The sequence below is a fragment of the Eucalyptus grandis genome, chromosome 11 (assembly GCF_016545825.1).
Source record: "Eucalyptus grandis isolate ANBG69807.140 chromosome 11, ASM1654582v1, whole genome shotgun sequence".
NCBI classification, from domain to species: Eukaryota; Viridiplantae; Streptophyta; class Magnoliopsida; order Myrtales; family Myrtaceae; genus Eucalyptus; species Eucalyptus grandis.
In genome coordinates, this window is record NC_052622.1 from 44,994,605 (window position 1) to 45,062,602 (window position 67,998).

General features: G+C 41.3%; 12 protein-coding genes across 13 annotated transcripts in view; 6 read left to right on the forward strand and 6 right to left on the reverse strand.

The window, feature by feature from the left end:
* LOC104426659 (fatty-acid-binding protein 1) overlaps positions 1-1,064 on the reverse strand; it is a 3,337-nt gene extending 2,273 nt beyond the window's left edge. The window contains exon 1 of the mRNA XM_010039789.3: positions 589-1,064. Coding sequence (XP_010038091.2) covers positions 589-976 — 388 coding nt within the window. The 5' untranslated portion in view covers positions 977-1,064. The remainder of the gene's footprint in view (positions 1-588) is intronic.
* Positions 1,065-1,436: 372 nt separating this feature from the next.
* Positions 1,437-5,594, reverse strand: LOC104426660 (N-terminal acetyltransferase B complex catalytic subunit NAA20). Its single transcript, XM_010039790.3, has 6 exons — positions 5,429-5,594; positions 5,214-5,304; positions 4,176-4,308; positions 2,477-2,546; positions 1,794-1,854; positions 1,437-1,707 (listed from the first exon to the last, which is right to left on the reverse strand). The coding sequence occupies exons 1-6, from the start codon at positions 5,504-5,506 to the stop codon at positions 1,616-1,618; spliced, it is 525 nt and encodes a 174-aa protein (XP_010038092.2). The 5' UTR covers positions 5,507-5,594; the 3' UTR covers positions 1,437-1,615.
* Positions 5,595-6,545: 951 nt separating this feature from the next.
* On the forward strand, positions 6,546-9,443 carry LOC104426662 (pre-mRNA-splicing factor 18). Its single transcript, XM_010039791.3, has 2 exons — positions 6,546-7,439; positions 8,783-9,443. Exons 1-2 carry the CDS (start codon positions 6,609-6,611, stop codon positions 9,194-9,196), a joined length of 1,245 nt encoding a protein of 414 aa, XP_010038093.2. The 5' UTR covers positions 6,546-6,608; the 3' UTR covers positions 9,197-9,443.
* Positions 9,444-14,421: 4,978 nt separating this feature from the next.
* Positions 14,422-17,077, forward strand: LOC104426663 (COMPASS-like H3K4 histone methylase component WDR5B). The gene is made up of 3 exons (XM_010039792.3): positions 14,422-15,148; positions 15,541-15,853; positions 16,558-17,077. The coding sequence occupies exons 1-2, from the start codon at positions 14,483-14,485 to the stop codon at positions 15,829-15,831; spliced, it is 957 nt and encodes a 318-aa protein (XP_010038094.2). The 5' UTR covers positions 14,422-14,482; the 3' UTR covers positions 15,832-15,853; positions 16,558-17,077.
* Positions 17,078-17,400: 323 nt separating this feature from the next.
* LOC104427944 (cation/H(+) antiporter 15) lies at positions 17,401-20,471 on the reverse strand. The gene is made up of 3 exons (XM_010040951.3): positions 20,241-20,471; positions 18,744-19,739; positions 17,401-18,660 (listed from the first exon to the last, which is right to left on the reverse strand). Exons 1-3 carry the CDS (start codon positions 20,469-20,471, stop codon positions 17,401-17,403), a joined length of 2,487 nt encoding a protein of 828 aa, XP_010039253.1.
* Positions 20,472-21,436: 965 nt separating this feature from the next.
* LOC104426664 lies at positions 21,437-24,289 on the reverse strand. Its single transcript, XM_010039793.3, has 3 exons — positions 23,946-24,289; positions 21,894-22,035; positions 21,437-21,811 (listed from the first exon to the last, which is right to left on the reverse strand). The coding sequence occupies exons 1-3, from the start codon at positions 24,236-24,238 to the stop codon at positions 21,707-21,709; spliced, it is 540 nt and encodes a 179-aa protein (XP_010038095.1). The 5' UTR covers positions 24,239-24,289; the 3' UTR covers positions 21,437-21,706.
* A 1,880-nt stretch (positions 24,290-26,169) lies between these two features.
* Positions 26,170-29,082, reverse strand: LOC104427945 (transcription repressor OFP16-like). Its single transcript, XM_039305372.1, has 2 exons — positions 29,010-29,082; positions 26,170-27,215 (listed from the first exon to the last, which is right to left on the reverse strand). The coding sequence occupies exons 1-2, from the start codon at positions 29,080-29,082 to the stop codon at positions 26,425-26,427; spliced, it is 864 nt and encodes a 287-aa protein (XP_039161306.1). The 3' UTR covers positions 26,170-26,424.
* Positions 29,083-35,110: 6,028 nt separating this feature from the next.
* On the reverse strand, positions 35,111-37,370 carry LOC104426665 (protein MARD1). Its single transcript, XM_010039795.3, has 3 exons — positions 36,725-37,370; positions 35,843-36,646; positions 35,111-35,629 (listed from the first exon to the last, which is right to left on the reverse strand). Exons 2-3 carry the CDS (start codon positions 36,628-36,630, stop codon positions 35,533-35,535), a joined length of 885 nt encoding a protein of 294 aa, XP_010038097.2. The 5' UTR covers positions 36,631-36,646; positions 36,725-37,370; the 3' UTR covers positions 35,111-35,532.
* A 4,860-nt stretch (positions 37,371-42,230) lies between these two features.
* Positions 42,231-46,000, forward strand: LOC104427946 (pentatricopeptide repeat-containing protein At4g02820, mitochondrial). Its single transcript, XM_039305373.1, is given in 5 exon segments — positions 42,231-42,273; positions 42,366-42,477; positions 43,232-43,619; positions 44,071-44,401; positions 44,404-46,000. Coding segments are annotated over 5 exon segments (1,791 nt in total). The 3' UTR covers positions 45,321-46,000.
* Positions 46,001-49,032: 3,032 nt separating this feature from the next.
* LOC104426667 lies at positions 49,033-52,676 on the forward strand. Its single transcript, XM_010039796.3, has 5 exons — positions 49,033-49,316; positions 49,442-49,525; positions 50,923-51,100; positions 51,961-52,050; positions 52,338-52,676. The coding sequence occupies exons 1-5, from the start codon at positions 49,182-49,184 to the stop codon at positions 52,493-52,495; spliced, it is 645 nt and encodes a 214-aa protein (XP_010038098.1). The 5' UTR covers positions 49,033-49,181; the 3' UTR covers positions 52,496-52,676.
* A 4,127-nt stretch (positions 52,677-56,803) lies between these two features.
* Positions 56,804-66,621, forward strand: LOC104426668 (preprotein translocase subunit SCY2, chloroplastic). Of its 2 annotated transcripts, none has more exons than XM_010039798.3 (14): positions 56,804-56,944; positions 57,763-58,281; positions 58,564-58,652; positions 59,519-59,598; positions 59,698-59,787; positions 59,947-60,038; positions 61,919-62,002; positions 62,639-62,780; positions 63,116-63,232; positions 64,020-64,149; positions 64,905-65,028; positions 65,165-65,271; positions 65,730-65,855; positions 65,945-66,621. In XM_010039798.3, exons 1-13 carry the CDS (start codon positions 56,872-56,874, stop codon positions 65,817-65,819), a joined length of 1,737 nt encoding a protein of 578 aa, XP_010038100.2. In that variant the 5' UTR covers positions 56,804-56,871; the 3' UTR covers positions 65,820-65,855; positions 65,945-66,621. The 2 variants fall into 2 exon arrangements, with proteins under 2 accessions (XP_010038100.2, XP_010038099.2); XM_010039797.3 differs by having other exon boundaries at positions 65,730-65,851.
* Positions 66,622-67,834: 1,213 nt separating this feature from the next.
* The window catches only part of LOC104426669 (general transcription and DNA repair factor IIH helicase subunit XPD), a 6,163-nt gene continuing 5,999 nt past the window's right edge, over positions 67,835-67,998 (forward strand). The window contains exon 1 of the mRNA XM_010039799.3: positions 67,835-67,998. This exon is cut by the window's right edge and continues 560 nt beyond it. The gene's annotated coding sequence lies outside the window, so the exon portion shown is untranslated.

Below are 67,998 nucleotides of genomic sequence, written 5' to 3' on the forward strand. Positions count from 1 at the left end.
ATGTTCACTCTTCTGTAGAATTCTCCCGCAAATACTGGTAGACCCCCATATCAATGAAGTACAAACAAATTTTGTTCATCAATGAGTCATATCAGCCACTCATCCAGAGTTGCCCATGAATGTGCCCGTCTAAACGAACAATATCCAGCAGTTGCTTCCTTTCTGCCCTTTCAGGAACAGTTTCACATGCCGATCCTTCAACAGAATACTCGCAATTGGCCATTAAAAAGGACAAGGTAAAATCTTTAATGTAATGACTGTTCACAGAAAGCTTCCTTTAACAGCGCCACTTTCTGTGAGTAATCTCATCTCACTCAGACATGAAGGGCCTTATATTCCCAGAAATCTAGCTCTGTAGTGAACTGAAGACTCCAATTCACTGGAAAAAAATTTAGCGACGCGCACGCGCATGACCAAGTCAGTAATCACAAACACCGGATACAGAAACATCAAGCTGACACCAATTCTTAAGCAGACAATATCTTCACCCAAATCAACAAGAATGCAGGATCTTCAGGCACACTCGAAACGTCAGAAGAAACAACAAAAAATGCACGAATCCCAGAAAGAGGAGCGGCAATGCCGTACCGAACGCATAGACATCGATGTTCTTCAACCCCAGCACGCTCTTCCTCCTCAACCCAACTCCCAAGAGCTGCCGCGACCCGCCGACGACCGAAGGGAACGACACTCCGGTCTTCGACTCGACGACGGGAGGAGAATTCTCGGCCAGAGAGAGCGATCCCCACAGGGGCAAGGAAGAGCTCCTGGAGACGAGGAAATCGCGCGCGCTTTCGAGCAACGGGCGTTGCGGGTCCCGAGACGCGGCAATGCCGGCGGCGACGGCGGCCGCTGCTCCGGCGGCCACGGAGGCCGCGGCGACGGCGAAGGAGAGAGCGGAGGGGGAGGAGGAGCGGGGGAGACGGGGGCGCCCGGGGGGCTGAGAAAACGAGAAAGGGAAGCGAAGCGAGACCATGGCTCGGCTGCTCGGTTTCTCCGCCCTCGCCTCGAGAATTCAGGAAAATGAAATCGCGTTCGAGCTCCAAAGTTTCGGACTTTGGGAGTGGCACGTGCTGCGCCGTCTTGTCGGCTTTATTGCCGACAGGTGACGGTTGAAATTCATTTCGTTTCGTACGAGGAATACGAGGATGGGGCGCATTGGCCTTTCCGCGAGTGCTGTATCAAGCTTTGAAAGTAGACTTCAGATTGTAGAACAGATTAAGAAGCGAAGCCTCGCGTTGTTTGCGTTTACAACGAGTTCACTCGCAGTTCCATCTCAATGACACCTCCCCAAGTCCCTCGTCGGTGCCGACGCGCCGGTCATGCGCTTCTCCTACTCAGTCGTACTCGCTATCGAAGATACGTGGCGCAAGCGGTTTGGTCACCGCGAGATGTTGAACTCGAACCGTTTGGTTTAACTTTTTGCAAACGGTAAATGAAAGTTCGGATGAAAATGACTCATCTTCGAGACATTTGAAAATCCATGTTCAAACGAATAGGAGAAGGGATACAGTTCGTTCGTTCGTTCGTGTGTCCATGTGAACAAGGAGGCCCGGCAATACAGTGGGGAGCAATACTAAAGTCATCATCCTCGTCCGCGAGTAGATGGAAATCTCTAGTCGTACTCCAGTTCATCAGGAGTTATTGGCCGTTTGAGGGGAATGATGGACTTCTTCTCGACGTCCCGAGACAAAGCTTTTCTCATATCTGAAGATGAAGATGGTGATTGTTGAGAGAAGGGGCAATCCATCGGGAAAATGATGAAACACATTAGGGTGAGAATGGAGACTCACCTAAAGCATCTTCTTCGCCAGAATAATAGCGTAGCACCCTTCTATAAATTACGTATCCAAGCTGAAAAAGAAGAAATAAAGAGATGAGTACTATAAACAAGTAAATAAGCGCACCCTGATTATCACGAATTAGTATTGCCAACACATTTCTACACAAGTGCATTTGTGCACGCATCATGCACCTACACTGATTAACTCTATTGGATTCAAGATACTGCTTGGTATATTCGAAGTTTGAGATTGATCTACTAAATGGGTTTGCAATGCCATGCACTAGATTTTCATTGGATGTCGAACATGACTGACTTATTATTAAAAAGGCATGGTTGTAGAGCTAAGCACCTTTGTGCCTCACATGTCAATTCCATCACAGCTGACAGTTAAGAGAGCCGGAACTTATGGATGGGGAAGGAGGAGAAAAGGACAGTGTGTTTGTGTTTTTGTTTTTGAAGGGGGGAGTGGTTTGGTTTGGAGTATCTCTTTTCATTAAAAGAGTTTCGGCTGCCAATCCCTTCACCATTATAAGGAATGCAGTTCTCTCATGTCTGAGCACATTGGAAGAATGCATCTCTTTTCTATGGCATTATTGACGGAAAACAAAAAAGGAAGGTTTAAGGAGAACGAGGAAGAAGGAAAATGCTTCAAAGGTGAGCAAAGAATTCAGCTGTTTGGAAAAGATTTACCTTTTCATACATCTTTATGGCTGGCGTGTTTGACGCCCGCACAAACAGATCAACAAAGTAAGCCTTATCACTGCCAAAGGAAAGTTCTAGTAGTGTTAAAAATGGGAATGAAAGCACATGACCTCCTAATAAATACAGCTTATATTAAACCCTGAACTGAAAAAAAAAGAACATGGCCAATGTTTAGGCGGTAAAAAAATAAAAATCTAAATAGACAGGTCCAGCTAGCATTTTATCCAAGGAAAAAAAATGAATACATATGAACAAGCACAGCATCTTCTCAGGCTATTTTCCCACAAAGGAAGAGAAACTGATGAGACGCATGCTACAAACTCATATTGACCACTGACACAAATAAACAACCAAGTCTTCATTTGATTCAATCATCAAGTCAGTTTCCAGATGATTTAATGCACTAGGGCTAAAACTCCTGGCTCACGAGACAACATATCAAACATACGACTGGATTTGCCATCAACTTGACATAAGTAACCGATAGGAAGATTGCAGGTTATGCTGAAAGGAATCCAGACAGGGACTTGAAATAATGCGACTTTAGCACTTACCAAACATTACTGCTTTTAGCCAAAATGTGACAATTAAGAGGGAGAGAAACCAATGTCGATGGAATCACTCCAAGAGAGAGTATTCATTCTTTAATTACAAAAGTCATATGAATCATTGAGACCCAAAGAACCTGAACCAACAGCTTTAACCTGCTAGGTGGCAAAGCTTCTATTAGTGGCAGAAGAAGCCTAAACAGAAAGCGTCTTGTCTGTTTTATGTGTTGTCCCATATTCGTGACTCAACTTGTACACTGTATCCCCACGACTGAAAGAGCAATTCAATGACTAATTAACTACTCCATGACCCTTTCCCAAATGACTCACCCCATCCATCATTTGGCACTGAAAGGAGAACTTTTAATGTCTCTTCATGGTTCACCAATCTAGGACCACTAAAGTTTCAGTGCCTCTTCATTCAATTGTCCTTGAATTCCCATAACAGCTTTTTCACTATGGTTCAAATGACTTATGCAATAGCATAATGGTAGCGATACTACCTTCAAACGGCTGCCTGCTTTGTAAAGACAAGATGCTTTCTGTTTAGGCTTCTCCTGCCACTAATAGAAGCCTTGTCACCTAGCAGGAGCTGACCAGACGATAATTACTAAATAGGAAATGCACAAATCTCACAAAATCAGGCCAAAGGTTTTTGCGTACATCAAAACATGAAATACCATAGTCCGTCCTCCTTTTAAACTGAACCATATACACTTTATGCAATAATTAAAGAGGGAAGAAATAAGAAGTTTCATATCTCCTTATATCGTACTTCTACATTATAATCTTTTGCTGTCTCTTCTTTATTTTACCATCTGAGAGAGAGACAGAGGCAGAGACAGAGAACAAAAATAACAGCCTCCACATTATGCTCTAAATCCTCCAAAGAAATTTAGGGAATTATTCACCTGACCAGTGCTGAGGCGACATTAGAGACCCAGTGCTGGTACACTGAAACACATATGCTCACAATTCATTGTCTATAAGGCTAAAGCATTTCTCTGGTCATTAATGAAAAGGTAGTTCAAACAAATTCAGCAAAAAGAGATTTGACCATTGCTTAAATCAGGTATTTCTGAACAAAAGGAACAGAACATGGACAGTTAGTATATGATAAAACTATGCATTTCTCTTACATCTTGTCACTATTCTCTTCCAGCAGATTCATCAGTTTCTTAGCCACCTGTTGCCTCCGATACTCTGGAGCAACAGTTACAGCAGTTACATGTCCATGCCAAGATTCACCCTGCCCTTCAACTTTTCCCATAACTGCATCCATACACAAAGGGGGAAAAATGAAAGTTTTATCAAGTTATGCCTGGATAGTATAAGGGAAGAATTTACAGCAAGGACCGACAAAGAATCTACAATAGACGCGACAATGCTGGTGCAGAGGGAGGAAACATTGCAATCGCACATCAAAAGATTACACTTGCCAGACTTGCTCATCGTACTCTTACCCATCCATTGAAAATAAAAGCACATCAGTTAGACTCACATCTCTCATTGGGAATTTGTATACCTTCTCTCCAATTAAAAAGCTTCAATCAAACTTTCGATGAATTTAAATGAAAAATCACCACTTAAGTACTAATAACAGCACATGTTCTATCGACAAGAAATCCCAAGCGTAAGGATAAAGTGAGCTTAGTCATAGCTTCCAAACCTCCTATCCTTCTACCCTACAGCATCAAGTGGACATATGCTACTCCTTGCACCCATTAGTACTTTATCATCCATACTCTAATTCTCTACTGATGTCAGGTCGCATTGCTCTGGGAAAACATCATATGTTTGCGTGTGTTTCAGATAGAGAGAGACATGGAGATGGAAATAAAAAGAAAGAACAAAAATCCGTCCCAGAGTTTGAACTATCAAGTAAACGGTAACAAAATGCAAAAGTCGTCGCTTGGAAATCCAAATTTTGTAAGCCAACATACTTCCGCGAGTGAGAGGTCCAAGCTCTTAAGAGAAATATAAGCCCACGATAAAAAAATGGGTTCTTTCTTTACGGGCACGAAATCACGCAGCGCAATATCCGCAGGCAACAAAGTACGGAATCAAGAAACGAAATTCAGAACAAGAACATCATATGAACCGACAAGGTCATTCCTCAAAACCCCCTCCTCCAAAAAAAAAAAAAAAAAACGAAACGAAACTCCAGCTCTACTCACTGTAACCCATGATCCGCTTCCCGGGGCCTTCGGCGACGTGGAAGTAATCGGGCCATCTCGCCAAGTAGGTCATGTAGAACGACATGTTGAACTGCGCGGGATGCAAGAAAAAGAAGAGAGCGAAAAATTCAATCTTCGAAGCCGGTCCTGCCGGCTGAAATTAAGGAATATTGAATCGGAGAAGAATTCGGGGGGAAGAAGAAGAAGTAGCTCACGGTTTCGGTAAGGTGGTCGAGGTTGACGGAGGCGAAGCGGAGGAGGTCGTCGCAGCAGAACCTGCGTATCGTCGTCATCTTCTGCTCCTCTTCGGCGTCGGGACTGACTCCTATCGGCAAGCGCTAGATGATGACCACCGGATCTCGGAGAGTCTTTCCCGAATCGAGTGAGCTTTTAGCCTGGTGCTCAGGAATCCGGTTTAAGTAAAGCTACAACATGAACCCGGTTTAACCTGATCCCTCGTTTCATTTTTACCCCTCGAAAAAAATTCCATTTTAGTTTCTGGAAAAAAAGAATTCGATTTTTTTGGGATTCCAGTTTTCTATGCCCAAAAAATGGTCCAATTCTCTTCTTCTTCTTCTTCTTCTTTTTGTCAAAATTCCTTTAAAAGGCACCGACTTCACCTTAAGTTCCAATTCTAGTCCAATATTTTGTTTGTCTAATAAAAAAGCACCAAGTTCATCTTGGTCCTAATTTTGGCCCAATTTTTTTTTTATCTCGTAAAGCACCAACTTTAACATGTATCTCAATAACTTTATTTTGTCTCGTGAAAATGCACTAATTTCAATCAATATCTAAATCTAGAATTTATCGTGCTTTCATCAAGTTTTCATCAAGTATATATAGAACGACACATCAAATCTTTAATGACATCTTTAAATGTAAACTTGGGAGGCGATTTTAGATATCAACTAAAAATTGGTTGTTTTTCATAAAGACAGAAGAATATTTTGACCTGAGTTTTTTTATCAAATTAGCTTTAAAGTTAGTACTTTTTAATGAGATAAGAAAAGTTCGAGTCAAAATTGAAACGTAATTTAAAGTTTATTTTCTTTTGTAAAACAAAAATATATATATAAGAATTGGAATCCAGCCTAAAATCAATGCTTTTTAAGGAAAAATATATATGTAAGAATTGGAATTTTAAGGGAAATAGGTCGAAAACAAAATCATTCAATTTTTTTTCTTTTCTTTTTTAATTTGCATATATGAACCGGACCGGACATAATTAGATACGAGTCGGTCTTGCGATTGATAACCCGAGCTAAGCTCTGACCTGGACCGGTGCTACTCGACCGGGATTCCCAATCCCCGTTTAGTACATCCCTTCTTCTTCTTCTTTTTCTTCTTCTTTCTCCTCCTCCCGTTCAATCGCGAAGCCAAAACCGAAACCCTAGAATGGACATCCTCAAGCAAGAGCTCCTCAAGAAGCGCCAGACCCTCGCCGAGGAGACCGGCGGCCGGCGCGTCTTCAAGCGCTCCGAGATCGAGCAGAAGCAGATCCAGAAGCTCCGCGAGCAGGAGAAGCGCGAGCTCGAGGCCAAGTCCCACCGCCAGTCCTCCTCCTCCTCCGACGCCGCCTCCAACCCCAACCCCTCCTCCTCCTCCGCCTCCGCCCCCTCCTCCGCCACCTCCACCTCCGCCGCCGCGTCCTCCAAGTCCCTCACCCACGAGCAGAACATCGACAGCCTCGTCCTGCCGCGGCAGGAGGTGATCCGCCGCCTCCGGTTCCTGAAGCAGCCGATCACGCTCTTCGGCGAGGACGACGACGCCCGGCTCGACCGGCTCAAGTACGTCCTCAAGGCCGGGCTGTTCGAGGTCGACAGCGACATGACCGAAGGCCAGACGAACGACTTCCTCCGCGACATCGCCGAGCTGAGGAAGCGGCAGAAGAGCGGGATGATGGGCGATAGGAAGAGGAAGGAGAGAGATGACGGCGCCGGGGAGGATGGAGAGGGCAGGAGGGGTGAGGATGAGCTGAGCGGTGACGGAGGGTCGAGCGGAGTCGATGCCGATAAGGATTTGAAGCGGATGAAGGCGAATTTCGACGAGTTGTGCGACGAGGATAAGATCTTGGTGTTCTTCAAGAGGTTGTTGAATGAGTGGAAGCAGGAGTTGGATGAGATGCCGGACGCAGAGAAGAGGACGGCCAAGGGGAAGTCGATGGTGGCGACTTTCAAGCAGTGTGCGAGGTACTTGAAACCGCTGTTCAAGTTTTGCAGGAAGAAGGTGAGGTTTCTGTTCCTAAAAATTTTGTCTTGACTAGATTTTTAATATCTTTAACGTATTGCTTAGGCAAAAGGAGAAGTTGATGTTTGTTTTTTAACTTATTGTGATCTACTTATCGAGAAAATTTTATTATGATCCTGCTGCTGAATGGTATGATTGACTTGCTCGAAGTTTAAATGATGCGCGGATGTTTGTGCTTATCTCTTGCTACCTTGCTTGCTCTTTGTTGGAAGATCCATGTGGCAAAACCTAAACAATAAGAAGAAAGTTGTCAATCTGGGAGTAGCGGTGCTCTTTGCTGTATTATGAGAGTGAAAGTGATAATTCTCTGTCACTGCCAGATTAGTGTCTGTGAGGAGATTATCCATTATGCGTACTGTTGGTGCATGCATCTGCCTACATGGTATTCCAAACCTTGTCATGCCTTTTTGCTTCTTTCTTCTCATCTGGATTTTTTAGATTTCAAGTGTCTTAACAGGAGTTTCAGCCATTCTTTTATCGAGGGGGAGGATGAGAATTGAACCCAATCCTCTTTTCTTGAGGATTTGGACCTCCTCCAAGTGGAGCCCTTGTGCTTGAGTATAGCCTTTGTTACTCTAAGTGAATAAGGAGGTGATGGTAGAAGGGCGAGCACAATTTCCTAATATTGAAATTATTGTACTGAGACTACTGTAACAATTGGATAGGATTGCTAGGAATTTTCGTTTTTGTTCACCCATTCTATTACACCTCTTCTCACCCCAAAAATATATCTTAGATTGGTGCTTATTTCATGTAAAACTTTGACATGGTATCACACACCTCTCCTCTTCCTTGAGGTTACGAGTGTTGGCCCTCATGCTAGGGGTAGTGAAAATAATCTCCTTAACGCAAAGATTCAATTTGCTTGCATTAACTGGCAAGTAGTTTCATAGTTCTGTGTGTCAGCTAGCTTCACTTAAGGTTAAGCGTAGAAGGCAGATCTCGGAAAAGTTAACTTTCTTTGCTTTCTTTTCTTTCTTTCATTATCGTGGGTACATTTGTATTCTGGAATTTGTCATGGTATTTTATATCACTCGGCATCATTTTAATCTTTTGGAGTTGAAGGATTGGAGCTGTTCATATTGATCAGGTGTGGAGATGGTACATGTAATGAGCAGATATTGATAAGTTAGATGGTCATACCATAACAAACTAATCCTTTTTTCTCCTTCTCTTATCTGGGTTGACGATACATAGATAATCTCTGTCTTGTGTCTATGAGTGGACTTCTTTTTGTTTTTGGGTCTCTCTTGTTTGCCATTTATGAGTGGACAAATTGATGAACCGATACCGATTGCATCTCTGGTTATCTAAATTTTCAGGTTCTCCCTGATGATATCCGGCAAGCATTGATGATAGTTGTCAACTGTTGCATGAAGCGAGACTACCTAGCAGCAATGGATCATTACATAAAAATGGCCATTGGAAATGCACCCTGGCCTATTGGTGTCACTATGGTTGGTATCCACGAACGTTCAGCTCGTGAGAAGATCTACACGAACAGTGTGGCCCATATCATGAATGACGAGACAACCCGTAAGTACCTGCAATCTGTCAAGAGATTGATGACATTCTGCCAGCGGCGATACCCGACCATGCCTTCGAAAGCTGTCGAGTTCAACAGCTTGGCCAATGGTAGCGATTTGCAGTCATTGCTGGCTGAAGAGAGGATTCCTGCCGGCAATCAAGCTGCTGAGGAAAAGCTCCGGTTGATGCCTGCACCGTGGGAAAGCTAGTTCAGTCTCGTGGACGATGCTTAATCCGAAGGTTATTCTCCAGTTTGTCTGATTCCTTGCAACCTTACAACCTTGGCAAGGCTGTAGTTATTGATCTTCATAGCTGTATTTAATCCTGGATATAGTAAAGATACTTTGGAATTCGCTGCCAAGTGCAAGACCTTCATTATGAAAGCAATGAGTTTGTATTTCTCTTTTCATGCTATTGGAAAAGAAGATCGATGGTCCATAGACCATGTTGATTAAATTTGCCTGAACTGTTGTCTGTGGTTCTCGCAGTGGGAAGCACACAACAAATGATCGAGGATGTCGGTTAATCATGCGATAGCTTCTCATGCTATCGGTTCGAGTCTTCCTTTCCGATCCATTTTCTTAAGCCGTTCTTTAACGTAATGCATCTGAGTTTTGTTCAAACTTGAAATCTCAATTCTTATAGAGGTGCCAATTTTAATCTTTCAACAGTTTGGCTAATAAATGGAGTAAAGTAGCACGTTTAGGCTACATGATGCGGTAGTCGTGTGGCCATTACGACTTGACAAACAGGCGAGTCAGGTTGAGATTGAGTCGGGCTGGGATTGATCCAATCCAAATTAACCCTTTAATTCGTTTAGCAATATAAATTTATTGATCAATATCCGACCCAATCCACACCTATCACATGCCAGATCTAATCAATAGTGCTAATACACTTTCATATTTAACTAAATATAAAAAAAAAAAAAACTTATTTCTTATGATTTTTAAAAAATATTGTATTGTTAAAAGGGTCAATAGTGCATAAAAATTCTATATTTATGCACTTATAATAAATTTATTTAAAATTAATTTTTTGATCATGAAAAATCCCAAGTATATGATAGATTTATCTCAAATAACCACAAAAATCTAAAACTGGTACATTTGTGATCAATTTACCCTTAAATTAATTTTTTAACCAACAAAAATCCCAAACCGATATATCTTTCATAAATATACCTTACATTAAATTAGATTAATACCACAAAAATATGACAAATGAAGAGTAAAATTATAAATTGGTACACCAATCAACTGTCACATATCATTCAATTTGACAAAAGTAAATTTATCACAAGTATACCAATTTGGAGTAAATTTGTCAAAGATACACTAGTTTGAAATTTTTTGCGGTTAAAAATCTAATTTGGAATAAATTTATAATAAGTATATCGATTTAAGGTTTTTTTTTTTTTTGGTATTAAACCTTGCATACAATTACAAAATTTAAATTTTATTATTTTTTAAAGATTTTGGGACTTCATTTATTTCACAAAAATGTGGTATTTCTAAAATAATAATATTTTCTTGTGTTTTCTTGAAACTTGAAAATAAATTAAAAAATATTTTCCACTTGGTATGTGCATTCCTTTTAAGTATTTTTTAATAGATTTTTAGATTTTTATTTTTTTCCTTTTCTTTTTCTTCCTTGTTCATCGGTCACTGGCCACGGCGACTATAGTCAGCAATAGGCAAGCTCCAAGCTCGCCATGGCTCAAGCTTGCCCAATTCTAGTGACTTGAGCCAAGCTAATCTCAAGCGAGGCTCCAACTTACCAAGTCTCACTTAATTAGGGAGGCTCGAGTTGCCAACACCGAGGTCGACAACCTCAACTCACCAAATTGGCTAGCTTGAGCTAGCCAAATATAGGGAGCTGAGGTCGTTGGCCTCAGTGTTGGTGACTTGAGCCTCCTCGATTAGCAAGCTCAAGACTCGCTAGTATGATTGGGTGAGGGTCATGAACCTTGTCCTGTCAATGGGGCTTTGCGGCCCTTGCCCAATGATTGGCAAACGATGACAATCGAACTTCACAGTGGGATGCTAAAAAAAAAAATCAAAAATTAAAAATTAAAAAAAAATAAAACTAATAAAAACCGTTCAAGAAAATGGTATCTCATTAATGGGTTGACTCAATTAATAACCTTTATAAGTTAAATGGGTTATAAATTGATTTAAAAATAAACTTATTTATCACTATTTATATACAATCCAAACCATTAACAATCCATTTATCAAACCTAACTAACCCATGTATGACCCCATCTCTTGGAGATCATTCCTCTAATAAATAGGAATTTTGAAAATAAATAAGTGAGACAAATTTGCTTGTATCCTAAGCACCTCCAATGGCGACCCTAATAGCGAAGCCATCATCAGTCACCATTGCGCGTGGTGGTCTAATGACCTTGTCGCGGTGGTCCACCTAGCTGACGGTTGAAGGGTGGACCACCACGACTAGAGCGGGCTCGTGATAGATGACCGCTTAATCATATTTCGAAAAAAAAAAATCTTATTTTAAAAAAAAAAGACATAATTATGTTGAAGATATAATTATCTTATTTGTAATTGCATTTAGGCGGGTTAAATATATGAGGGGTTACCTTATAATGTAATTATTATTTAAGAGAAATATATGGCTCTTCGAGAATGTATCATTTTGAAAAGTTCCAATTATTTATTTAATCGAATATTACCAGATCAAATAGACAACTAATTTCCTCAACTGAATATGTTTTCCCTCTCTTTCAAATATAATGTTTTTCTAAGTAATACCTTTGACTAATACTATTGCTAAGGACATCATGGTATTCTCTTCTAAAATGCCCCATTTAACATTGTTATATTTAGGAATTTGTTAGGCAATTAGCTCACTAGCTGCTTCAAATATGCAACTTATATAAGTCCTATTTCTCAAATGGTTCCACATAATCTGATATACTGTGTGTTCTATTTTTATTATGTACGAGAGATGGTTTGAGCATTGTCCTTTAATTTGTAAAATTCTAATTTTCTTCTCTCTCTAGGCTATTGAATGATAACCTATTGGGAGAGAAGGTCCTAGGGGAACTCTATTCAATTGGTGTCTGTGGAGGATCTATAGAGTAGGTTATCCTCGTTCACTTTTGGTTTTGTTGAATTTCACTTTTATTGAACTTAATAGAAACAATGTACTGTGGTGCTTCAAAATTTAGTTGAGCTGATATGTTAAAATTAGTCGAGAGACCCAATGGGAAATTCATTGGGCAATAAAGAAGAGGTGAAGAGAGAGGAAAAAGAAAAAGAAAATAACGTTAAAATTAGTCGAGAAACCCAATGGGAAATTCATTGGGAAATAAAGAAGAGGTGAAGAGAGAGGAAAAAGAAAAGGAAAATAACGTATATCCGAAACCTGACTCAACCCTAATTTTGCTTGCTTTTCGAATCAATTCGAGACGAAACATAGGTCCTGCATGTTTGTGTTCTTTTTTGTTGTTCATGAACAGATTTTCTGTTTTTTTGTTCTCGGGAACAAAAAAAGAACAGAAACGCGTTTATTTGCGTTTTTGTTCAAAATATGTTTTTTTGTTCCTGGAACAAAATTAGAACAGAAATAAAAAGAAACAAAATTATTTTTGTTCCAAAAATACTTTGAAGAATAAATTTTCTCTCTCCTCTCTTTTTCTCTTTTTTTTTTTTTTTTTTCTTTTTTCTTCTTCTTTTTCTTTGGCGGTTCTTTGGCGACCGGTCGTTGAGGGCCGGCGACCTCGCTAGAGCGTTGCCCACCCCCGGCGAGGCCGAGCGTCGCCGGCCTCGGCGAGGCTCGGCCTCACCTTGGTTGGGCGAGCTCGAGCTTGCCCAATCCAGCGAGGCCGAGCCTCACTGTGCCGCAACGCTCGGCCTCGCCTTGGTTGGGCAAGCTCGGGCTCGCCAGATCCGGCGAGGCCGAGCTCGCCCTCGGCCTCCCCGTGACTAGGGCAAGGGCAAGGCTGTCGGCCCTCGTCGACCGGTCGCCGACCTCGGCATGGCCGGCGACAAGCCAAAAAAAAAAAAAAAAATGAAATAAAAATATTAAAAAATTAAAAGAAACAAAAAAAGAATATAAATTTACTAAATATATTTCCATTTTTTATTTATTTTCGGAATAAGTTTTATCAACGCGTCTTTCGATAAAAATTATTTTCGAACGAAATAGATTTTTCTATTTATGTTCTTGCAACAATTTTTAAACGTAAACGTTACCAAACGCGCTCATATTATCTAACGATTTGGGTTGGGTCTGGGGTAACGTCAAAACCCAAACCGATCCGACGCGTTGACAGTGCCAACCAGATGCCTGGTGTTCTTTGTTTTCTTTTTTAGGCCCTGTTTGGCAACACTCCAAACAGTGACTAATTTCGATTTTGTTCAGAATCGGTTTGGGAAGAGAATCGCGTTTGGTAAAAATTTTGTTCCCTAGGAACAAATTTGTTCCCGAATCGGTTTTGGAGTAAATTTGAGAATAAAAAAAAAAAATTGATTCTACGTCCGAGAATCAAAAAAAGAATCAACACGATAAAACTCTTCTTCTTTCCTTCCGCCATCACGCGACCGTCGCCCACCGCCGCCCGCCACCGTCCGCCGCCGCTCACCACCGCCCGCCGCCGCCGCCCACCGGCCGCGGTCACCGCCGCCCGGTCCGGCGAGCTCGCCCTGGCCGGGCGAGGTCCGGCGATCTCGCCGGAGGCTCACCGGCCGCCGGGGCGAGCTCGCCGGCCGGGCGAAGTCCGGCGAGCCTCGCCGAGCCTCGCCGGGCCGGGCGAGGCCCGCCTAGCCATCGGCCGAGCTCGCCTAGCTCCGTCCACCGGCGAGGCGAGGCCGAGGCTCGCGGGGGCTAGGCGAGGCCCGCCTAGCCACCGGTAGGGCTCGCCTAGCCGTCCACCGACGACGCTCGGCGAGGCCGGGTGGTGGCTGCGGCGACGCTCCGGTGAGGTCGCCGGCCACAAGAAGAAAAGAAAAATAGGAGAAAAAGGAAAAAATGAAAAGAAAAAATGAAAAAAGAAAAGGAAAAAAGGTAAAAAGGTAAAAAAAAAAAGAAAAAGAAAAAAAGTAGAAAAAATTATTTAAAAATAAAAAAAATAATTAAACGTAATCGGTGACACGTTATCAAACGCAATTGATTATTCCGTAATCAAAATTTTATACGATTCCAAACACGTTTTTCTGAATCGGTTAAAGTGTCAAAAATAATCATTTTGTCGAGAATCGGTTAGGAGAACAGAATCGTTAGAGTTTCTAGAGTTTTATTTATTGGCACGTCAAACTGGTACTTCTTGGTTTTAGACGCTGTGCAATAGATTTCACTAAATAAAAAATGTAGAATATAATTTTTTATTATATGTAATCATACTTTATCTTAATCAATGCCTTGCCGACCGAACGCCCCCTAATTGATATCTCGATCCCCGCTATAAATTGGGCATTCCAAACCGGTCCGTAATCCGCAACCGCAAGAACCTCATTTTCAGACGGACGATGGCCAGCGGTGGCGCCGTCGCCGTCGCCCCGCCGCCGGGCTACAAGCCCTACCGCCACCTGAAGACCCTGACCGGCCACGTCGCCGCCGTCTCCTGCGTCAAGTTCTCCAACGACGGCACCCTCCTGGCCTCCGCCTCCCTCGACAAAACCCTAATCATCTGGTCCTCCGCCGCCCTCTCCCTCCTCCACCGCCTCGTCGGCCACTCCGAGGGCGTCTCCGACCTCGCCTGGTCCTCCGACTCCCACTACATCTGCTCCGCCTCCGACGACCGGACCCTCCGCATCTGGTCCTCCCGCTCCCCCTTCGACTGCCTCAAGACCCTGCGCGGCCACACCGACTTCGTCTTCTGCGTCAACTTCAACCCGCAGTCCAGCCTCATCGTCTCCGGGTCGTTCGACGAGACGATCCGCATCTGGGAGGTCAAGACCGGCCGGTGCCTCAACGTGATCCGGGCCCACTCCATGCCCGTCACCTCCGTCCACTTCAACCGCGACGGCTCCCTCATCGTCTCCGGGAGCCACGACGGGTCGTGCAAGATCTGGGACACCAAGAACGGGGCCTGCCTGAAGACGCTGATCGACGACACGGTGCCCGCCGTCTCTTTCGCCAAGTTCTCGCCCAACGGCAAGTTCATCCTCGTCGCCACTCTCAATGACACCCTCGTAAGTTCTCTCTCTTTTATTGGAATTCGTCGAATTATGTAACCGGAACTTGCGCATATGTCGTCGATTGTTGGAAGTTTCTAGCTTGTTGATTGGTGATTGCTTTTTTACTTTTTTTGGAGATTATGTGCTCATTTCAGTTTTGAATTTCGCTTACATTCGTGTGCTTTGCTGATGAGTTGAGAATCCTGTTGTTGGACCAGCTAGATAGTTTGACTGTATCCGTCGAAAGTTAATTGAAGAAGGAGAAGTTGATGTGTCTTTGTGAGAAGTTATGTTCTTATGATGCTTTCTAATGAATGCGATAAGGGAAGAAATCTCGGTGGATGAGTAAAAGTTGGCATCTTTGATTTGTCTCTCAGTTGTTTTACAATTTGTGCATTGGGTTGCAGAAGCTGTGGAACTATGCAACTGGGAAGTTCTTGAAGATTTACACGGGTCATAAGAACAGCGTCTACTGTTTAACTTCTACATTCTCTGTTACGAATGGGAAGTACATTGTTAGCGGCTCAGAGGATCGGTGCATCTGCATATGGGATCTCCAAGGGAAAAACCTAATTCAGAAACTCGAAGGCCACTCTGATACGGTCATTTCCGTCACGTGCCATCCATCGGAGAACAAGATTGCATCTGCTGGCCTTGATTCCGATAGAACTGTGAGAATTTGGCTTCAAGATGCTTAACTGCTTAGGCTGTGATGGATAGGTGAGTTCTTTTATTCCCTATCAAATGTCCAGCATCTTTGGAAAATGAAAGAATGTGGATGAGCATTCTCTGCTTAGTGTACATTTTGTTCACTGGAATTAAAATCTGCCAAAAAGTGCTTGTGCTGAGAACTGTAGTTATCTTTTGCTTTGCTGCCTTCTTGCTGCTATTGGTGATACTAGGTTGCTTCAGCTTACAGTTGGCATTCTTGTCTGTCTCTCCACCCCTGACAAACTCATGAGAATATTGAATAGCGGATTACTTTTATCAATAAGGATTCAGTGAACAGGAAAGTTTCTTTTATATCTGTCATATATGCTCTAATACACCCGTTATCTGAGTGTGATGGAAGTGCATGGACAGATATGAGAGTGGCCTATAGAAGTTGATGGGTTTTATGGCATGCAAAGATGATTCTGGTAGTTTTCCATGAAATGAAAGCACTGGGTTTTACTGATCTTGCTTTAGGAAGCAATTTATCTTTGAGGAGCAAAGATACCGGGTTGTCTTGCTTTGAATTAGTTTCCTGATTCAAAGCTTCAAGTCTTCAGAAGATTCTGAATTCATTCATTTCGTTCCGCATGTCAATTAATGATCATGGCTATGTACCTTAACATATTTTTGGTTTTTTTATCAAGTTTTTGAGACGTTGGATTCATGGGCAGTTGTTGAACTTATTCTGTGCTCTCTTGTGGTTTTTGTAGATGGATTTCAAGCTGTTTCCCTGGATTTTGGGGAGGGTAATTTGCAGGTGAAGTGGGCTCGAGCAAGCCAAGTGCTCTTCCTTGTTCTGATGTGGGTTCAAGCTTTGCCATCCTCGCATGTGATGGATACAATAATCTACCAAAGGCTACTTAGACCGACAAGCAGGATGAATGGGTGAAGTCCAAAATAATTGGAACACTTTTGGGGATAAGTTGTTACTAGATTATGATCCAGCATAGATACTCGATGTGGTATAGAATTTATCCAATGTACTCCTAAATGTAGATACATCGTGTATTGATTTCTCCCCATGTTTGAGGATACTCAGCCTGAATTACGTATCTAATGGGTTGTCCTGAAAGTGTAAGTCCTACGTCATTCCTGATAAGGCTCTTTTTCTGTTTCTCATAGGTGCCCCATTGGTTCTGAAGAAACACTTCCATCAAAATAAGTTTCATTGAATGTGTACGGGTTCTTTTCTTAGTAACAGCTCCATCTATTTGTAAATCATCATTTGTACTTCTGCGATTACTGCTCTTTTATATATATTCACCAGCTAAATGGAAACGGTATGTTTTTCAATTAATAAGTCTTGGTCCGATTGTACATCTATGGCGAAAAGTACAGACTGGGGGACGGACACATGAACTTCGGATGGAGGCAGTTTGAAAAGCACCGTATGCCAGTTTCCATTTCGGATCTGTTCTAGTGTCGGGGGCACATATGGGCGTAGTGCTGGGAGCATTGAAGCCACGGCATCTCCATGGACAGGTCGAGGTACTGGACCGGCTTTTGGTGTCCCTGATAAGCGATTGCTGCCGGTTCTTACGTTCTTCCTTCACTTAAGAAGTGCCCTTGAGCTGCCAGTTCTTGACTTTCCATGGACCGACATTGGCCAAAAACCTGCTCGACCCAGCTTCGGATCTTGGAACATTGTTGGTATGCTGCTGCACTACCAGAACAGATGAGTTCCCTGCGAAATTAGAGGTGATGATTGCATCTCCTAAGGCTCCCAGCTCCGGGTACTCGGTAAATTCCAACAGGTTGGCCACGAGCGGGGACGTGCTTTGTTTCCCTCGTCCTACTATGCACAATTCGCATGGTTCTCGCTCCATTATTCGCCTTATAGCGGTCAGGGTTTCATTCAAGTCGTTCACCACTTCCTCTGTGTAAGTGGCGGCCAGACTGTTCATCGTCTCTGACTTGAATTCGTTTAAGTAATCTTCGTCTATTGCTCTTTGCCTCGCGTGCTCCTCATAGATTGTGAAAGCCCCGTCGCTGTCCTTGGGGTTGTCCAGTGGCGCGGGGGCTTTGGCGTCGTCCCCTAAGAACCGCACGACTCTCAAGCGAACCTCAGGATGGAATGCCATCCTCCATGCATACGCTAGGCCCTCCCGATCGTCTGGCCCGCAAATGAAGAACATTAGCAATGCGCGCGGTCTGTGGTTGGACATCCCTAGACCCCGGTTGACAAGCAATGCTACAGAGCACGGTGCTCCCGCCAGAACATTTTGGTTGACGTCTTTTATGGAAGTGCTGCTGCTCTCGGGTTCGTCATTGTTCTTTCCCTGTATGTGGAACGGTATGATTATGATCGAAGCTCGCTTGTCTTCCGCAATGCTGCAAACATCCACGTGTATCGTGGTGTAGGGCGACAGAGCGGTCAAAACTTCGACAGACGCCGTGCCGTTGCTTTCCCTTTGGTAGTCTTCAAAGGCTTCGATGATCTGACCTGACTCGGCCTTGGCATTCTCCTCGCTTGCCCTAAAGGAACTTGACTTGTACGAGTCGTGCACGACCAGCAGCGCCGCTGAAGTGTGCTCCGTGAGCTCCACCAGGTGGACGGCCACGACGTGGATCGGGGACTGCCTGGTAGCATGGGAGAGCTGCAGTAGGTTCACGATGCCGCGCATGCTCTGCATCGAGTGGATGCCCGCGAGGACTTGAAGCGGCGAATCTAGCCCATTGCTCTGGATGGTCCTCCGTTTGTGCAGCATCATAGGCTTTTCAGGTTTGTAGGTGTGCCTGACGATTGGAGGGACCGTGAATGTCATCACCAGGAGTGCTATAACCATCACCGCAGATGACTCAATGTCCAGAAGCTGCATCACATAAACGAAAGCCACATGGTTATAAGACTTAAAACTAGAATCGCTGGATGAACGACAATTGCAGAGTCGTGTACCATCAGATCACGCCCAATGTTGATGACAATAATGGCCAACAGTCCTTTGGTGTTCATGAGCACTCCGAGCGTCACGGATTCTCGTCGTTCTGTATTGCAGTATATGGAGACGAGAAGGGAGCTCAAGAACTTGGCCACCCAAGCCAAGCATATGAAGACCGCGATGTGCCCACCGTTCCTTCCTTGCGGTATCATCTCGGGGACATTGGTCCGGAGGCCGTTCAACAGACAGTAGAGTGGCAGCATTATCCATGATGTCACCCTTTCGAGCCTCTCCGTGATTAGGGTTGCGAGCTGGCCGCTAGGAAGGATGAAACCGAACATGAAAGCCCCGAAGATCGAGTACAATCCTATCGCATCTGTTATGAAGCCCCATAGCATGACTCCGCAGAGGACGAACTGGACCTGGTGCTCCGTGTACTCCTCCCCGTCCATCGTCTGGTTGATGAGCCACAAGAGCACCGGACGGGCCACAAACATGCAGAACAGCACAAAGACGACAGTGCCGATCGCAATGGGGAGGACGTCATCGTGAGAGATCGTGATCAATGTAACGAGTAACAGCCAAGTGCCTATGTCGCTTAGGTAGGCACAAGACAGCGCGATCCTTCCTGTCTCCGTGCGCAGGAGCTTGAGGTCGGACAAAATCCGCGTGACGTCGGGTAAGTTCGTGGCCGTGAGGGCGATGCCCCACACAAAGGCTCCCTTTTGCCTCAACCACTTCTTGTCCGTCTGATCCGCTTTCGGGGCAATCACGAAATATGAGCCGAATCCTATGGCGAGTGGGATAAGAATCCCGGCCAGGGCAATGCCTATGGATTTCCTCCGGATTCGAAGTATAGGAGCCAAGTTCATCTCTAACCCGACAAGGAACATGTAGTACATGACACCCAAGGTGGTGAACGCCTCCATGGTCGGCGCGCACCAGAAAGGAAGTAAGTGATTGTGTATGCTTGTGTCATCTCCTAGCAACGTCGGCCCTGTGAGGATGCCAGCCTGCAAGCAAATTGAGCAGGTTGATGAGCTTCAGCTCGTTTTGTTGCTCCCTCTTCTACTCTTGCATCGAAAGTTTTGAGAGGATTTGAATGGCCAAGATGAGAAATGGAAGAGAAAAGGCAAGCGTAGGAACAAAAAGGATAAACTAGGATTGCTTTTAATGAAGCTTACACCGGAATTGAAACTTCCCTCCCAAAAAATGGTAATTTCTCCCCTTTTTTTATGGTTCAAGAGCTCGGCCTGGATCCAAGTCAGAGTCCAGACTACGGCAGCCAACTCGTATTCTTATAACACTATATTAGAGTCGGTCAGGATTAGCAAATTCGAAAAAGACATAACGTTTCATAATGGAGGTTTGTTAAACTGAGGAAGAGCATGCCTAGTCCAGCCGAAACAGAACGTTTTATGCTGCCCCGAGTGTTTGTTAATGTGAAAGCATACACCAAAAGATGTCAGGCAAATTTGGCGGAGAGGGTGGCGAGTGCTCGAACGTGCACTCACGATGATATCGGCAACGAAGCGAGGCTGATGGAGGGGCTTGAGGAGGACGGAGATGAAGCTGCTCAAGACGATCATGACCAGAATTTGGCTGAACATCGTGGGAAGAGAGGTGGCGAGCGGATCCTGGCTCCGTTCCCCACTGGTTGAATCAGGATGCGGGCACAATTTTATCTCGTTCCTTTCTTGGTTCACGATGACCTTGTAATCTTTGTATTCGTTCTCGAGCACCATTTTCACAGATGATCTTGGATCGGTCGAAGAAAGCAAACGACGCGAAAGCTTTGCTGCGAGGAGCTCAAGTTCCCAGGGCAAAGAACATAGTTAGAAAAGAAAGGAAGGATTAAGCAAAGGAGAGAAGAGGTGAGTAACTGCTAGGAGTTTGGTTCGTGCGGCTGTGAGGTTTTATCTAGGTTGGCCTTTGCAACTGCTGAAGCAGTGTCGATGGCTCTCTTCTTCTTTGCAAACCTCTACAGCTCTCGCGGGGTCAAGGGTCTGGAAACTTTTTGTTGAGGATCGGTTAATTGTTTTTGCTGAGTTAGCTTAAAACAGTCCAACGGGTTATTCGGTTTGCTTTCCGGCGTCCTGCGCAGCTGTGATTTGGGCTGATCTTAGCTATTATTAACCGCCGGTACACGTCATTAGCGAAACCCGACCTGCGAGATTCACATAGGAACACAAACTTCGCATCATGGCTGATGGCGAACGACAAAAAAATGGCAATTTCATGTAGTTCAGACTTTCCAGCCGGCCATGAAAATTAAGAGAAAGGGCACTTGACATTGACGCAAACTTTGAGAGGCAACGTGTTCTCAATACTAATGTCGATCGATTTTGTTTCGGGTTTTGCCGGCACGGCTTGGATTTTTTTTTTTTTTTTTTTTTTTGTTATGGAAAATTATTTTCGGATGTGTTCGTGATTAAGCTGTGGAAGAAGCCATGTAAAAGTTACACGTTGAAAGAAACAATGGTGAAATTGCTCCTATCGTCCTTGCTTCTCAAAGGAGCGACAACTTTGTTTGAGATTTTCTTTTATTTCAACGAAAATTCAGGCTTTATTGTTTAAAAAAAACAAAAAAATATCTCTTTAATTTGGCAAGAAGGGAAAAAAAGAAGAATTCAATTTGGAATGTTCTAATAACAGAACAGACTCTTAACTTCCTTTTCGAGGTTTTTCGTTAATGAAATGCAAACCTAACTTCGCCAGAATCTTGCAGTTCTTGCATTTCACGCTGTCTTCCAACTCAGGACATTCTTCAACATTTTCTCGAGACATAAAATGTATTTTCTTCATTGCAACACAATTATACAATACTACCGACTATAAACTGAAGAACATTTTCTGCTCACGTTAAATACAGATCTTTTCATTCCATGAGATGCTTTTGACATTCAAAAATTCCTCATCAGTCCGCAAGATACTGGCACTTTGCACCCTTCATCCTTCTTCTTCCTGCTTCAGCTAATGATCAGTTGGAGGTTTGGTCTATACCGTCAGCCTTTGTCGAACCAAATATATCTTCGACGCCACTTCTCACCCTCTTTCTTCTCTCAGCGATCATATCCGTGTATGCCTGAAACAGGAAAAGCAAATCTTGCAGAACCAATCTATCCCCTTTCCCTAATGGAGGATGTGTGACAGGGCTATGGCCATACCTTAGGGTAAGAGTAAAGGAAGATGTACCACCATGAGCATATTAGCAAAGATATAATTGTCGTTACCAACATTGAATGCAAAATTAGCCAGCTACCGGCAATCGCTAACATTCCTGTCAATGTTATTGTCCAAGGCTGACACCTGTCAATGCAACAAATGGATGCACAAACTTGATTAGAAAACTACTAATACAAAGGAAGGATTCCTGTTTGAACTTTTGAAAAAACAATCCTGGGAGCCAAAATGAAAAGAAAAAAAATTACAAATACCCATTAAAATTGAACAAACCAATCTGGCCTGACTCAAGAGATATGAGCTCTAATTATCACCAGAGCATCCATCTCTTGCGGTAGTTCACTTTCCTTGATATGGGTGACCTTGTACACAAGTTATGTTATCATCAACAGGACACGTGCCGATTTATGTATTATATAGCACGGGATCTCAATCATGGTATTGGAGTCTTCACAATATAAACATGGTCGATCACTCTGGTCATCAACTTTATTAGACTCTTTGTGAAGAAGACTTATTGGAATTTCATGATGGAGGATGAAGTGTATTTTCCTTAGTATCTTTGGAATGAAATCAGATGCATGATGTGAGATCGTGCGCCTAAGCATCATGAAATAAGCCACATCATTTCCTATTATAAGCAATCTATAAGCAGCCTAGCTATCCATATGGTAAAGGAGAATGCAATTTCTAAAATGAGAAGAACCAAAACCCACATTTAATCCCTATATCCATATGTTAAGTTTACAAAAGAACCTCTAAGCTCTGATATCAAGATTTTAGACAACCCTAACATCTTAATGGCACTTTCTCTCCCAAATTTCAAGTTTATCAGACAACATCCAGATGGTGCATATGAATATTAGCTGAACACGTCTTACAAGGGAAGTTCAGGGGTATCAAACAGAGTTGCCTGAAGGGAGAACACATAGAGCGAAACATCTCTGAGAGTCTGCAAAGCAGGTCTTTCAAAGGATTCTGAACAATAATAATATGAGTGAACAACTCGCCATCAACATTAGACAGAACTTGCATCTTCACAGAGGAGAAGAGCTGAAACATGCACATACAAGACAGTTATGACTGAAGTTGCACTGATCATACATCTGAATCAACTATGCATGGAGAATGTTTATTAAAGGATTCCATCAATGCAAGTAAACAAGAAACACGACAAAGCATGTAGACCTACATGTAAAGTAATTCAGAGCTCCTAAAGAATTCTAGAAAGCAAGTGCTTGAAGGCAGATGACGATAGCATAAAACAACGCAAGGATTAAACAAATAGGAAATAATTCAGAATGCCTAAAACTGAAAAACAGTGTGCAAATTACTGATCAAAACCATAAATCACTGACATGGGTTCTATCGGTGCAGGTCGAATTGAATTGCTTGTCGAGATATCTATGGATTCCTTAGTCATCCCAATTTTTTCCCAGAAGGCACTTGGGACATCAACCATGACAATTTTCTAGACGCATCCACAAAGGTTCCACATTGTTCAACATGGCATTACATAGAACTTTGTCCAATACTCATTCTCCTTCAAAGCCGGCTCAGTTGTACCCAAGTTCAACAACTTGGACATGGAACCATATGCTATATCCCAAACATGACTGCAGAGTGTGTTCAATTGTCGCAAAAATGACTCTTCCAATTACCATCTTGACCTAAGAGAACCCCAGCAAGTTCAATGGTTGGTTAGGCATGAATGGATCACGACGACAACTGCATCTGCCGGGCCTCCGAAATCGACTTATGAATCTCAGAAGTCAAACTCAGTAAAGAAACAAGTCAAAAGCATGGTCAGCGACTGTTCTCCGAACTAAAGTACTGGACTTTTTCGCTAGAACAGCTTATGTACTCATTTGTATCAGAAATTCCCAATGACCCATCAACTGCAAACCCCCAAACAATCGCCTAATCGACCGGAAACAACAACGCATCGATCAAAAACTTCACCTTGACATCCAACAACCAAAATCAAACCCTCTCGTACAGTCAAAATGATGGGTAACGGAAATGGGAAGTCTCACCAGGAAGGCTTAGTGTCCCAGACGGACTCGTATTCGGGGGAGAGGTAGTTCAGGTACCCATCCATGTCGTCGACGACGCCGTTCTCGTCCACGAACGCGGACTCGCTCCGCTCGTTCGAACCGGTGGCGAACGCCGCGGAGCCGCGCCGAGAATTCCCCGCCGCTGCCTTCCCGCGGGAAGAAGATGCGCGGGCCGAGAGGACGGGACGAGAGAGGAGGTGGGTTCGCGAGGAGGGGAGAGAGGGGCTCCATACACAAGAGATGCAGAGCGGGAACGGCGACATCGTCCCCATTCTCGCCGTCGAAGGAAGATGGGCGGCATCTGCGTAGCTCGGTCGGCAATGTGGGGTGAACCAGAGAACCGGATAGGAGGTCCTAACGACGTCGTTTTGCGATCTTACTGTCAATTGTTTGCATGCGCCGTAAATTTTGGTTAATAAATCTGATGGGACGGTCCATTCAACGGTGCTTATGGATCCAAAAGTCCACGCACCTCATTCGTGAGTGAATCACACTAGAAATTTCTCGACTTCAAATTTCAATCGGTTTACCTGCCAACTTGTGATTAGAACTACGACGGCATCAACACTTGATGTGTGTAATTCGATTAGGGATAATTTAGAAAATAGTAAATCTCGTAGGACGAGAAAATTTAAAAAAAAAAAAAAAATGACCACACAGTAGGCACAATTGTTATAATCGATCAAATTAGCTTGTGTCCGTACAGTCTTAAAATGATTTTTTTTTTTTTTGTAAAAGGTAAAAATATATTGAGCTTTAAATCAAATTTACAAAAATTCGATGCTAAAAATTTACATTAAAAAAGACAATACGTCAGAATGAGTGGGAGGGAGGCATCACAAGGCCGAATGGACCCCCACAGCTCAGGCTGCATCTGCCAACGACAAAAGTGAAGAGCCACCAAGGACATAGCCGCACGCAAGAAGAGCATCCATTCGGCAATCAAAGACAAGCTAGGGTTTTAAAAGGATTTAACTACATATGACTTGAGAATTCTCTCTAGAGTTGGCACGATCATACACATTGAAACCCTCATAGTCTTATCACAAAATGGATCTTGGTATTATTTACATGCCCAAAAGTCTCATCTTCCCCTCCCTCTCATAGGCACACATGGATCAAGTTCACACACCTCGTCAATTCCATGAAAGTACGACGCAAGCCAAGTCGACCCGTCTCTGTCCGAATATTATAACTCGCCGAATCTTGAAGAAACACGGCGGTGCCCCCAGCGTGGTTAGCCGGAAATCTCGGGCACGAATCCGCTTCGAGCATCTGTGGATTTGGGCTGTTCTTGTTTTTAAATCTGGGAATCTGAGAAGAAGAGCCACAGAGCACAAGAGACAAGAACAGTGAGCAAGGTACTGTCGTGCACAGGGAGCAATGAGCATGGCCTCTTCCCACCTGCAAACTGAATTCATAACTACAAGTTGGAAGTATTCAATTGATCGTACTCTCCAGTTACGCATTTTGCCGGATCTTTCGCTATTTCTCGGGCCCAAGTTCCATCAACCTGTTTAGCACGAAAACGAAAAGGAACGGTCCAGATATAGACGCACAAGGAGAGAGAAGATTCCTTGTGCTTTGTCCGTCTTTGGCAGCATTTGCAATTTTTTTCAATGCGGTTCAATGCAGCATTTGCAATTTGTACCCAACCCGAAAACAGAAGAGGACACTCGATCCTGTTCTTGAATCATGTGCAATAGATTTTAACCGCATCTGTAGCTAAAGCTATTAGTCAATCATGTCAGAAAAATATGAATTCAACCCTTTTCTTCCCCAGGACATGGTGGGCGCCCGACCCGACCCTGCCCTTCTCACAGGCACTGGACAATGGACATGGCAGCACCATTGAGGAAACTAACGTCAGAATCAGCATTATTCATATTCACACCGATGGTGGTGATTTCTCCGACCGTACTTCTAATTGGCGAGTTACGATTACAGGTATCACCCACATGCAAACACTAGATCAAAATCAGAAGGCAATTGGAATCGTAGAAAAACAGAGGCTTTTTTTTGGGGATCGACCATCATGCTCGTATTTCTTCCCATTTTTGAGTCGAGGATTAGTCACCAGATCCGCAAAACCAGCACCTAATGAATACGACAACAGCCAAACACTCCCCTGCCTCAGAATATCGTGGTCCCTCCAGCACTTTTCCATTAACTTAAAAGCAGCAAAATGGCGAAAAAGACAGCAAAAGAGTAAATATAGTATCCGCTCAATCTATTGATCTTCAAATTAGGTGAACTAGTCCATATTTGATGAGACAGGAGTGATGATAAGTAGGCCATGTTACTCTACAAAACCATATTTTTTTATTTCATGTACACCAACCCCACAAAAAAAAAAAAAAAAAAATTCATTTTGTGCATCGCTGATAGGACATGGGGATCCCTCTTTTGTTTACTCGACCGCAGAAGCATGGTTTGCGGTAGCAGCGACTGTCGTAATCTAGTTAATGCAGCGCCGGAAGATCTTACATCCGTTGCCACGGGGGGAAAACTCTTCGTCAGCAGCTCCGCCGCCGGCAGCTCGGTCGCCCCGTTGCCGCGGCCGCGACATGAGGCTGACGAGGAGGTCGGCGAAAGCGCCCACGATGAACTTGTGGGTGCTCTTGGGGTTCAGCGCCAGGTAGCACAGGAGCAGCTCGTGCAGCAAGTCCCAGTCGGACTTTACGTCGAACAGCTGGCGAGCCTCCACCATCTCCTGCATGGACCGCCGGAAGTCCGCGTAGGGGTCGGGGGAGTAGGTGGGGACGGCGACGCTGTCGTCGACGAGCGGCGCCGAGGCCGACGAGCCCTCCGGCGGCGCCGGGGGCGGCGGAGGCGGAAGGGGCGGAGTCGACGATGGAGTTGGAGTGGCCGGGGAGGAGAAGAAGAAGCGGTGGGAGGCGAAGGCGGCGGCGAGGTCGGGGGCGGCGGCGGCGGAGGCGGAGGAGGGGGAGGAGGAGGAGGAGGAGGAGGAAGGGGCGTAGAGGGTGTTGAAGTTCTTGACGAGGGTGGAGGTGGGGGTGGCGGAGAGGGGCGGGGAAGGGGAAGGGGGGATTGGGGGAGAGCGGCGGGGGCTTCCACTTGGTGAAGCAGAGGTTGAGGTTCTTGCGCAGGGTGGCCGGCATTGCCAGATTTCTGGGGCAGAGAGATGAGCAGAAAGCAGGGAGACAGAGCAGTAGCTCCGGAGGCGACTTTGCAGAGATGGGGTGGAGGGCTGGGCAGAGCAGGACACCTCGAACGTAAAGAGGCCCCCTATTTATATTTGTGTTCAGACAGAGAGAGAGAGAGAGAAAAGAGAGGATCCTGCAGCAGGACATGTATGAGGATGAACATGGAGGAGATTTTTGATCGTCGAATTAGGTGAGATTCAGCATTTTCAATCATCCATTCAGTACAGTTTATCTCATCGCATGTGGTAGAATCGTTTGTGCATGTGCGATGCAACGTCCTTTCATTTAATTAGTCCACTTCTAAGTTGAAGTTTCTAAATTTGTATGAAGTTAATCGATTGTTCTGCTATGGATTTTTCATCATAATACTTCCTATCTTTTTATTTTATCGTAGGATTGTTGTGCGTCGTCCTATGGGATGGCTTTCTTTGTGCCTGAAATCCGTCCTGCCTCTCTCTCTTCTCGCCTGTTATATCGTAAGGGTTGTTACGCATACGATGATCTAAGGCAGAAAACGATCCTCGAATCGAGCCGGTGTAAAGATAGACCTTTTTCCAATATATTTTCTAATGTTTCCTCGTCGAATGGGACTACCAAAGCACCGTGCGTAGCGCAACTTTCTAAACACATGCTGAGAAAAATCCACGTGTAGCCCCATTATTTTGACTTCTTACTCGGAAAGCCTCTGAGAATATTTTATACATATATATGATCTTTCTAGGGGGTATTTCGGGAGGAACGGTCACGAAAATCTGGATCTGCCCCATCTTTTGGTCCCACGACTCACGTATTTTGGCATTAAATTAACGAAATGTGTGCGCCTACTCCATGATCTTATACACAAAATTATGAATAAATACTTTTGCTTTTGACTTGTTTCGTGCACTCACAATTATAAGCTATCCTTGCTAATATACGGTTAATTCTTGCCGAAAATCGCTGACATGATATAACGTATATGATAATAGAAAAATTATATTGAAAGTTTACGTAAAGATTGAAATATTTGAAATTAAATTAATATCCGTATAACAAAATTGGGGCTGATTGGACAATATCTCTCAGAAATTTCTTACTAATCGTAGCCTCATCATGGGGCATAGCTTGTTTACCCCACTTTGATTGGGAAGGAACCTAGCTTGATTATCTCCTACTTAAAATGACCTAATTTTAGGAATTGATTCTTGCAAAAAGTTTAATTTACCTCTAGATTATTAGACTCTAGGGTCAGTCACTTAATTAGGAAGTCCAACCATATAAAGTGCAAACGAAATTTGCCACTCACCTAAAATCCCGTACAAACTAAAACTTTGCCCAAATTAAAAGAAACAAGATTGCATTTGGGTAGTACCTCCATCATCCTCCACATGTGGATGATTCCAAATTAAGGGGGGGATTCCATTGGATTGAATCAGGTTATTTGATAGGATGGTCCAGTCCAACCACCGGTGTAAATTCTCGCATGGTAAGTGTTTGTGGACCATTCACGATCACAACCTTCGGATCGGGAAAAACTTCAAATGCAGTAGTTCTTCAATGAGCCCGACTGATCGAAGGTGTTAGGTCACATCGGACGTCACGAATGACAAGCGAACTCGATTTGTGGCGGACCGAGCGGTCATAACAAGCCCAATTACGCGATCGGGGCCGGTAAAAAAACTCCGGAGCGCTTCGGAAACATTAGTCCGCTCGATCGCATAAGCATCGATGGGTCGGGTTGATGAGGCGGACGGATCAGGATCGCTTGCGAATCCCTCCATGGGTTCGGTTGCTCGGTTGGAATGATTGCAACCGCCCGTTTGCTTCATTCCGTGTCCAACGCCCCTAACCAACGACCAACGCCCTCCGTTAACTGTTCACATCACTCTGCACTCACCTTGATAACTTGATCTCGAGACTATTCCCAATTTGAACCTCGCCACATCCGTCGGTTTCGGAGGGTCCGGCATGATCCGACGGCAGTCGCGCGCCGAGCTCATGCGAATCCCCCGATAAGTGGGATGCGTCGAGATTAATGAATTCAGGATAGGGTAGCAACAACTCGAAAGGGGGGGGAGGGTGAAATGGGTGCTTTTGTTATGGTGAAAGTAGCTGCGAAAAGCTATGGGGGAAGCCTTTTGCTTTAGTTGTAAGAGAAGGCGACACGGCGCTGCCTGTGATTTCACCCCGAGAGAAACGATACAAAAACTTGCATTCTCGAGAGATCAACATCACACGATCTCCATCACGAGAGGGGAAGAGAGAGCAATGACCATGACACCCACGGGCCATAAGGCCACAGAAGATTTCTGCATTATTGTCCTTCCAAGTCCTTTCCCTCCAAACTGACCAATTTTCGAAATGTTAGCTCTGATCACGCGCGTGATCTTTTCGTTCTAGCAGCTCCGATGTTCCGTGGGTTTAACGCAGTATTTCCCGAAACCGACATTTACCTGCTTTAGGACAGACTTTTGGGTTATGAAAAAAGAAGAAAAAATCAAAGACCGCTAGCAACGTATGCATGGATTATGTAGCTGACTACTGTCAGTGGCTCTTTCTTTAGGGCCAAAACAGTGGTCTTTTTATATAATTAGTTGAAAGCTAAGAAGGTAGTCTCTGAAGAGATCCACAGATGGAGACCTGCAGGAACAGCTGGGATGGAAAAAAATCCATTTTTGGTAGGTAAATCTCGAGACTTCAACGTAAAACGCTAAATTTTATGGACCGTGTGCAACACATCAGCTAAAAGTCTGGATCGATGGCTTGAACCCAAAACTATTTACACTCGGTAATATGAAGAATCGAATTTGAAAGGGTATCCGTTCGATTCATCCGTTCATCATTTAAATTGAACTCTAATCGAGCTCTTATCAACTCCTAAAGGTGGCAAAACGGGGCAACACATGTGATCAGACTCATTACAGGTAATCTTCATACTCTTGAATTATTTGGATGAACTCATCAAGTCAGACACTCGGGATCCATGGAAGAGTACAAACAATTTCTTTTCCCTCTAAGCTAGACAATCATGGAATAGTACTTTGGTGCTTTTTTTTAAACGGAAATTGGGAGATTTTCCCTCAAATTTCTCGTGGGGTTGGCACTCAGGACGAAGAAACAAGGAGAACATCTGCCAGAGAGGAAGAAAAAAGAAACTGACATTTGCGCAGAGCATCTTCAGCGCCCACTTGATCAGAGGTTAGAAGCAGCAATGAGCTGTTTCGATCATACATGCATGCCCTCTTTTTTTTTTTAAGGCTGAAGATTGAACATTTTCCTCGAAAGGGAGAAAGAAATATCCTATTCGACTTGTTTACGACACTTATCACGTGACGAGTTGATGTTGATTTGGGGGGATTTTCCTTTAGTTATAAACCGAATAACAATAGGTACATGTGTTAGAACACTCAATGAATTCTGATTTTAGTGATATCATATCAACATTTCAAGCAATGTGTTTCTCGAGTCAATGTCGATCGGTCGAGAGGGTTAGTGGTGGCCTCCATCGTCTAGGTCCGAAAAAAAATAAAGCTTGGCTATTAGATAAAAATATTTTTAAAAATAAAGTAATTCGTTTAGAATCTTGAGATAGGTTTATTTTACTGAAAATTTTGTGACCAAGAAAAATACTTTTCCTAAAAATTATTTTCAATCGTTTGGTGATTTAAGGTTAGTAATTTCCTTTTTGCCTAAAAAGAAAGTCGTTTGCCCCCAATCTAATCTTGTTGTTTTTAATTTCTAGAAAATATTTTCCGTAAATCAATTAATTTTTCATCTTCCAAGCACTAAAAAAAGTCAAAAAGTAAATTTTCGAAAACAGTTTCTCTTCGAATAAACGGAACCCTTTAGATATTTTTTTTTACCTCACCCGTCTGAAATCTAAAAATCTTCGGTCCAACATTGCAAGGCAGAGAATCTCAGCCTAGACAGAGAAACTTCCTCTTTTTACCCAAGCGGGAAGGCTCGTGACTTTTGAAAGGACTACGATTCAGGTTAGCTTTTTCCGATCCCACCGCAGCTTTCTGTTTTCCTGCATTTGTCTGCGGCATGGTAAGTCAGGAACTCTAGTGTTGTATTCTTCCCGGGGGATGAAAGTTCGGATTGAAATATTCTCTTGGAATCAGAGTCGGACCACCCCCACCCCCACACCCCCACCCAGCAGCAGATTTGTCTTCAGCGGTGACGATGATCTCCTGATCGAAACGGAACCGTCGATCTCGGATTCGATCGAGCTCGCGGTTCCCCCTTTTTTCTCTAGCGAACCTCAGCTGCCTAGATCCGATGGCTACGAATCCAACTTCTAGCGCTAGGACAAGAAGTGGACCGAAGCTTTAAGCGGGCACGGGATAACAGGGCGTTTTGCCTGTTGGGAGATGATAATCGATTGATTGTGTCATTTTTTCAGGAGTCTGCTGGAGTTCTTTTGGAAGATACACGATAATCGTTTGGATATTATTTAGATTAAGATTGATACATGAAATCAATCGAGATCAATTTAATATCATATCTGATTTGTAAATTATTTAGTTGCCTTTTCTTATGTGCACTTTGTACTATAATATGGATATGTACATTGAGTTTGTACATAATACAATACACGGAAAATTCCCCATGTTCCTCCTCTTTGCCTTTGTTTTCCTGCTTACTTTTCAAGTTCATATCATATGTTGAAGACCGGCTTTGTCATTCCACTTCTTCTTTTTCCATGGTCCAAGGCGTGGTCCAGAAAAAAGATTCAAGGTCCTGTCATAATGCCATGTCCATTTCTCATCATTGAAGACAATAATGGGAGTGACATTGGTCCAGTGGTCTGACCCGCACAAGGTCAAGAGTTCGATTCATGATATAGCGAGTCTTTGAACAGCCCATGTTATAGCATACGTCGTGCGGAGAGATTGCTTGATAGGGATGCAGTGACAGGAGATCCAAAATAATTATAACTTAAATCGGACATTTTATAGTAGATGTGAAGCTTTTATGATAATGCTCTGAAAGGTCGCCAGTGTGTTGGTCGCCATTTTTAATTGCTTTTTGAGAAAGAAAAACAAAAAAGGAGAGCAAGCACATAGTGATTTAAGCACCATGCCTTGAGGAATCGACGAACTATAAATGAGAATAGGCATTTCTAATTTGTGATAACTATGATCACGATCAAGGCCACGGAGCAGCATGCACGGCGACATCTTAGAAAAGTACCGCCATAAGAGACCTTTCAAACCAGTTGCCTTGTCAAGCTTCTCTACGAATCAGAAAAATATTCCTCGGTTAACCTCGAACTAAAGAAAAAATATTCATGTTAACCTCCACTAATGAAACAAATTTGAAGTTTAGATAACTTGAAGGCGGGTATGCTTAGCCGGTGGGCGACACGGGCTGCCGGGCCTAGGCACGACAAAGCTGGTTCCAGGAGGCGGGCTCGGAGGGAGGTTACCCGAATTGGGCCTAACGGCTGGTTAGGCCCGACCGGGGCTTACTTCGAATTGACAAAGGCCTACTTACACGTAACTCTAAGCATGCAAAACTCGACCAATTTCAATCCCGAAAGCAACGTCCCTCCATTTAATGTTTTTTTTTTTTTTTGGTAAAGTCCCTCCATTTAATGTTTTCCCTCAGCAAAATACGTGTTTTCTTGTCGTGTAGATGAAGGAGGATTTGCTCATTAAAAGCTCGTACCTAAAAATGCCTGCGTCCTTGCCCCACACGTTACATAGATCTTAACCCACGCTAATCCTTGAAGCACGAATATTGATTTTATTAAGCAAATTCGCGGCGAAAATATTCCCTCATTACATAAGAATAGTGAAAACCAGAGAATTGAATTAAAATCTTTGCTTTGATATCAATGTTTCTTTTCAAAGAATTCACTTTTAAACTAAATAGATTAATTTTTTTGAAAAAAAAAAGGATTATAAGTAAATTGCTAGAGCCACGGCTTCCAACGTAGACTATTAACGAAAGCAACGTAGATCTTGCTTCCCTAATAACCATCTTCAGTCGTCGCTGATATATATTAAATTGATAAATGAGGGAATTAGTCGTGATTAAATTAACTTCATCTTGACTCTAGCCAAAAACTAATTTCGAAATAGAGATCACAAGCAACCAGCATTTTCTTTTAATTATGTCCAAAGCTCATGAACAGAATACCCTCTTGCAATTATCATTTCACACGCTCTCTTTTAACTCGATAGATAAAATTTAATTAGAAAACGAGTCTTAATACGCCGAGCGCAATTATTTTTCAAGTGATCTCAGCTACCTGTAGCTTCAGGTCACGAATTGTGCCGAAATAATTGACCGACGTCAAGCTAAACAGATCAACAATAGTTTAGTGTCTTATCTATCTTGACATGTGCTATCAACTAGGCTTGGATTCTTTGTGATTTGAAATTAGCTTATGGTGGAATATAATTTATTATAAGTTTTGGGGCCCAAGATCGGGTTTGTCCGTATTCAATAAAGCGAATGTCAATGCGTTATGTTTTCCAAGGAATTTCGCAACCTTATGAGCTTGTCAAGAGTTGCTGATCAAGAGAAGAGACGTTAACGTCAAAGCAAAAGAATCAACAACAGTGAGCAATCTGGCAGTTTTAGTTCTACTATTTTCGCAATTAGAAATCAGCTTTAATATCATAACAAAGTATAGCAGGTCACTCGTTTATGCGATATATAAGCATTTTATATATATTTGATTTTCCCTCCAACCATTGACTTAAACTTTTTTAAGTTGAAAAAGCGGACGTTAAATAAGAGTTGGATTATGCCCTAATTTATTTTGCGCGTAAAATGTACCCCAAGCCGTATATACATATAATTAGTCTCCCTCCACCTCTAATTTAAAAGTACCCCAAATGAGATATGCATTTATATTTGAGGATGAGCTCTTGCCTCTCACCGAATTTACTCTAACACTGCTCCCTTTTCTATAAGTAACTTTCTTTGTCATGATTTACTTGAATTTGTGGCTAACGGGCTAAGTTATCTGTTCCAATGCCTTTTGAATTATTAAAATCAGGATGTGAGTAGCATGAATTTTTCATTTTCGACAATGCACGATAATGATGTTGTGCCTTTCTTAGCTCACGAATTGCCAAAAAAAAAGAAAGATTCCGTGCCCTTTTTGGTTCACATAAATATCATCACTGATTTCGAAATCTACCAGACTGGTCGGTCTAATTCTAAAATCAGATTGACTAGTTCCTAACTCCATGATCAGATTGACTAGTTCCTAACTCCATAAATTGGAAACCGACCCCTCTAGTTCAGTTTTTTTAACCAATGTGTACTTGCTCATCTGTCAATTTCAACTAATGATGAGCAATTTCAACTAATGAAGTTACTCCTTGACAAAAGCCTAGTTCTCACTACATACAAAATCAAACGTTTTCTTCGTGAAGAAGTAGTGTCCAAATCGAAAACTACCATCGAGGCAAACCCTCAATCTCCCACGAATTCAAACCTACCCTTAAGTTGACCAAAGAGCCTTACCCAATTCCCTCATGTTTTCCTTGTGAATTCAAGAAAATGGGCAAAGAAAATCAAACCATTATCTAAATTTTCAGGAGCAGGACCACAGTATGGGGATGCACAAGCAATCCATTTGTAAATCTGTAATCCGTAGCAGAGGAAGACTCTGCAACGTGAAGGCCGAACCCACCCCCCATATATAAAAATATCAATTCAATTTAGCTCGGATCGCGAACCCGAAAGTGACTTCCCATCTGGATCGATGCTCGGGAGAAGGTCACAGAAATATCAGACGAGACTCGCATTATAAAACTATGGAAATGGTATCCCGGATGCTCACTCAACCAAAGCTGAAGCCAGGATAAGGCTGACGAGGGGAAGAGAATCTTCTTCAACTGAATTGAAAAATTCAACCTCTGCCATGATTTTCTCGTGTACATTACGATTTATTCGCAAATGATCCGATTATAAAATGACAACATGGGTTGAGCTTTCGTACTTCGTCATCAACATCTGTCCAGAGCCAGGAGATGAGGTGTTTGGCTGTGGGCAGGGCTCAGAAGCAAGCATCATTTTTTTTTATTACTCATGAAAGGACAGAAAGTATTAAACAAGTAGAGATCTTGCTTGCTTCGTCTGCTGATTCCAAAACGGAAAATTGATGAGAAAAAAATCATGATCAAGGAGGAGGCTTCTACAAAATATTCTCTCTCCCTCCCTCCCTCCCTCCCTCCCTCCCTCCCTCTCTCGTGTCGTATCTGCAGGAGAGGTGCGATATGAAGAAGGGTTTCGAAAAATATATTCAGAAATGGGGAAAGAAGAAAATTTTAAAGTTCTCCCTAATCTGGCAGACGTCTAGTCCCGTGAATTCAATAATGATAACCTCTCCGCAAATTCTGAAATAGTAGTGTTCTCGAGATGCACGAAACTTTGGGAGGTGTGAAGTGCCGGAGTTAGAGAGAAACGTCATCAGCTTCTACAGCGATCTCTGCCTCGTCTCGCAGAATCTGTTCGAACCGGCATTCGTTGCTGCAGAAAGCTTTCTCGCCCCTGCAATGAAACGAGAACGGCATTAGGAAAAAATCTAACATCATCTCTTTCAATTGATCTCGTGGATATTTTCCGTTACAAATATCTTCCATCTGTCCAGGGTGGAGTGTTCACACCCCATGACATTTATCTTCTATGCTCTTGAAAAGAAGAGGAAAACAGAGGAGGTGAACGAGAACCTGTTTAAAGTTTTAAAAATGGATGGACGAGTACCTGTAAATGTAAATGTCCGCGTTCTGTTCAATGCTCTTCTTGCAAGTGTGGCAGGAGCTGAGGAAGTTATCTGGACCAAGCAGTGCGTGCTTCTTAACCTCGCTGGGCAAGCAGTACTTGTCCACTACAGAGCTACCAAAAATATGGGTGGCCGTAGGGTTAGGCCCGCGAGATATCACGCACGTGTAGTCCGCCAAGCGCTCTATCTCGCTCACGGACAAACGCCCTCTCAACGGCACCTGATCATCAAGGAACGCAAAATTCCGAGACCCGCTTGGAGAGACAGCGGGCTCTTGAGCAGGAGGAGCCTCAAATTTCGATCTTGATCCGGGCAAGACCAGTTTGTCGCTTCCTTCGAGGACAGATTCTCGATGGGTGCGTGCTTTGTCGTTCGACAGTGCGTCCACAAGAGCGAGGCCGGTCCTTGCGGTGGAGTCGAGCTCTCGAAATGGGTGTCTCTTGACTTCATGGAATTTATCTGGGAATCTCGGAGGCTGGTGATATTTTTGGTACCAAAATGGGAATTGGAGGTGAGAAAAAGGATTGATGTGGAGGGTTATGCTCGGGCTGCTCGGACCGCCCACGCCCATTAGGTATTTGGGCTCGGTGAGTGCAGTCTTGATCATCAAATCCATGAATCTCGAAGCAAAGAAAAACGGGAAGATTGCTTTGTTATTAGAGGTGTGATTGTTCTGAGTGGGGGTGGTGGTGGTGGTGGACTGAGACCGGTGATCGGCCACCAATGCTTGCTTGTTTCCTGTCACTGCCCTTGGCCTGTTCCTCAGCATCTGGAACCCAAATCCGCTGCGCCAAAACAGTCGCAAAAATTAGCATCAAGAATGATCAGGGAGAGAGAGAGAGAGGGAGAGAGAAGAAACTCACTTGGCAAATCAGGAAAAAAGAGGTCTCTTGTTTTGTGATTGGGTATCCTTGAAAGATGAGCTGGGCTTTGAAAAACACAGTTGAAATGATCCTTGTCGTTTCGAATGGACGAAAAATGTGTCAAAATTTCTGTTGCCTCCGTGTGTGACCACCAGAACTCTCTCCCTCTCTCTCTCTCTCGGTGAATTTGTTGAATTTCTTTCTTGGGTTCTTCGATCCTCAGAGCACGAAAGGAAATGAGAGACCGATAACTGCAACGCCAACACAAGCTGCAGGATCGGCAAGGAGAGCAGGGAAAGAACCGCCACAGCCAGCGCAGGAGAACGATCACTCCGATCTTCTCAGACTGATATTAAACGTCAAACGGGAGAGCCGCAGATTTAATAAAGCGCCCCACACAACACCCATCACCAATCGATCAATCGATCAATCATCACCCGTCACTGCACCGGGGAGGAGGGAATGAGTGCAACTCCCACTTCAGATAAAATCCCCTCTCCCCTTTTAACCTTATTCCCCCCCTCTCTCTGGCCCGGGTGGCGGGTCACCTTCACCACCTGTGTCATCAATGTTATCCCGTTCCCCGTGCCCCCTCTCTCTCTCTCTCTCTTCTCTCAGCTCCGGTTCTGCAAACAAAGAAGGCAACTTCAAGAGAGAGAAAGAGAGAGGAGAGATGGGGGAGAGACGTGGCATATAAAGAGGGAGGAGGCGTGTGCATGCAGAGTCAGTGGCTTTGACAACGCAGACCGCCCCCCCTCTCCCATCCATCAATCGCTAACATTTTCTTCTCAGGGGAATTTGTCGGTTTCTTTACGTTTCGTAAGTCTTCGTGTGGATTATTCTCGTGAGCGATGTAGACGAAATTCTCGGATTGGAGCTTTGCTTGGCACCAGTTTATCCGTGGCCGCCGCCCTGCTGTAGTTGTGAATTCGTAACCGCAATATCTTCATCAAGAGATTTGACAAATTCTTCACACGCTTGCAATTATAAATATGTCCTTTAAAGAATTTTTAGATGGCTATTTCGTCCAAATTTGAGGGGCAAGCACATTTAAAATATTCATCAATCAAATTTACAAGTCGCGATATTTTTCAATACAATTATACTTCTCCGTAATTATGATGCAATTTGACTTCTATATTGAGCAGATATTGTACGGTAAAAACTTGTTACTCGTTATCAACAACAACTCATTGAGAATATTGAACTTGTCACATGGCCATAAAGGATTTAGTTTGGAACTTATTCAAAACTAGTTAAGCACACTATTATTGCAAATGGGTTCGACTTGATAATTACTATTATTATCCATATGCTATCAATGCAAGAAAAACTCTCGTAAAGAATCTAATCATTGAAAATACGGTAATTACGATTGCCTATATTCTTATTGATCAATTGATTAGAGATCGAATTCAAATTACCACATACCAACATTTACTTAGGATCAACAAGTCACGATTTTGTACGCATTACTTGACATTTATACAACAATGTCATGATGCTCAAAATCTTCTAAGGCGCAATACGTACCATACACTACAGTTTAGCATATGAAATTTGTCAACTGATAACTTTTTTTTTCATCAACTAGTATTATTCAATGATATGATCTAATGTTATCCAATAGAAGCGGCTTACGACACAACATGGGCGACAAGAAATTCTCGAATTCTCACCTAGAATTTCATACGGCACATAACCTACGCAGCGAATTTGTTACACAACCCATGTCTATCATGATCATCGCGAAAAGGACAATTATAGTTTGAAATCGAAATCGGCTACCCACGTCAGTGATATAAGTACGGATTATATCTCCCCTTCTATATCATCGCGGGGTTTTTCGCACTTTCTCTCTCCTCCCCCACACGTAACCCTTCTTTCCGTCTCTCTCTTTCTTTCTCTCTCCTAGTCATGTCCAATTTTGTCGTGACTCGCTTGGTGTAGTCAATAGTTTTTTGTCCCCATCTTCCGCTCTAAATTATGAGATAGACTTTGGCCCACCACCAGAAATCATTATTTTTTATCCTCTTCCATCATTCCAACGGCTCCTACGCCTTTTATTCACCCTCAGATTAAGACGATAATCACTGAAATCTTCCCCTCCTCCCCAAAAAAGAAAAAAAAGAAAAAGATTTTAACAGACTCAAAATTTGCAAATTTTTGCTTCATTAGATCCAAAATCTTCAGCAGATTTTATTAAAAAAATTTTTTTTTATTGCATACCAATTTTAGTGTTAGACTCGAGATTGAAAACATTTTAAAAAAATTCTTTGTCATTTAGCGCGAATATAAAATAATCAAGCGGGGCAGATATTTTAATCGTTTCTTCCATTAGATTGAATAGTTCTCGAGGATAAGGAATTTGATTGTTTTAACTTGAAGCTCGGATAAGCGCTGCATTGAGATAACGTAAATCCCTCCCCGCCGGAGATTTTCAGATTCGCCAGCTAAGAGATCTTGATTAGCAACGTAAACCAATAATTAGCCCGGTTAACCCGATAGAAAAAATAGAAAAAGAAAAATCTTCACTGTATGCTTTTCGCATCGAAAAAAAAAAAAAAAAGGTGGCAATCGGCCCGTCCGTCGCTGTGACAACGGCGGATGCTCCGATGAGGGAACTAGTTCTTATGAATAAATATTTGTCGCGAAATAAGCGGATTTGATCGAATGGGTCTTATCTCTGGGTAATCGGACAATTATAGAGAGGGAGCAAATCTGGGTAGGCACGTGGAGCCAACCATCACGTGACGAGACGTTAATTATTATTTTTGTTTTTTGGTAGGGCCCGAACGGGTGATGGACATCTTCATCATTATCATAGACCAGTCCCCCCCACCCTTCCTTCCCCCTCTCCTCTCTTTCGTAAAATGTCCATTCTTGTGTCCTCTTTGGAGCGAGTGGTGAGGCCCAACGTTTTCTGGGCCCAACCTGTGGGCCTTGCTTTCGATGAATAAAGCGAGTAGTGGGGCCCAAAGAAAACGATTGGATTTGGCCTTTTTTGTTTCACCAAACCAAAAAAAAAAAAAAAAATGAAAGAAGAAAGAAAAATCAAACAAATAAAACCACCAAAACTTGTTAAAAGGGATTGATTCTTAAGCACGAGACCACGAGTCCGATTCGAACTGTGAACGGATCTTTTCCAAATGGGTCGTGCCGTGCTGTTCATCTGCGACTTATCTCGTGCACAAGAACGAATTTTTTAACCGTTAACATTTTGGTGGTGCCGCGGTGACAAGCTTGTCAAATTTTTGTAACTTCTAGTCGCATGTGATGCCGAATGGCTAAGTATTCAATAGTGGGGTATGAAACCTTTTTATGGCAATGCTTAAAGGAGATTTTCATTGCTAACTAACGCCTCTTTCGTCATCGTAATCATACAAAACAAGATCGACAATGTAATATGACTTTTTGTATCTTCATGTTCAGGTTCCGCATCGCGTGCCTATTCTCATGTACTTGAGGTTATTCGACATTGCACGACAGCTCAATTTCAGTTTAGAGAAATAACGAAACCTAATCAAGTTCTATTCATTAACTGATACGTCAGGGGACCGCTATCTATTCTTGAATAGGGCCCCGCTTGTTCATAGGTCCGTTGCACCACTCTCGTCTTGTATACCGGTTTTAGTAAGTCTTTCTCGAGGCTACCATTCCGAAACCGTCCGATGGGGGAGCGGATGGGACCCACAACATGATGCCAAATTGCCAATTACCGCTCAAAGCTCGGGGGCCTGCGTCCTTTTCGCCCCCCCACCACGCGAACTTATCGCTGAATCAGGCCCCATACCTGATCCAAAAAGCGTGCACTGAATATTTTATTGCTTCGGTTTGCTAGGTGCAACGAGCGTTTTCTTTTTACAAATAAATATTTTAGAACTCTGTTGTGAAAGTAGAAATTAAAAGAAATTGTTTTGAGAAATCTCAATTTACGTACTAAAATTCAATTGCATAATTATTTTTATAAAAGTTTAGTACCATGAAAAACTCAAACCGATATGCTGATTTTTTTTTTACTATTAAAAATCTCAAACTAGTATAGTTGTAATAATACCATGGAAATTTCAAATTTGTACAATTATGACAAATTTACATTCGATTACTTTTTTAATACCACAAAAAATCACAAACTGATATGCTTGTAACAAATGATGAAATTCAATCATGCAATGTAGCATAGAACCAACATATTCTTTCAGGACAATAATGATGCAGAGATCACTTCATTATTCTTAAATTAAATTAGGGATTTCCAGATTACATTTCAACTTGTGGTATATATAGAAAAGCTCAGCATATATAATGCAATAGTGCATATATAATATGGATGCTTGCCGACTAGGTAATTTGCCTTTTTATATGAGAGCTCTTGATGAAATTTGGTCATGCAATATAGCATAGAAAAACATATTGTCTAATGACAACATAGAATAAAGAACTAATGATAAAGGAATGTACTCCTCACTTTAATCAATATTTAAACATGTTACTGCGATTGGGATTCGACAAAAAATATGAGCACATACTAATGTGGTAAAATCACAACATCTTAGATTCATTGATTTTAAGAGACAATCCGGTCCTCACAATTTCTCGTAAACTAGTTGAATGATCGCTTAAGTGCTTCCGCTACTGTGGGGATGAACTTTTATGTGGTAGGGTCACTTGTTGGAGGCAAGCCACCGAGTACGACGCTTTCTAGATGTTTGTCTAATCAAAACTAATGTACTTATGTCTCCATTGAGAGCTGTCACCATCGGTATCCTCTTCCATGATTGTAGATGTAGGTAAATTCATGATTCCATTGAATGTTGCATCGTCCATGAAGCTTTGCTCGATTGGCCTTCTTACATTGATGAAATCCTCAATATCCAATGCAGAGATCGCTAAGCATGGATGAGACACCAATGCCAAAATGTCCCCTTTGAACTTGTGCAATCCAATGGATGCTACTCAACATGAGGACCCGAAAACAAAGACGTTGTCTTGGATGGTTCCATGTTGATGTCTTGGACATCGATTTTGTTATTGAAGTCAAAAGAATCCCTAAGTCGATGATTTTCTCCAATTTTGATAGGCATGCTTAGGAACAATGTAGTGCCTTGTTTTCCACCACTTTCTCCTTTTTTAAATCGGATTTTGCATAGAGCAATCTGCAATTTACATGTCAAAAAAATACTAAGATGTGAAAAAATTATGCTATTTTATCAAGTAAAACTATGGAGAAAAGAAAGCAAGTCAATTACATGAGTGCATTGTGATTAACGAGGCTTTCAGAGATCGAGGAAAAGAAAAAGGACAACTATTAGGTTTTCCATAATACACGATGAAACCCTAAGACATAAGGGCCGCACTATTCAAATCACTACAGCACGATGTTGGACTCAATATTTCGAGAAAACTCTAACTTTTGACAAATAGAATATTTTGATCATAGTTTTTTCGGTTTAAGTGATGAAATTTTCGGTTTTTTTGGCTCTTCGGAGTCGAATTGTAGCCATTAATGGATCATGTGGAATTGGGTTTCATAACAGTTTCCTCGCCGTGTACTTTAAGCGTCGAGGTTGGGAATTCATGCTGTGCATTTCGCTTTTCTTGTTCTGGGTTGTCTCCTAAAATGCTGAATGCCTGGTTTCAGATTATATGAATGCCAAGAGGAGCAGACATAGGGATGATCCAAGGTTGGCTTTGTGGGCATTTGGCAGTGAGGCCTACTTCTCCATTAGCCCTGTGGAAGGCTTGAGTCAAGGGCAAGAATCCTTTCTCGGTGAACACTCTTGTTCCCTCTAAGTATTTGGTTTGTCTCTGTTTTCTTTCTTATTCTGATATTGGGTTTTTTGCGATTGCTTCTTTTTTAACACTAATGGTCTAGTAGGTAATGACATGCCTTGTTTTCGTTTTCCTCAATAGAATGGCATTCATGTTTCTGAGTGTAAGAGAGGTGATAGAGATCATATAATATTATGACAACCCAAGAGAGTCGTCTCTAGATTTTAATACAATTCTGAAACGTAGTATAGGGACATCAAGGTTTGAAAGAGTGAGCAACCAACTCTCAAATTTGATTTTGATACATCAAGATTCAACAAGTACCTATTTATAAGATACTAAATTTAGGCAAACTTCGTGCGCGTATATATAATTATTTTTATTAATAATTACGAGGTAAAAGCGTTGAAACCCATTTAACTGGATGCGAGAAAGTTTTTTATCATATGTATTTTGAATTATAAACTTTAGATCATATGTAACTATTGTTTTGTAATTTCTTTAAACGTTTTAGTGTTCTTATTTTGAAATGGAAAGGGCAACTCGCGAGTAGAAGTTAGGAGCAATATTTAAGTTGACCTCGGATTTAGCTTGGTCCGCGAGGGAGAGATCCCTTGGTTTTTTCCTTTTTTTCAATCGTGGGCTTGGGCCTCAGGAACGGAACCCGACCCGTTAATGGTGGATCCAGTTCGGTAACAGGATCCGATCCAAACGTAACAAACGGGTAAACTCCAGTTCCCGAACCGAACCCCAGAGAGAGCACCGAGCAGGAAAATATGCTGCTGCGCTCCGTTCGCGCTTCGCTTCCCACCATCGCCCGCCGCTTCTCGGCGGCGGCGGCGGCGACGGTGGCGGTGGAGATTCCGGAGGCCGCATCCGCCGCAGTGGACGCGGCGGTCGATTCGGCGGCGGGGTTCCGCCGGAGGCCTCGGTGTCCGCGGCCACGGGCAAGGCGGGGGATGATCCTGCGACCGCGATTGCGTCGGCCTCCGCGGCGGCGAAGGCGTCGGAGGGGGCGGTTGCTCGCCAGGGGGACGAGGGAGGACGCCCGGCGGCCGAAACCCAGCTCCGCCGCACCATCTCAATGCTTCGCAAGTTCAAGCGCTACGACCGCGCCCTCGTGGTGCGTGCTCTTCGAGCGTAGTATTCTCGCTCTCATCTTTGAGCCTGTAGTTCGGCCGGGTTTTCGTGCTGGAAATGTAGCCTCCACTGTGAATCATCTTCGCATCTATCATGGGGATCTGCTCTTTTATCGGTTCATAGTGCTTGCGCGTGCGATACTTACTGCCATATGGCAGCTAAACCATCCCTGGAATTTTTCGGGGGAGAAGAGGAGGTGATGATGACTGGAGCGAAGGTGAAGTTTCCTTCTAGAGATTTCGGGATTTTCTGCCACAGATCGGACATTTGGATGTTGAGGTCCTCGTACGGCTGCACAAATTTGATACTTGTTGAGCCTCTCATCTACGAATTCAACCGCACAAATATGATGTCTGCGAAAGATGAATGCTTGTGTACGTGTCCGTGTGTGTCATATGCAGTCTTAATGTTTTGCTATGTCGTTTCCTTCGCAGTTATGTGAATCCATGATGCTGCGGCAAGATATGAAGCTGTTCCCGAGAGACTATACGGTCCACCTTGAATTAATTGAGAAAGTTCACGGTCTAAGCAGCGCGGAGAAGTTCTTTGAGGATCTCCCTGCTGAGAAGAGATGTCCAAGTACCTGCAATGCTCTCCTCGGTCTCTATGCCCAGAAGCTTTTGCCCAACAAAGCTGAGGCCCTCATGGCAAGAATGTTGACTCGGGGTCTCTTGAAGAGCCCCATTCCCTATAACCACATGATATCGTTGTATACCTCCAGTGGACAACCGGAGAAGGTCCCTGGAGTGATTGAGGAGTTGAAAAGGCCACTTCACCGGACACCATCACGTATAACCTGTGGTTGAACGCGTGCAAGGAGCTAAATGATGTTGGAGCTGCAGAAAAGGTTTTCCGGGAGATGGAGAGTTCACAAATGCGTCCTAACTGGGTGACCTACAGTATTCTCGCCAAACTTTATATAAAGAATGCTGCTCTGGAAAAAGCATCCCTTGTGGTAAAGAAGATGGAGAGAAGGATTTCACGTGGAGATCGGGCTGCCTACTCATCCCTCCTTAGTTTGCTTGCAGACATGGGAGCTAAAGACGGGGTTCATCGGATATGGAATAGGATGAGATCGTCCATTCCAAAATTGAATGACAACGAATACGCTTGCATGATATCTTCAGTTACAAAGTTTGGGGAAATGGAAGAAGCTGAGAAGCTGTACACTGAATGGGAGTGGGTTTCTAAAACTCGCAATCCTAGCGTGGTAGACGTACTTGTAGCCGCTTATGTAAACAATGGCCCAATGGAGATAGCAGAGAACTTCTACAAGCGAGTTGTAAAGAATGGGGTCACTCCTCGTTACACTACTTGGAGGCATCTGATACGGGGTTTTCTGAAAGAGAAGCAGTTGGATAAAGCTCTTTATTATCTGTACATGGCTATTGCCAGCGTAGAAAAGTGGGTTTTTGACCGAGAGTTGATTGTGGCGGTATTCAAGAACCTAGAGGAAAGTGGAAATGTCGAAGGTGCAGAGGAACTTCTTGTTGTTATTCGGAATGCTGGCCATGTAAATACCAAGGTCTATAACTCAGTTCTACGCACTTATGCCAAAGCCGGTCTAAGGCCACTCTTTGTTGCAGAGCAGATGCAAAAAGATAATGTTAGGGAGGATGACGAGACGTCTAGACTTCTGAATGAAGCCAGCAAATTGTACGGACCGCATCAAAAGTTTTCCTGAGACAGTTTGAGGATTATTCTGGAACAAGTGGAGGAAATGTCCTCGAGCGTGAAGGGGGATGATTAAGGACCTTGATTATCATGGCAAATTGGATCACTTTTGCCGTGTGATCCAGTGTATATACAAGCATCTCTTGGAATTACAAGAAATATCTAGCCTTTCGATTGCAAATAATCAAGGCAATGAACTGAGTCACTCGGTTGTAGTCACATATCACTTGGGCGAGCCTGTTCATTTCGAAATCGTCTTGCTATTGAGTCTTCTCCAATCTTTTAGAGCATCCATCCGTCCCGGTCACTGCTAGCCATATCTGTTTTTGCTTGCATTGACTAAAGCGTTGGCGAGCTTTCTTGCCTTTTCCTTTTCGTCCCTGTGTACTGGGCTTGGAGAGGACGAAGGAGATGAGCTTCAAATTTCATCAAATGCCAAATGAGACAGAGATCATTCGATGTTGAGCAGTGTATATGGTATATGTGGATGGGCGAATTTCAGTTGACACTGGACAAAGAAGCTTGAGTTGTTAGTTTTGTCGACCAGACAATCAAAGTTAGGTATGTGTACTTACTCGCGGACCGGTGTGGTGTTGCACTGGTTCTTCTCAGGGTTCTCTTTCCCACCTCTGTTTTCACTTTGAAAAGTGGGTAAATGCCTCTGAAATCACAGTTCAGATGAGGGCCTCAGTTTCCGAGTTCTCATATGCAGATTGAAGTTTAAGCGACAACATCAGCGTTAGACAACGACCAAGATTCGAGATATCGGTGTTAAACGAACCCCAAGATTCAAGATTCAATATTCAGACGTGATTTGATCATAAAACAAAGGACTACGTGTGATCAAGAAATCCGGTCAAAGTTCAAACACTGAAAATTGAAAGTGGAGATGATGGAAAATTAATCGACCACGGATAACGTTTTTCATAAACTGAAAAAGAAAAGAAAAGGAACTTAGATTGAGGGAAAATAATCCCTTTCTAGCAAGGAGGAAACTATTTTTCCTAAACAACCAAACAAATAAGTACTAAATATTTTCTTTGAAAATGATTTTTATGGAAAATGCTTCATTGTCATGAAGTTTTCGGTAAAATAAATACACTTTGGTGAACAATGCTTTTCACAACTATCTCGACAAGCTCATGGTGGTTTTTCTCTAAGCATAATGGTTTGATAATTTATGTTGATTCATTGGGTAGACAGCTATATTGTGGAATCGAGGAATCGAGAGAGGTTTTACACTTACCTAGACTTAGCTGCTAAGTCCTCGTGTCAACATGCTAATTGGGATTATTCAGTCATTTGTTGACTGGATGATCGCCTTTTTCTCGAGTTTTCTCTTTGTTGGATCCCCTCCAATCTTTCAGAGCTGCCATTGACATGGGAAGTGTCCATGTCCTGTACAGTGCAGACTGTTTATTTTTCATTTAAATTGATCGAGCACAGTCCATTTATCATTCCCGGTCCCCTCCAGCTACTTGAGTGGTTACTAGCATTGGAGACAACAGACAGCCTTGTGTGCATCATCAAAATCCATAATGCACATCATCTTCATTTGGGAAACATACGGAGGAAAGAGAGATATCCGAGCAAGCATCGGCCTCAAACTTTCTTCAAATCCCAGCATTTGAACGTCGCAACTCACAATAATTATAGGTATCGTAATGGAAGCAATAGGCGCTTGATGGGAATCTCTCAAAGTTGTTCCATTTATCGACAGAAATGACATTCTCCGGAAGGGTTTGATCATTGGCATTATCCACGTCGGAGACGTGCAGGGTATCTTCGCAATTAGTGCTTGCCAAGGCCACCTCTGTTTCCACATGCTTATATTCCCTCGGTTTGAGAATAGTCTAGTGTGTTCTTTTCTAATTTCGCTTGTATGTTCTTGAAGTTATTTGATTCGGCAGAGTGGTTTGATGTATAATCAATCGATGGATGGACAGTTTAGGTGAGTAACTTTCCTTCTAGGACCAAAACCGAATATAGAATTTAGAGTGAAAATCATCAATTTTTGTTTACATAGTATAGTTTCCTTGTGGCATAATCTAGTAACTGTTCAAGATAGGATAAAATCGGATATAAATTGAATATACATTAAATAAAATTATCACATAAGGGAGGTTAGATAAAGACATATGGGAATTTATAATATTTATAATATGCAAGTTTTTTTTTTTTCAAAAAAAAAAATTAAAATTATATTTTAATATAAATAATATTTGAATTCTAATATAAGAAATTCAAAATTACAAAAAATAGTTTTTAATTTAATTTATTTTTATTTATATGTTCAAATTTAATTTTATCTTATAATATAAATTCAATATATAAATATATATTTATTACATATTTTATGTGTTTTAGTATTTTAGGTATATTAGTACAATTTTCTATTTAATAAAATTTTATTAGAGGATGATGGAAGGGAAAGAAAGAAAATAAAAATAAATTAATTAAAATAGAGAGGAAAATAAATAAAAACAAAGTAGATGAGTGTCACAAGAGATTTTCACCAATTTTGTTCGTAAAATTCGTGATTCACATATGCATTTATACCAAATCATATATAATATGATGTGAATATATCCGATTTTATTATTATAATCAATAGGATATAGCAAAATTCCATAAATTTCATATTCTATCATATCTAATCTTATCTTGGTTAAAAATTTAGACAATCAAATGTAACCTAAGAGGTGCAACCTCGATAGAATTCAAGCTAGACATATCACACATCAGTCGGTAATCTGATCAGCAATGTTACGATTGGGTTCATTCAATACTAAGAGATGGTTAATTTGAATGATAACTATAGCGAAATCAAAATTTGCCTCACCGAATGTGGATTATATCGGCCTTTCAGATTGGGAGTCGTTCTTGTCTTTAGACAATTAGGTTGGAAGCCAAATGAAGGTACCGTGTCACCCTACTTTTTTCACAGAATGACAGGCTATGTGCTTGAAGATTCATCAAATCTTCAAAGAACGAGGTTGGTGAGGTCAGTGAACAGCCAACGCAAGAAGTTTTCTTTTTCAAGTAATGTTAGAAATTCAAAAACAACGGCTACAGCACATCACTGTACAAGGGCTTACTTCGATGATTGAAAAGTAGAAAAGTCTATGCTTAGCATGACACGTGTAAACATCTGAGATCTAAGTCACCCACTTCTCTCCTAAACTTGCTCAATATGGTGAGAGCGCTGGCGGGTGGTTAAGAAGAAAAGAGGCATTCATCAATGAATGCATCAGCTCTCCGTGTGCCTCACATCCGTACCACCAAACCACTTTTCTATGATTATGGAAACCCCCCCACAACTAATAAATTCAAGTGAATGGATTTGAGCCTGTGAGTTAGCACACGAGACGTGTTCGATTCTCGATACCATCGAGCGTAGACGCCCATCCAGAATTCGCTCATGTCGTGATTACTCCACGCAGCAAGGGTGCATAGCGGGTCCACTTGTCAGGTAGAAACTAAAAATTTCCCACCTAAAAGAACGTACGGATGTCGAACTAGGTTGATGTTATTGGAGTAGCCAAGGAATCACGAGAAGAAGAGTAGGGGGGAAAATTGAAATGAAGGGGTTTACCGAACCCAACCTCTCAACCCTACCCAATCCGACGAGACTGCAAAAACTATTCCATGATATCTTTCTGTCGTGAATTGATGGACTCTTGTGTGCTTTTTGTCTTTCTCAAGTCGAATTATAAACCTCGTAGACAGAAACCTCTCTAAGTAGAAAGACATGTTTAGGTGAGTTGCAGGTTAGGGACATTGGAGGGGCCCTTTAAAAGGGACTCTTTCCTTTCTCGAACACCTTGGTGAAGAAACCAGTCGCCTCTCCGTCTCTCTCTCTCTCTCATTCATGCGCCGCGCGAGTGCGGAGACACGCATGGAGTCTTGCGATATATACATGGCTCGAGATGGCGAAGTCATGTTTGAAGGAGAAGGGATGACTCGGCTTCCATCTCATGTCCTAGACCAAACCTGCCAAGCCAAGGTCTCATCCTGTTTAACTCATTTTCCTCTCTCTCTCTCTCTCTCTGAAGCTCCATTTTTTCCTTTTCTGGTAAATCAAGAATGAAAAGCATGGGAAAGGAGCTTCATTCTTTCTCTTTTTTGCAGGGATACTTGAGGAATCAACACAACCAGCAACGACATAGTCCTCCTGCCCAAGTGGAAGCCGTTAAGCCTGAGACTCTTCGACCGGTACGTGGTAAAACCTTCTGTGTTCTACGGACGTTTAGTTCATCAAACTCCTTCCTTTTATAATTCTTCTTCGGTTTAAATGAATGTTCAGCGCGGCATTGTAGCTCACCTTTATCAATGCTGAATAATCCAGCACTTGTTTCAGTCATTTGGTGTGATTCTCTCTCTTTTTCATCACTGCAAAACTTTCATTTTTCATATTGAAAATATGACGTGTGTGTAGAAATCTTTTTTATTTTTTTATCATAGTACTATTGTAGCATTCTTTGAGCTTTCTAAAATTGTCTTGGGTTCAGGTCACATCTGCGCTCACCTTTCCACTGTCCTCAGCCGCTTAATCCTATTACTAGTTGCTAAAATTTGATATTTTTTTAGGCGCTGAGAGGGTTAATAGAATTTCTTCCTCGTTAAATCAAATGCAAGGTGAAGCCTCCGAATTTAAGATTGAGGTAATCGGTGGAAAGTTTATTCAGTCGGAATAAATTAACAACAATGAACTACCGGCAACTTGCCATCATTGTCGGTACTTGTTAGTAGATTATTTACACTTATTTGCGTTTCTTATTAACGTCTTGAGTTCACCAATTTCTGTTTTAGAAAATATCAGCTTAGACTAGAGTGATTTGTTAACTTTTCTCTAATTAAATTGCGCACTTGAGTTACTTAGCAACTTTACGTTTCTTCTGTTTACCAACTTTTCTTATTTTTAAGTACTTCCACTTACCCTTGTCTTATTAACTTTAATTATTGGTTTATCAACTTTTTTCCGATTGAGTTATTAACTAAATCCTTAGTTGTCAATTCCCGTTTGAGTGAGCTACCAATGTTTGTTTAGTTTTCTCTTTAATTTATCTAATATAGGTAATAGATTACTATCTTATCTTAATGGTTGGCATAGTAAGTGGTAAACTGGTAATTGCTTACCGTGTTACCCTAATATAGCTTGATAATTTGTACAAAAAGTCAGTAAATTCGGAACATTACTATCTTATATAAATAAAACACGCGCGAGGATAGAAAGAAGATCAATTACGGTCCTGGGTTGACGAACCCTTTGGTGTTCTGGTTTTTTTCCTGGGGTTTGCCAGGCAGAGGCCAGGTTGGTGGAAGTTGGTAAGTTAGTATAAAAATTGTTATTTTGCAAACTACAGAAAGATTGGTAATTATAATAAAGTATTAATAAATTGCCAACAAGTTATCTGAAAAAAGAAAAAGAAATTCACCCATCATTTTCAATATCATAAATTTTTGGACGGTTAGCAACACTTATTGAAATTTACCAACTCCGAGAAAACGAATAGAAATATGCTCCTTCGTCAACTCGTGATACATTTGTTAAAAAAAATAAAAATAGATTGATGCATGAAATAAAGGAAGTTATTTTGATTGATTATCAGCAAACAAAGCATACGGCGAGGTCTCATCTTAGGCCCAAAAATTTGTGTTCAAATCGGGTTTGTGGAGGACCTGGAATGCAAGCAGTTTTCCTGGATTCGGGTCGAAGGTCCGAGGGCACCGGTGTTTTTCTTCCCCAAACACCAAGTGCAAATGCCCAGTCAAACCGCAAGAAGCCAGGTAAGACACACTTGGATTTCAACAATTGTAATATCACATATTTATAGTTGTGTGTGTGTGTGTATATATATATATATTTAAGACGCTCAATTGACTCATTCTTCCTTCAAAACTACTATTAATAAAATAAAATCAACCTCTGCTAAAAAAATAACTTCTCTTTTCATTTTTAGGCAACTCTCAATTTATTATTTTTCTACCACGAACACTTGGTGCGATGCCCATCAAAATGCAAGAAACCAAATGAAACATATTTAAATAAGTTACCTACCTAATCCGCGTCGGCCGACCTCTTGAAACATGGGATTTCAAGGTTTTTTCTTTTTCAGACTTCTCATAGGTTAGATGTTAAAGAAGACAAGAGGAATGTTAAGCTTTTCATGCTTTGAGTTTTTTTCAGCACGTTTTCTATGAGAAATTTTGAGACAACACTGTGAATTTACATTCACAAAGAAACACTTGAAAAATTAAGAAATTGTAACTCTGTAATCCTTTGAATTCATAGAGATTATGAAATAACACCAATGGATTTGCTCAGATCAATTCACATAAATCTATGATATTGAATATGGTTCATTCATTATCATTATTATATTTGACTATTTCTTCTTCTCACGTTAGAGTTGAATCCTGAGATATGTTGGCTTTTAAGTTATTTCAAAACACAGTGCACAAAATGAAAAAGGCAGCATAACAAATGTGGAAAGATGAAAATATCTTAAGATTATGATTTTTAACAATAAGGTTTGTGAATAAGGTAATTACAATTTAGTTGATGGCTTGAACTTCCATATTGAAACAAAAAACAGAATAAGTGATATATCTAACAAAGTTCAATGCCTTGCAATCAACCATTGCAGCTTGTGCACCGGTCCTCCTACCTTCACGGGTCGTTCAAGCGCTCAACCTCAATGTGCAAGCCCTTGGCCTGCAAATTCCTCGAAGACCAGGTCCTATTTTGCAACTTTTTTTTTTCCCTTTTGGTGAATTTTTGCCTCCATATGTCTCGTAAAGAATACACAATTTAAAAAATAATTTTTTCTAAAATCGATTGCTCGTATCACTAAAAATAGTCAACTAATGAAAATATTTACATTATCAATAACAATTTATGTCTAAATATTTTCATGGATAGTGATAATATTTTTCACTCGTTCACTTTTGTAAATGAATAAAGTCTTAAACATTTTGGTTTTACTTTTTATTTTGGTCTGAAACCATTTAATTTCAATGTCAGATACCAAAGAAAAACCCAACAACGTGGAATGCAACCTAGTGAAGAATCGAGACGACAAGGATGCAACACAACGTTGTGTTGTATTACAGAGCCAAAGCTCCTCCTCCTCCTCCTCGGCATCGTCAGATTTGCTTCTTCCCAAAGAATGGACGTACTGATAAATATCTCTCGCAAAACTCCGAAGAAGATTCATTTTTTTTTTTCTTTTTTGGTCACCTCCGGATCGACAATAAAAGAGATGGCCCGTGCCTTCATTCGATCTTTTGCACAAATTATTTTGTAGTTCATAAGAGGCTCCAAGGCACGGACGCCGCAGAAAAAAATTAATTATTTCGAAGATGTGGTTTTCTACATGACCTTAACCCGACACCACCTTCCTTTCCGAGAGGATGAGTCGGGGCATGGGGTACTTTGGGTCGACACGCGGTGTACCGGTCCATCGTATTATTTAAGGGTGTCAAAAATACCCGACCCGACCCGACCCGACCCGACCCGACCCGACCCGAAAACGAAACATGTATAATACATGTTTCGTGTTCGGGTCGTGTTCGGGTAACAAATATAAAACAAGCAAAAGAAATGTGTTTCGGGTTGGGTCAGGGTTCGAACATTGTTCGACCCGAAACAAGTTTTCTAAAGTCCAAACACGCCAAAACCCAAAAACACAAACACGAACAGTCGAACACAACTCAAGCACTGAAGGCTGAAGCACATACCTCGTCGGCTCCGCCTTCTTCTCCGACGAGTGCGCCTTCTCGTGGAGTCCGCTGCCGCCCTCCGATCGACGCGCCTCCGCCTCACCGTCACCGTCACCACCCATCGCCTCTGCCTCGCCGACGCCGAAACCCTTGCCGCCGCGTGCGGCCGACCATTGTCGACAGCTTGGGGACTGGGTTCGCTCGGCGATCATGGCGCTCGCTTCTCGCCTCGTTTCCAAGCTTAGATGTATATTTGCTTGAGGCTTGAGCTAAGACACCGGATATTGTTCCTTTTCTTTTCGAGCTGCGAGGGTGATTGTTCTTTCGCGTTGTGTGCAGACTCTGTGTTTGCTTCAATTCCTGAGTGAACTGCGGCGTACAGTTTTTGAGCGATCGTGACACTGAAGTTAGCGGGTTCCCATGTCGGCATATCTCGCGAAGCTTGCTCGCATCTCCGTGAAACCATACTGAAGTGAGGATCATCCACGGGACATGATGGGTTCGGAGGTTGAAACGCTTGAGGAGAGATTGAAGTCTTTCTCGATCCAGCTCCATGCGGAAGGTGCCATTCTTGAAAGGTGCCATTATGATTTTTTTCTCCCGAATTTGTTTGTCATACTTGTTCTGCTTTGTCCAAAAAATCCTAAGCAATTGACTGTGAAAGATCATTTTTTTTTTGGCTATGTTTGTTAAACTCGAAAAATCCCAAGCAGTTGACTGACTACACCTTAACTAACTACTGTTGCTAAGGCCTGTGGGTTGCTCGGGGAAGGGAAACTTAGTGAGCAGTTGCAAGGGTTTATTATCAAGTTTGGTCTCCTGGCCAATGCTTGTGTGGAAGCAGCTTTGCTTGATATGTGCACTCATTGTGGGAGGATGGTGGCTGCTGGAAAAATGTTCAAACGATGGCCTTTTGAGTGGGATAGCTCTATTATTTGTACTTCTATGATATGTGGGTATGCACGTAATGGGCTGCCGGATGAGGCAATATCACTATTTTGCCGTTGTAAAGTAGAAGGGAGCATAATTCTTGATGAAATTGCATCAATTTCAATACTTGGTGTTTGTGGAACTTTAGGGTCTGATAGGATGGGTGAGCAGATTCACTGCCATGTTCTTAAATTTGGATTATTTTCAGATTTAGAGGTAGCAAACACATTGATCACTATGTACTCAAAGTGTTGGAATATGGATGCTGCTAAAAAAGTCTTTAACATTATGCCTGCACATGATATAGTTTCATGGAATGGCTTGATTTCGGGGTTCATTATTCACGGGCGGGGAGATGATGCCCTCACTGTCGGGGTCAAACTTACACAATGCGGGGATAAGCTAGTTCGTGGATTTGGGTTTCCTTGTGATGTATTAGATTTGTCGACTGTTCAAATAATTTGCTTCTTTTAGACAAATTATGTGACCATAAGAAACTTTTTGAGGTGATGATAAGAGAGACTGTTATCTATTGTGAACTGAAGATTTCTGCATATACTAAAGATGATTGTACTAAAGAGTATGATTTTGCCTTTAGCTTCTCATATCACCATCTCTTTTTCTTTTTCCTTTTTCTGCAGGGAAGTCTCGGGTACATCAAGTCAAACCTTGTGAGGCCAGTCAAATGGTAAAATGCAGGGACAACCAAATTAGAGATGCCCCCATAAAGAACAAGAAAAAAACTAGACAATGCAGATTGATCTAGGTATGACCAGAGTGAGACCTGTAAAGATAAAATTGGAGTGCAAGCTTCCTATCGTTCGGGTAAGAGTGCAGGTCCTTTGAAGCAATGCGTTGTTCGTGTGATTTTGCTAAGACGAGCAAAGTTGCAATCATCCATTTAGATTGCTTTTTACATTGCTTCGGTTGTGTTCCTGCAATTTTAGGATATATAGTGTCTTCTTCCGATTATGCTTAGAACTTGCTATTGGGGCGGGTTTACCATTCAAGTTTTGTTGATGAAGCAATCACATTCTTAGGGCCAATGTCTTTTTAGGAACTTCGATATAAAGAGTGCTCCGGATAAGCTCCTCATTTATTTGATATTCTATATCAATGTGGCACTAAATTATGCTTGTGCTCATTTGTAGAAGATACATTCATTTGCGGCCCGATGTCCGTTCGACTCTCACCCGAAAAAAAAAAAAAAAAAAAACCTGGAAACCCGACCCGACCCGAATTTCCTATGCGAGTTTAACGTGTTTCGGGTCGGGTCGGGTAACATCAAGACCCGACCCGACCCGACCCGTTTACACCCGTAGTATTATTGACCGCGATAGATATACGGCCCGACCGACTTTGCATTTGAATTTCAACAGCGTACGTTTGGATGCCCATAAAGCCCACCCAATACCCATATGCCAGGCTGAATTTATCTTTGATGTAGGCCCGTTTGATTCAGCTTCAGAAAAATGCCCTTGGGAGAATGCAAATACCTTTGAAGTAAAGGGTTTTCGAAATGTCAGATTGTTTGGTAAACTATAAATGAAAAGTGCTTTAGGAAAATGCAAGACTGTTTGGTAAATATATATTTGAAAAGCTCTTTAATGTAACCAAATTAAGTTTTTTAGTTTTAGTATATAACATTTTACATTTTCATGTTGAGAGTAATATAAAAGATATATATTAGTAAATTTATTTAAAAATTATATTAAAAAAATTTGATTATAAATTAGATGCAAAGCTCAACTTTTGGTCTAAGGTTCTTTTAGGTTTGTTTTCAACTTTGAATAATTTCTTTAATTATTGTAGTATTAATCATCTTCGTTAATTAATTATCATTCTAGTGTATTGATAAAAAGTTTGGCTATTGATTGTTAAAAGATAAAAATGACAAAAAAAAAAGCGAACCCAACATTTGCAAAGAGTTTTATTATTTTTTAAAATATAAAAATAAAGTCCGATGAAACTCCGTCGCCGATCAACGGTGGTTGGGGTGTGGGAAAGATGATCGGTTTAAAAAGAAAAAAAAGTAAAGAAAAAAAAGTCAACGGATGAATAGTAGAGGTAGACTTGCATTTCAAAGGCCAACATTTGGCCGTGGCCAACATTTGGCTAAGGACACGTCCAAATCGAACCAAACACCTAAATTTTTTCCAATAGGCTTTCGGGACCGAAACCCATTTAAATCTTTGAACCAAACATGGCCCTAATGTGTTAATAGATTTCATTTGGCAGCGTCCATTGAAAGTTTGTTAAGCAACTAAAAAATGAAACCATCAAACTTTTCTCATGTACATTTCTCTCATAATTTTTCTCTCCCGCTTGTGGCCACTACCCAATTGCCGTTAGGGTTGAGGGGGTTGCCAACGCCTTGGCAAGGGTTGGCAACCTCGCTCGGCATGGCTATCGCTCACTTGCCTATTTTTTCTTATTTAGTTGTGTTTTTCTAAGTTTTTTTTTTCTTTTTTGAGTTTATTCTAATAGAAAGAAAAAAAATAGAAAAAAAGGAAACAAAGAAGGAAAAAAAGAAAAAGACTAAAATGCCCTCGATTATATGGTGAGGTCATATCATTTTTGAGAAAATGAAGACATTTTAGGTATTTATTTGAAATAAAGTCACTTCATATTTTTATTTGAGAAAATAATGACACTTCACGCTCTTATTTAAAAAATAGATTATAGTCTTCTTTTGGAATTTTCCCTTATTCTTTTTTAATTTACAAAGTTGGAATTGAAAGTCATAAATAAAAATAAATAAATAACTTATTGAGTACAGAGTACGAAAAGACGAAAACGACGCCGTATGCGCCGACTCTCCTTTCTTTGCCTCGCGGGTTTTTTTTTCCTCTTTCAGCGGCACGAACTGGGAAGTGAGTCCGAGGAAAGAGCTAAGCTCCACGGCCATGGAGGCGACGCTGCTCGGCCCAAGCTTCTTCCATGGCGGACCTTTCGCCGCCAAACGCAGCTCCTCTCGAGGTTCGTCTCTCGTCCACAGCCTCTCCCGAAGCTGGGATTCTTCATTTCCGGTGATTGGCGATTCAGTTTCGCGCGTGCTTCGAAGGCCGCGTTGTGCGTTTTGCATTGTTTTTTATTTCCTGGAATTCGACCATTAAGTCATCATGAATTGGTGATTGAGATGACTGTTCCTGGTTGATACCAATTTTTTCTCCCTTTTTTTGGGCATTGGTTTTTTCTCTCTCTCTCTCTCTCTCTCTCTTGGTGTTTGCTTTTTGTGAGTGATTTTAGGCTTGAGGTACGTGATGGAACTGATGTTTGATTTCGTTGAATCTGGATGTTCGGCTGTGTAAATAATAGCTGCAGGATCGAGCCACTGCACATATGTCGGTATTGGTGATACCCATTTCCTCAATTCAAGAAAATTTTCCTGCTTTACCGGAATAAAATATCCTGCTGAGAGGAACCATGTGATTTAAAGGCCATGTGTTAAAAATATATTTTGCCGAGGTGATTTAATGTGGTTAATCTGCAAAAGTTTTCCGGTTTATAATGTCTTGGATAAGACCGGTAATGGGGAAAGCATTGATCTTTAAGACTAAAACGGGTCAGAATATTCATTTACGTGTTCCGAGTCCTTCAATGAGATTCGTGAGATGGGTACACTGTGTCTGTTGTTTGGAAATCTTGGGTATATAATTCAGTCTTTTGCTTGTTTCGTTGTACACTGATTGCCATGTGTTTATTCATAAATCAAGCATTTCTTCTTCTTTTTCCAATTAACTTAATAAAAAGAGAAAAAGCATGCTTAATTTGTCACTCTCTTACCTGATGCTCAGGTCTGAAGATGAAAGGAATTCTATCAAGTTGCCCTCCATGTGTGGGAACTCGGTTATCTCTGAAGACAACTTATGGGCACTTCAGCAGTGGACACCTGCTGCTGAATGCCGGGCAATTCCCCTCGAGAGCAAAGAAAATGTTCTCTGTTTACTGCTCAACTAGTAATGAGAATGAATACATGAATGACCAGGCTGCATCTTTGCAATCTCTTACTCTTGAAGCTGTCCCAGCCAGATCAGAAGCAGGAGAAGATTCTTCCAATTTTCCCGATCTCAGTAGCTCTAGGATTCTTCAGACGAAACCTAAAGCATTTAGAAATAGATTTCTGAACTTTGTCCGTCTAAGTTCTGTCCTCAATAATGCTGCTGAATATTTTTTTAAGAGCGAGATGCGAAGGAGATTATTTGTGACGGCAATGTTGCTTGTGATAAGTCGTGTTGGCTATTTCATTCCTTTGCCTGGATTTGACAGACGAGCGATGCCTCAAGATTATCTCAGCTTTGTGTCAGGATCTGCTGGTAAGCTGCATGATATATCCACATTCAATTTTTGTTTTAACATTTATTTCCATGGGTAATTGCAGGGATATTTATATATAGTTTTTTTCAATTAATAAACAACAATAATTCTTTTTTATACATTTATTATGTAAGGTCCTGTCATTTTATTCACTTATGAAAAGCTTATATAGTGCCTTGCAGGCATAGTAAAACTTGTATTATGGTCTCATATTGCTTTCCAATGAGGAAATTTTATGGTTTGAGCAGTTCCATGATGAGTGATCACTTTGTTGTTGGCAGATGAACTTGGCGATATGACAACAGAGCTTAAGTTGTCATTTTTTCAGCTTGGAATCAGTCCCCAGATAGTAGCATCAATTCTTATGCAGGTGCACTAATTTCTTAAAGCTCCTCTATTATTATTTCCCTTCATGACTGTGATTGTCCTTTAAGTGCATTAAGTGCATTGTATGCGCTCTTGAGTTGATACAGTATCTATATAAATATATCATCACAAAATGTTCTCTAAATGTTGCCTGTAAGTGTGTCATCTAAATTGCTAGAATTGAACTCTCCTCATCGTATGAAAATGTTGTTGATCTTTCTCCACCAGAGTAGCAAAACATATGTGCATTGACTTATTCCATAATCACCCTTCTCCTCTCTATTCATTGTTTCACTATTTAATTGCAACTTATTTGCATTTCTTAAGAAATACTTTTTATTTTAGCATGATAATATGAAGTGTTCTCCATATTAGTTAGTAGACTAAAGTTTTAACAGTTTGTATGCCTTTCAGTGATAGTAAAGTATTTATGATGTATATAATACTATATCATATTATCGTTGTGAGCTTTATTTTATATTAATTAGTTGCTTTATACTTTCATAACTTTTTAATATGTGTACCTCTGTATAACTAGTGATACTTAATATATTGTCGTATCTATGCTAGAATGTCTCGTGCTCCATTTTAATTATATTTTAGCATGACAATCCGCACAATGACAGGCAAATGTCTAGTTTTTATAATATGTATCCACGCTTCTGCTTGGGAGGAGAAAATCTTTTCTTTTTCTTTCTTCTTTTTTCCCCCTTTTTGTGAAAATAACAATGGAACATTGTCTTGGTTAAAGCTTCTATATATTAGATGGCCGGCTGATTGTTACCTCACATAAAATATGTCATGCACATATAAGACTAAATACATATATGAACAGATGTATCTCCATACTAAGCTATATTGGATTTGCAGGTGCTATGTCACGTTGTTCCCTCCTTGGTAAAGCTGCGGAAAGAAGGCTTAGATGGCCATGAGAAGATTAAGAGTTATATGTGGGTCTAATGATTTGTTTTAGCAGTAAGACAAGCTCTGGATAAATTGTTCTAGGTGGTCTCTTTTTACTTAGAGTCTTCTTCATTTCTCTGTTACAGATGGTGGATCTCCCTTGGTTTTGCAATACTGGAGGGCATCATTGTGTCTTGTTATTCTCTGCCATATTCAATTTATGCAACCACTAGCAGGTTAAGTTATGAGATATCATAGAATATATATTTTCCACTCTTATTCTTCGTTGTGATAAATCTTTGCATGCTATTGGCATTAAGAATTTCAGTAAAAGGTGGCAGCATATTTTCTATGGATGTGACTTTCCTCACAAAAGTAAATGATGGTCTTATCAGGGTTAAACATGTTATGGTGACTACTCTTTTATTGGTCTGCGGTGCAATGACCATGACTTGGATATGTGACACAATATCAGAATCAGGATTTGGTACTGCTTTTCTTGCTGAGCCAGTTTTACTTTTTCTACCTCTGTCTTGGCCCTTCTCTTTTCCAATCACAGTGCTTCTGATGCAGTTGTAGCCAAAAGAAATACTAATTTCACTCCTCATGTGTCTATTTTTTCAAAACTTGTGGTATTCCTCTGTCTATGTTTTCTCTAACTCTATTGTATTGACCAGCTATGTATCCTTTTAATGAATGGTCAGACCACGCTTTTAATGCCACTTTGAACTTTTAGGCAAGGAAATTGGTGGGGTTAGGAAGGCTCTGAAATTCAAGTCTTGAAGCTTGGATTTTGGAGACAACAATAGGAGTTGAATTCAGCAGTGGTGAAATGAAAATTTTAGAAAATCGGACTTATCATGCTATCCAGGTCCTTGAGGAGCATCTGGTATAAACAGGAGAGGCAAATTACGTCAGTTTCCAGGAAAGTTGAAGAGAGTAAAATCTGAGGTTATCATGAATAGAGAAATTTGCCTGATTTATGACCAAAAACAAGTTGTCTTGAACACCATCTCCACTAAATGCAAAGGAACCTATGTTCACGTATTCACCCCCACACAAAACCATAACATCTGTTCTTCCTAGAAGCAATAACAAGTCATTGGGTCTCATCCTTTCCAGATAGCAACAATAATGAACTACTATTAGTTCATTACCAAAAAAAAAAAAAAAAAAAACAATAATGATGCCTAGATGAACTACTATTAGTTCCCTCTAAGGAGCAACCAGTACGGCAATTCTTGAGGCTGATATCATTAGAGATTTGACCACTTCCAGATTTCCTCGGTCATTCTATCTTTAAAACAACTTTTCTGCACTTTTTCTATGGAGTTGCCAAACATCACATCAAGTCATGCAGGAAAAGCATTATGTATTTGATTACTTTAGGCAAATTGTGGATCCTTCCTTCGCTAAGAACTCCTCAGAGTGAGTCTAACTGGAAAATTCTTAGTAAAGATTGCTTCTATTGGATCACATTATTTTAATCTTAACTTTTTTCTTTTTGTGCCAGTGTTTTGATTTTGACTGAATCGGGGCAAATGTTATCTGCTGCAAAAGAATTACATTATTGCCTATAATGGTGTACTTGTTTTACCCCTGGTGATTAAACCTGATAGAATTAGCTAGCATAGGAAGCTGTGCTGCTGTTAGCTCTCCAGGTAGCAACAGAATGTAGGGCTATAACGACTATGAAGGATGCCATTAAATTTTGCTGCTGCTCCTTTTGGCATATGTAAGAAGTAATTTGCAAAAAGTTCATCGCTTAAAATCCTTTTTTCTTAGTGTATAGGTTCTTTCCCATGGAGATCACTGACAAATGCCTTTCTCTTCCTCAACATGCACGATATCGTTCTTGGGTATTGAATCCTGTATACACTTTCTGACTCACTACCTAGAGCATCCTTAAGGTCCTTTGTCAGAATATATAAGGGAAATAGATTTGTGTTTTAGTACATGAAAATTGTGGTGATCCCTAAAACTCCAGGACTCAAGGGAAAATGGCCTTTTTTTTTTTTTTTTTGGTTGGGGGCAGGGATAAATTTTCTATGTAGATTGTTAGCTTGTATTTGAGGTGCATGTTACTCCTTGCCAACTTCCAGCATTTGTTGACATATTGGAATGATGCTCTGCAGATTGGGTTAAATCTTGTAAATTTTCAGAGTTAGAACACAGTCTACATATCTGAGAGGTCATATATATGTTTTTTTGTCTGCTCCCTCGTGTGATATGTACTTGTGTTGAGAGAAAGTAGCAGACATGAGATCATTGTGAATAACATATTGACAGATAGATGACTATTTTCATTTGTTGGTAGAACAGCAGTTGGTTTTCTGTTCTGCGACTAATAGGTTATGCATGCTTCAGGTCAGGGATCATCTCTGATTATATGCTTGGGAATATTAACTGGTTACAAAGACACCTTGCTCAAGGTGTTTTCTAAGCTCTCAGGTACATAATAGCTGAAGGACGTGTTGTTCATTATGTGGTGCTATTCTGTTGAATTCTCGTATTTTCACACTTAAAAGTAGAAAAGTGCCTTCTCATTTAAAGAACTTTGTGCCAAGAGAATTCCTCAGTATGTCTATTGTCTGCTTTGGACTTTTTTCTGAAGCAATAAATGGACATGCTGAGTTCTGGACAAGTTTATACTGGCTTTGCATTTCTTCCCTTCCAATCACCTGATATTTACAGAGACTGATTGACCCTTGTTCAACGGAAGTGCTTTGAACAAAATAGATTTATCCCATTGGTAAACTGCCATATAAAAAATTATGCAAGTTTACTTTAGCTTGTTCAGAGGCATTTCTTTCCAAAGAAACATAAAGTTCTCAACCCCAAAAACTTCATATGATATAAAAAGCAATTTAGTAACTTCTAGAAATGTAACCTTGTCTAGTATGCTGATATTCTAGACTCAAATTTATTTCTTGCTTGTCATATCTAGGTAATAATGTTGGTAAAAAGTAGGATACAAGAAATTCAATAGCACCTTTGCATTTGGCAAAGCTCTAAGTGAGAGTTGCAATGGTGTTTTTTTACAATACCGCAGTGCAGCCTGCTGAAAACTCAATTTGATTATTGTAGGAAGTGCTATGAGTTGGTGGCCTTATGTGCTCGCAGTTTTGGGTATTTTCACTACAGTCACTATGTGGGCAGTTGTGGTGACAGAGGGCTGCAGAAAAATTAAGCTGCAGTACTATGGTTTTAAACTTGCATCCTCAGCAAGGTATTGCATTGCAAATATTTGGTTCCTTATCTGATATTATGCCGTATGCACTTAAGACAAAAAATAATGGAAACACGTGTCTCTAAAAGTAAAGACACTTTCTGTCAGTGAGGTTATGCTCCCATTGTGCTATATAAGGTGATTAGCAGTGCTGTACTTAAATAGGCTAGAGGATGTAATGCAATAGCATTTTCTGCCTGACGTTTTGTTAGCATTTGGGTTGACCTTTCTTGTAGGTATTCCTAGATTTTATTTTTGTCATTACTATTTTGTTTTAGTTTAACTTGTCACAAGATTCAGATGGTTTGCTCCTTTCATGTTCCTCTTTTAAGCAGAGGTGACTCCCGGATCACAGAAGTGGAGCCTTACATCCCTTTCAACATCAATCCATCCGGAATGCAGCCTGTTCTGACCACTTCATATCTCTTGGCATTTCCCAGCATTCTTGCGAGGTTATAAAAAGATTGCAAGTTCTCATTTATGTAATTGCTTGGCTTACTTGCCAGCTCAACATGCCTCTGACTAAAAGTAGGAGGAAAAGAGTCTCCCCCCACCCCACCCCTACTTTCTCTTTCCAACAAGAGCACAATTGAACAATTGAAATACACGTACATTCATACATACATAAATACACTTACACTTTTCTTGCAGTACCTTCAACTCCTTGCTTTGATCCATTATGTTGTTCCTTTTGATACTTCAGAATACTTTGGGAGTGGTTAATGGAAATCTCTTTATGATTGTCTTTATGATATGACTGTTTATATGTTATCAATCACGTGTGCATCATTTTCAGTTATAATGTGATCGATAGAATTGGTAGTAAAGGTATGGTATGGCATTTCATTTCAGCAACGAGTAGTTGGGGATGCAATATTCTTAACTTTAAATTAATGAGCAATCGCTGTTTGACATTAAGACAGTCGAGCTCTTGTATTTTTCTGTTTTTATTCTTCATCCTTTGTGGATTATTCAAGACTGAAAGGGAAAGATTTGGGGCTTCTGTTTATGTTTGATTTTCTGGTTTTTGGGGGGTGATGGCGGTGGAAGAGATTGAGTTGTGTGCATTTGGTCATCAGGTTTTCTCTTTGGCAAATGTTCTTGGGGCGGTTGGACTTTTTTTATGTGTTTACTTTTTGTAACTATGATGACCAATTGAATAAACTTGACTATGGAGCAGATGACTTCTTTTAATACAATTCATGGAAACTAGTCTCTTACATGGAGCCTGATTTACAGTATCCTGGGTTCGCCTTTCTGGGAGCGTGTCAAGCAGATTTTGAACCCTGAAAATTCAATCGGTGCTGAGCCATGGGTTTACTATTCGATATATGCTTTTTTCGTCTTCTTATTCAACATATTTGACATTGTAAGTATAGTGCACTTTTGTGCCAAATATTTTGCATTTCTGCTCCCTTGTTCTCTCCTTTAATTTTTCAGTTCTTGCTATCCTTGTATTCCAGTCATGAGTAAGACAATATGCAGTACTTCATAGTGTATGTTTAGAGGATCTATCTTGTGTCCTTTCCATTTCATTGGAAAATGAGTCAAGATACTTGCTGGCTACTTGGGCTCAAATAATCATTGACATTCATTATATTAAATATAGGGGCTGTTTTGTGAACATAGTTTTCTCTTACTTAACTCAAGCAGAAGGCTAGATGGAGTACTGATTAAACTTATGATTTGTGATATGCTTAAATGTCTGATGAGTAGTCATCTGAACATGTTAAATCTCATCATGGATTGACCAATTTGTGCTCTAGAAGAATGTTTTGAATGCTAACTGAAACATTTAAAGCTGTAGGTTAATTGGAACAAATATATATTATTTTGAATCAAAGGGTAGATCTCATAGCTCCTTCTTGTATGAGGATGCATATAAAGTTGATTACACTGTAAAAGTTTTGACTTGCAAGGATGAGTTTGCCTACCCTGGATGCACTGTGCAGTCTCAAAAAGGAAGAAGAACTCATGTTTTTTTTATATTCTGTAAATTGTGTATTGCTCTTTGCATTTACTGGGCCAATATGGTATTTTGAAACCAGCACTCTACGTTATTACATAATTTATATGATTGTTTTCTTTATTGGACCAGTGTTGGTAACAAAATAACTTATGCAGGCCAACTTGCCAAAGGAAATTGCTGATTACTTGAATAAGATGGGTGCCCGGATACCCAATATTAAGCCTGGGAAGGCTACCATTGAGTACCTTACGAAGATCCAAGCATCATCTCGTTTTTGGGGTATGGTCTAATTATGTTTCAATTTCTATTAGCTGGACCTAGTCTCCTGTGAATATTAGTGCTAACTATGCAATTTAATTCTGTGTACTTCTCTTTGTTTTGACCTTTGAGTTGATTCTCGTGGCAAAATTTGCAGGTGGTCTTTTGTTATGTATTCTAGCAACTACATCCAGCATTTTGGATCACTACTTACGCCGTATGAATGAAGGATTTACAATTGGGTTGACGTCCGTGTTAATCATTGTAAGTGAAAAACTTTCTCAAGGCCTGGTGGTAGTAATGGTAGTTTGTCTAGTATGTGGCATTCTGACCTTTGCATTTTACCACTGTCAAATCAAACCAATCTCTTCAATTTTACTCCTTTGCATTGGCAGATGGCTTAGTTTTATTAGGAAAGGCCCAACTAATAATTTCACTTTATTCAATTGCACCTTATAATTTTGTTCCACTCTTCTAGTTGTTTGCCTACATAACTTGGTGCTTCAAGCAATATGGTGAAAATGAGACTTGTCCCATCACAACTTGAAGAGATTATGCTGCACTATCTTTGGCAGCCAGAGTCTGTAGTAAAATGAGCTATTGTGTTAAAAAACTTCTGGATTTGCAATTTTTATGTTCTTGTTTTCTCTTCGCTTGTGGCTAATATCTCAGTTGTGTTTCATGGTTATGGATACCTGATATTGTCAACTTATTTGGTATAGGTGGGTTCAATCATTGAATTAAGAAGATCCTACCAGGCATACAACGTAATGCCCAGTTTGAGCAAAGCTCTTAGACGATATGGTGTATAACATTATCAGAGGAGAGGAAGTCTCTGTTTCAAGTTAGTGAGTGCATTTATCTGTCAATTTAACATGCTGATATCTGGCATAATGTAACCCCTGATGCATTGTGATTATGAATTTTCTTAATGCAGGATGGTGAGAACATCGAAGTCTTCTTATGAATATGGAAGAACATACTCCTAGGCTCTAATCATCTTTTGTTCCCCCATGTATTCTGCTTGCTAATGAAAAGGAGAAGGCTCCTGCAAGGAGCGAAGTGCAAATGCCACATTGCACCAGCCTGCAAGAGCTGATGATCGAAAAACAGACCAAGCCTCATAATGTTAGGAAAAAGGCATTGTCTTCAAGATGGTTGATGACTGCAAGCTTGTCAGTCTGGATTACTGCCAACTTGATGGTAACCTCAGAGGTCGCCGCTTGCCCTATGTAAGGTCGAGCATCCAAATATTGTCGACAATAATCCTCTATTGGTGTACAAGTGAGAGGCCTTCAGGACCTGGGTGGTACTCTGATTTGCTTAGAGGTGTATATTACCGGACATGTCGGTGTTTTCCCGCCTCAGATACTTAAGTGTTGCTTTCCTGCAAGGGGAGTTGCCTAGTAACTTTGGATCGGCATCTGTAGCTATTATCATCGAGTGTTTTGGCAATGTAATTCGTATGTTTAATCCTGTTCATTAGCTATACTCCCCTCATTCTACTCACATATGTAATTAACTTAATAGTCACCCTAAGTTAATGGGTACATTCATCATCTTACTTGAGGCAAAATACATAATCCATTTCAATACACGAAAGTAGACTTCTCCGACTTGTACTACAGAGAGACTAGAGAGTAGAAAAAGCATGCATGGGAGTTTCATTTACCGACTCCACGTTCCTAATATGGTATAATTTTCTTCTTAATATATATCAGATTTATTATATTCTGTCACTTCTTTTTTAACTTATAATTTCCACAAGATTTTCTATTCCTTGTAATATTAAAATATGAATTTGCCTAATATGTGAAAAGATCCTAATTGGCCTTCTATGTCCTTTCTATTGCGCTGCTTATAATTTCATTAGTCATAAGTGTTTCCTTACTTTTGACTACTTTAATATGTGCGCATATGAAGTTATGAGTTCCACATCGATCCTTCCAATTTGCAATTTCTTGAATAATTTTGTTATTCTCCTTTATTTCGTTTGCGTATATATCACGGATAATGAAAATTGTCATATTCATGTAAGCATATTGACGTGGATAGTTGCCCCAATATTATCTAAATACGAGAAATAAATTTTTGGGGAATACATGAGATTGATATATACACTGCCGCAATGTTATTTTCTAATAGTGATTTCTAAGTGCATACTTTTTAAATTTATTCAATGCAAAATTTTATAGGAAAAATAGGTAGCCCAATATCTATTAGGCAAACGAATCCATTAAGCACGAATGGTTCTCATTATGTCACATTAGAATGTACAATATGTCTTTAAGCACATTATTTTAGTAATGTGCATATTGGAACAATTTGTTCTTCTTAAAGAGTGCAAGTCAAATTCTATCAGTTTAATTTTTTTTTTCTGTTGCACGAAAACTCTTTCCGCACGCACTGCGGATCTGAAGAATATGAAAAGGTGTAAACATAAAAAATAAAAATAAAAATGGTTAGAAAAAGTCACATTGAATTTCTTATGTATCACATTAACGAAATTGATTAAGGGATTGTTGAAAGGATTTAACTTAATCGCACATTTTCAAAGTGAGAGGTGATTACATACCTGACCACCTGACCAATACGTTTAGGACCATTGTTACAATTATTTAAAATTATACTTTTCTTAATTTAACTACTCAAGAATATCTCGAAATCAAACTAAAAAAAAAAAAAAAAAAAAAAAGAATTTATCGAAGACCATAATAAAATCGTTATTAATCTTTTCAACGGGTGATCGGGTCGGGCCCTCAGAACGGGCTTTTCCGGCCGTGAGGGCCGAGCAGGAGAATCATAAAGACGAGACCTTTCAGTTCACTCGCTCTCTCTCTCTCTCTCTCTCTCTCGTCTCGCTTGAAGCCCCTCGCCACCTCCTCCTCCTCCGGCGGCGGCGACGCCCCGGCCGGCGAATCCCTCCGGCATCCCGCCGTCGCAGAACCCAGCGCCCTAGGACCTCGAGATCGAATCGAAGCAGAGGAGACG

Bases quoted from the DNA above. Each gene is read 5' to 3' on its own strand.
- LOC104427944 (XM_010040951.3), bottom strand. From the start codon at position 20,471: ATGGTGCTCGAGAACGAATACAAAGATTACAAGGTCATCGTGAACCAA. The intron at 19,740-20,240 runs GTGAGTGCACGT...ATTTGCTTGCAG, and splicing joins GCTTCGTTGCCGATATCATC to GCTGGCATCCTCACAGGGCC. The intron at 18,661-18,743 runs GTACACGACTCT...TATGTGATGCAG, and splicing joins ACATTGGGCGTGATCTGATG to CTTCTGGACATTGAGTCATC.
- LOC104426662 (XM_010039791.3), top strand. From the start codon at position 6,609: ATGGACATCCTCAAGCAAGAGCTCCTCAAGAAGCGCCAGACCCTCGCC. The intron at 7,440-8,782 runs GTGAGGTTTCTG...CTAAATTTTCAG, and splicing joins TCAAGTTTTGCAGGAAGAAG to GTTCTCCCTGATGATATCCG.
- LOC104426668 (XM_010039798.3), top strand. From the start codon at position 56,872: ATGGAGGCGACGCTGCTCGGCCCAAGCTTCTTCCATGGCGGACCTTTC. The intron at 59,788-59,946 runs GTTAAGTTATGA...TGGTCTTATCAG, and splicing joins ATTTATGCAACCACTAGCAG to GGTTAAACATGTTATGGTGA. The intron at 62,003-62,638 runs GTACATAATAGC...TGATTATTGTAG, and splicing joins GGTGTTTTCTAAGCTCTCAG to GAAGTGCTATGAGTTGGTGG.
- LOC104426664 (XM_010039793.3), bottom strand. From the start codon at position 24,238: ATGGGGACGATGTCGCCGTTCCCGCTCTGCATCTCTTGTGTATGGAGC. The intron at 22,036-23,945 runs GTGAGACTTCCC...TTGCATTGACAG, and splicing joins TGGGACACTAAGCCTTCCTG to GTGTCAGCCTTGGACAATAA. The intron at 21,812-21,893 runs GTATGGCCATAG...TTCCTGTTTCAG, and splicing joins TCCTTTACTCTTACCCTAAG to GCATACACGGATATGATCGC.
- LOC104426667 (XM_010039796.3), top strand. From the start codon at position 49,182: ATGCGCCGCGCGAGTGCGGAGACACGCATGGAGTCTTGCGATATATAC. The intron at 49,317-49,441 runs GTCTCATCCTGT...TCTTTTTTGCAG, and splicing joins ACCAAACCTGCCAAGCCAAG to GGATACTTGAGGAATCAACA. The intron at 49,526-50,922 runs GTACGTGGTAAA...ATTGATTATCAG, and splicing joins AGCCTGAGACTCTTCGACCG to CAAACAAAGCATACGGCGAG.
- LOC104426660 (XM_010039790.3), bottom strand. From the start codon at position 5,506: ATGACGACGATACGCAGGTTCTGCTGCGACGACCTCCTCCGCTTCGCC. The intron at 1,855-2,476 runs GTAAATCTTTTC...CTTCTTTTTCAG, and splicing joins CCATAAAGATGTATGAAAAG to CTTGGATACGTAATTTATAG. The intron at 1,708-1,793 runs GTGAGTCTCCAT...CTTCATCTTCAG, and splicing joins TGGCGAAGAAGATGCTTTAG to ATATGAGAAAAGCTTTGTCT.
- LOC104427945 (XM_039305372.1), bottom strand. From the start codon at position 29,082: ATGCCGGACCCTCCGAAACCGACGGATGTGGCGAGGTTCAAATTGGGA. The intron at 27,216-29,009 runs GTGAGTGCAGAG...AAATATAAATAG, and splicing joins CTCGAGATCAAGTTATCAAG to GGGGCCTCTTTACGTTCGAG.
- LOC104426665 (XM_010039795.3), bottom strand. From the start codon at position 36,630: ATGCTGAGGAACAGGCCAAGGGCAGTGACAGGAAACAAGCAAGCATTG. The intron at 35,630-35,842 runs GTACTCGTCCAT...GTTTCATTGCAG, and splicing joins GCGGACATTTACATTTACAG to GGGCGAGAAAGCTTTCTGCA.
- LOC104426663 (XM_010039792.3), top strand. From the start codon at position 14,483: ATGGCCAGCGGTGGCGCCGTCGCCGTCGCCCCGCCGCCGGGCTACAAG. The intron at 15,149-15,540 runs GTAAGTTCTCTC...ATTGGGTTGCAG, and splicing joins CCACTCTCAATGACACCCTC to AAGCTGTGGAACTATGCAAC.